The sequence below is a fragment of the Schistocerca gregaria genome, chromosome 11 (assembly GCF_023897955.1).
Source record: "Schistocerca gregaria isolate iqSchGreg1 chromosome 11, iqSchGreg1.2, whole genome shotgun sequence".
NCBI lineage: Eukaryota > Metazoa > Arthropoda > Insecta > Orthoptera > Acrididae > Schistocerca > Schistocerca gregaria.
The window spans coordinates 87739921-87812009 of NC_064930.1; the positions used below are offsets into that span (position 1 = coordinate 87739921).

Here is a 72089-nt window from a genome sequence, read left to right on the forward strand (position 1 = left end):
AAAAAGGAAAATGTATTTGTCGACCAAGAATAGCTCCAATGCTGATGATTTAGCTAAATACAAGGAATACTGTAAAGTATTAAAAAAAACAATTCAGACATCTAAACAAATGCACTACGAGAAGAAGATAGCAATGTCAGGGAACAAAATAAAAACAATATGGGATATAGTGAAAGAGGAGACTGCTGGAACCAGAAAGGAACAGGAGCAAATAGCATTAAGGGTAGATGACACACCGATGGGCATAGTGTGGCAAATATAATTAACAAGTACTTTATATCTGTTACTGATGTAATGGGATTGTCAGGATAAGTAAATAATGCCCTTGAATATCTGAAACTAGCCTTTACAAATAGCTTTAGGTACGTGAATATGTCACTCACTTCACCAAAAGAAATATCTTCCATAATAAAATCTTTAAGAACAAGGCATTCTAGTGGCTACAATGAAATATCAACAGAGTTAATTAAGGTATGTTCTTGTGAGTTTAGTACAATTCTACGTTACTTGTGTAACCAATCAATTATAACTGGGACATTTCCTGACTGGCTAAAATATGCAGATGTTAAGCCTCTATTCAAGAAATGGGATACAGAGATACCACCAAACTACATACCGATTTCACTTTTCACAGCATTCTCAAAAATTTTAAGGAAAAGTAATGTACAGACAGCTTCTCAACCATCTGACCACAAATAACATATTATCAAGAACACAACTGGGATTTCTGAAGGGTTCTGATATCGAGAACTCTGTTTACACCTACAGTGAAAATGTACTTAATTCATTAAATAACAAGTTACAAGCAGCAGTTATTTTCTGTGATTTGTCAAAGGCATTTGATTGTGTGAACCACAACATCCTTTTAAATAAATTAGAAATCAATGATGTCATGGGCAGTGCTGCAAAATGGTTCGAGTCATTCCTCGCTAAGAGCAAACAAAGGGTCTCAATGCAAGGGACTAGTGAATTAAGTCATCAGTAATGATGAGAATGGGAAGAAATTACATGTGGTGTCCCACGAGGATCCATTTTTGGGCCATTGCTTTTTGTTGTGTACATTAATGATCTGTCGTCAGTTACTCTGTCTGAAGCAGAGTTCATTTTGTTTGCAGATGACGTAAGTATTGCAATAAATAGTATGTCGAATGTAGTTCTAGAAAGATCTTCTAATGATGTTTTCATGGATATTAATAAATGGTTTAAAGCCAACTCACTGACATTAAACTTTGAAAAGTCTCACTATATGCAATTCAGAACCTGTAAAAGGTCTCCACCCAGCATATGCACAAAGTATGAAGAAGAGCAGCTAGAAGAGGTTGACAGTCTTAAATTCCTGAGATTACAACTTGATAATAATTTCATTTGGGAGGAGCACTCCATAGAACTTCAGAAACGCATTAACAAATCTGTATTTGCAATTCGAGTGTTAGCAGACATAGGCGACAAAAAAATGAAAAAGCTTGTATACTTTGTCTACTTTCATCTCGTAATATCATATGGTATAATATTTTGGGGCAACTCTTCAAGTCAAACAATAGTTTTCAGAGTCCAAAAGCGTGTAATACGTATTATTTGTGGGGTAAATTCACGAACTTCTTGTAGAAACTTCTTCAAAGAACTGGGTGTACTAACTACTGTCTCTCAGTATATTTACTTCTTAATGAAATTTGTCTTAAATGATATAGCTCTTTTTCCAACAAACAGCTCAGTTCATTCATACAATACCAGGAACAAATATTATCTGCACAAGGACTTAAAACCACTTACTTTAGTTCAGAAAGGGATCCACTACTCAGAAACACTAATCTTCAATAATTTGGCGTGTATTTCGATTTCAGTAAGGCATTCGGCACCGTCTCGCATTGCCGTTTAATGAAAAAAAACAAAAAAACTAGCTTACAGAGTATCGGAATACACCTGCGAGTGGACTCAAGACTTGCTTGTGGATAGAACTCAACACGTCGTTCTAATCGGAACTGAATGGACAAATGTAAAGGTAATATCCTGAGTACCACAGGGAAGTGTGATACGACCGTTTCTGATCACAATATATATAAATGATCTAGTAGAAAGCGTCGGATACTCTTTAAGGCTATTCGCAGATGATGCAGTTGTTTATACAAAAAGAAGCAACGCCAGAAGAGAGTAACAATTTGCAGAACGACCTGCACAGAATTTATGAGTGGTGCAGATTCTGGCATTTGACCCTGAAAGTAAATAAATTCAACGTATTGCGAATACATAGGAAAAGAAATCCACTACTATACAGCTAGACTACTGAGGACCAACAGCTGGAGACAGCGTCTGCCGTAAAATATCTATGCGTAACTATCCAGAGCGACCTTAAGAGGAATGAGCATATAAAACTGATATTGGGAAAAGCATACACCAGACTGAGATTCATCTTAATAATCTTAAGGAAATGTAACTCATCCACGAAAGAAGTGGCTTATAAGGCCCTTGTTCGCTTGATTCTTGAGAATTTTTCATCTACCTGGGACCCCTGTCAGGTAGGACTGAGAGAGGAGATATAGAAGAATCAACGAAGAATGGCGAGTTTCGTCACGGAACAGTTTAGCTGGCAGGCGTTACAAGAGAGACATCGTACATCGTGGAGAGAGTTACTATTGAAATTTCGGGACAGCACTTTTCAGGAGTCGGACAACATATTACTTCGCCCCATATACATCTCGCGTATTGACCACGAGGAGAAAATTTGAGAAGTTACAGCCAATACTGAGGCTTAACGACAAATATTATTCCCACACACTATTCGCGAGTGAAACAGGGTTTCAGTTTCAGGGATCAGATTGTGATATCGGAGGTACCCTCCAACACACACCATGGCATGGATTGCGGAGTATGATGTAGATGTAGATTCGTAGGTCATACCGATCACAGTGTGCTGGACACGCACCAATGTGATTCGTGATTGTACCAATAGCACCCCACACCAGAGGCCTCCATGTGTCGCTGTATGTCTTACGCGAATGCAGTCACTGAACTGTAACTCCCTCTGCCTGCGCTGTATAAAAATGGGGCATCATTTTCAAATAAAACAGAACTGGATTCGTCCGACAAAAGTGTCTGATGCATTTATGTCCACAGTGACATCGTTCTATATGTTAAGGTGGTCATGTCATTCAGATTTTTGTATGTTATCGCTGTACATGTCAGGAAGAGAGCAAGTTATGGCATTGTTAAACAGTCTTTGGTCTTGTTCTGGTACAGTCTTTGCCTCTGGCCAGTCAGACACATTCTTAGTAGAAATGTGGTAGATGATGAATGTATTCAGTTGTGCTGTGTTGACTTGTTATTGAATGTGGTAGATGAAGAAAGATTTATTGTAAAGCACAACAAGGATGAGTATGATCTATGTATTGGACGGCGAAAAGCGTATGAATTTTGAAGAAGATTATTATTTTTGAAGACAAGAAGTTTGAAGTAAGACTGAAGCACTTCGCAGCTAGCTTCTGGGAATAACTACTGTCAACCTTGCTCAGAGCTGAGAGAAAGACCGCCCCACTTCACCACTCTGACTCATGCATTGACAAATGAAGTGATTAAGCTGTTTGGTTTTTTACAGCAATTCTGCGTTAACATTGTACCCTTTTCAATTCATTACTCACATTGTTAAGCATAGTATTGTTCAGACCAATGTAATGTGAGATTACGTGAAATTTTACTCTGTATTTCTGAATATATACGTCTTGGAATACCATTTCATATGACTAGTTACTCTTCCCACCCTACTTCTTATCACATTTCACCGTTTGAATATAGTTCTGATATTTTATTTAGAAATAGAAATCTAGCTCAGCTGCCGTCTGCTTGCTGTTTGCTTTCGAGAAATGTGCAACTATGTTGTCAAGACGCGAGGTAAGTGGAAATTTTGATGAGGGCCAGATAATTGTTTTACTTCTGTTGCGCATTTAATATAAAGTTGTATTCAGATGAGTTACAGTTCAAATTATGTTCTGTTTAATCAAAGGTTAGCATATAAGTATAAGTTGGGTAACGGGTTGTGGGGACATAGTCTTGGTAATAGGTACACTTTTATACAGTGGGAGGTAAAGTTTGGCTAGTTATTATCCGAAATCTGAATTTGCGTAATGATATCTAAAAAAGGACGACTGATTGCTACACTCTGTAATTTACAAGTCACATAACAGTTGCTGAGTGCACATACTTTCCCAATGGAAGGTAACCTGCAGGAGGAAATTAATCGGGAAAATAAGCGTTATAGGAACATTATGAATGAAACATTCGAGCGTGCTGAAAGAAAGCTTAACAGCGAAGACGAATTTGACAGTTTACGCTCATATTCAGGAAACTTTGGCGACGGTAGAAATTTATGCCGTTTATGTGATTTTCTACGAGAGCAGTACAACACATCCAGATACGACAATGAATCGCCGACGTACTGGAAAAGAGAACAATCTGGTTTGCACGAAAATGGTATCTTCGTTTACAAGCACTTTTTGACAACAAGTAAATTCAAAGTTTTCAGGAATTAGAGCAACAAAATTCACTCCCAAGCTTGGATTTATCAGTTCCTATATATTTTTTTCCACCAAATGGGCCACTTGAGCACAATCTGGAATTTCTCTGTGGTTATTTGGGAAATGAAGCTGCACCAAGAATGCACTCACTAGTGAGACACTGCAAAAGCGCGATTGATTTCTACCGAGCAGTTTTGTTAGACTACTGGTCGCAAGCCCCACAAGATCGGTTAAAAAATACACATCAAAAAAAGGTTTGCATCACTTCAGTTCCGAGAGTTCCGGAACCTGTACGAAAAACTGGAACAGAGGTCAATATAGACATCATTTCAGCCCTTTTTGTTGCTCCTGAAAACCACACTTTACATAGTGTACCACCATACAGCGAGAACTTCTGAGGTGGTGGTCAAGGTTGCTGTACACAGCGGTACAATACCGAGAAGCAGGTCCTCTTGCATTGATGGATGCCTGTATTCGTCGTGGCATACTATCTACAAGTTCATCAAGGCACTTTTGGTCCAGGTTGCACCCACTCCTCAACGGCGATTCAGCCTAGATCCCTCAGAGTGGTTGGTGGGTGACGTCGTTCATAAACAGCCCTTTTCAATGTATCCCAGGAATGTTTGATAGGGTTCGTGTCTGGAGAACACGCTGGCCACTCTAGTCGAGCAATGTCGTTATCGTGAAGGAAGTCATTCACAAGGTGTGCACAATGAGGGCGCGAATTGTCGTCCATGGAGACGAATTCCTCGCCAATATGCTACCGATATGGTTACACTATTGGTCGGAGGATGGCCATCACATATCGTACAGCCGTTACGGAGCCATCCACAACCGCCAGCGGCGTACGTAGGCCCCACATAATGCCACCCCACCAATGCAGGGAACGTCCATATTGCTGCACTAGCTGGGCAGTGTGTCTAAGGCGTTCAGCGTGACTGGATTGCCTCCAAGCACGTCTCTGGCGATGGCATGATTGAAGGCACATGCGACACCCATGGATGAAGAGAACGTGATGCCAATTCTGAGAGGTCCATTCGGTATATTGTTGGGTCCATCTGTAATGCACTGCATGGTGTCGTGGTTCAAAGATAGACCTCGCCATGGATGTCAGGAGTGAAGGTGCGCATCATGCTGCCTATTGCCCACAGTTTGAGTCGTAATACGACGTCCTGTGGCTGAAAGAAAATCATTACGCAACGTGGGGGCTTTGCTGACAGGGTTCCCCTGAGCCATAATCCGTTGGTAGCGGTCATCCACTGTAGTAATAGCTCTTGAGCCGTCTGAGGGAGGCAAGTCATCGACAGTTCCTGTCTCTCTCTATAACCTACTTACTCGAACAGCATCGCTTTGGACACTTCCCTTGTTGAGAGCCCTTCCTGGCACAAACGGATGCGATCGAATAGCGGTATTGACCGTCCACGCACTGTTGAACTACAGAAAACACGAGCCGTGTACCTCCTTCCTTGTGGAATGACTGGAACTGATCGGATGTCGGACCCCCTTCCATCTAATAGGCGCGGCTCGCACATGGCTGTTTCCATCTTTTGGCGGTTTTAGTGCTGTGTCTGTGATACAATATCCACAGTCAACGTCGATCTTCAGTTCTGGGAACCAGGTGATACAAAGATATGTGTAACATTAAAACGTTAGGGAGCTTTGAACACTCTGACTTCTCTATTCCAGCAAAATGTTTTGAAGACATTAAGCGCAGAAATCACTACTTTTAAAACTCATACAGCCCGTGAGAAGTAATTAACATTTTTTTAAGAATGTAGCCTACACATTTGAGACACTTAATTTTGGCCTGTGCATGTAATTACGATTTAGAAGCACCGCAAACCTTACTGCCCAGACTGGGATTGGAGAGTGACAACGCTTTAGCGAAAAGACACAGTAATAATCACACCAGAAAGTATGAGGGGTAAGACGCGTTTGTACCACGTCGAAACAAAACCTTTGGGAACATAATTCAAAATAGTTTTTTTTTTAATATTAAATAGTATTCAAAAAGACAGAGTGAAATTTCGCGTGCTCTTAGCACATAATATTGATCTGAACAGTAGTATGCCTAACAAAGTGAATAATTATATGAAAAGGGTTCAGTATTAGTAGAGATTTTCGATAAAACCAAACAACGTAATCAGTTTATATGTTAATTCATGACTCAGAGAAGTGGTGGTGGTCTTTCTCTCAGCTCCGAGCTAGGTAACTAGCTACTCTTAAAAAATAATAACATCATTCAAAACTCATATTCTTTTAGCCTTTCAGTATGTATGTCATATTCATCCTTGCTGTGCTTTACAACAAATCTTTCTTCACGTAACTGATAAAATCACACGTCAACAAAGCACTACCGAGTACGTCCATCACACTTCCATTGAGAATGCATCAGACTGCTCTGAGGCAAAGACGGTACCAGAACAAGATCAAAGACTGATTAATAGTAATACAACTTGCTCTCTTCCGGACATCCACTGTGATAACATACAAAAATCAAAGCGACACCGTTATCTTACACGTACACAATTATCGCCGGCATGTTTCTGCACATTCGTCAATGGTAGGCGAAGAAATTGCCGACGCGCACGTAACCCGTGCCGTAATGAACGGCGATGGACTGTTACCCCTGATACTGTACGACGTGTTACCCACCTCTGTCCTGCAACGCCGTTCGGATGTCTGCCTCGATGTTGTAACCTGTATGTCTCCCAAGACCCGAAGATGGCTGCTTTAGTTTCACCGAAACCGGTAATCGTGGAACAAGAAGAATTGCTGCGATCGTGGCTACCAGTTTGTTGTGTTACAGCCCTTGGGATGAGGTGTCGGTCTTCTCGGGGCTGGTGTGGGTGGTGCGGCCGGACCCACCTCGTCGTGTTCGACGGCCCTCCGTGGAGCATTCCGCACACACACGCTCCACTGCCGAAACACCTCGTGCCACACGAGCGGCAATTTCCCGTGTGGGTGCATCACGTTCTCTCATGCCGACAATGTGCGCTCTTTGAAACTGACTGATCTGACGGTACTGCTCGCGCACACGTCTGCGACGCCTCCTGCACGTCTGCCCGAGTTACACTGAGCCACTGGCTCCGGTTTCTGGCGACAACCAGAGCCGCTGGCGTTTTGTACCGGCAGGTGGTGTTGCGCTGTTATTTCTATATCGACCTGGAACCCGGGGGCCGACATGGTGCAGATGCTAATCATTTCTGCAGCACATACTAATGTACAGGGTGTTTCAAAAATGACCGGTATATTTGAAACGGCAATACAAACTAAACGAGCAGCGATAGAAATACACCGTTTGTTGCAATATGCTTGGGACAACAGTACATTTTCAGACAGACAAACTTTCGAAATTACAGTAGTTATAATTGTCAACAACAGATGGCGCTGCGGTCTGGGAAACTCTATAGTACGATATTTTCCACATATCCACCATGCGTAGCAATAATATGGCATAGTCTCTGAATGAAATTACCCGAAACCTTTGACAACGTGTCTGGCGGAATGGCTCCACATGCAGATGAGATGTACTGCTTCAGCTGTTCAATTGTTTCTGGATTCTGGCGGTACACCTGGTCTTTCAAGTGTCCCCACAGAAAGAAGTCACAGGGGTTCATGTCTGGCGAATAGGGAGGCCAATCCACGCCGCCTCCTGTATGTTTCGGATAGCCCAAAGCAAACACACGATCATCGAAATATTCATTCAGGAAATTAAAGACGTCGGCCGTGCGATGTGGCCGGACACCATCTTGCATAAACAACGAGGTGTTCGCAGTGTCGTCTAAGGCAGTTTGTACCACCACAAATTGACGAAGAATGTCCAGATAGCGTTATGCAGTAATCGTTTCGGACCTGAAAAATGGGCCAATGATTCCTTTGGAAGAAATGGCGGCCCAGACCAGTACTTTTTGAGGATGCAGGGACGATGGGACTGCAACATGGGGCTTTTCAGTTCCCCATATGCGCCAGTTCTGTTTATTGACGAAGCCGTCCAGGTAAAAATGAGCTTCGTCAGTAAACCAAATTTTGCCCACATGCATATCGCCGTCATCAATCCTGTGCGCTATATCGTTAGCAATGGTAGCGGCGCTGAGGGGTTGCCGCGTTTGAGTTTTGTACAGATAGAGGTGTAAAGTCTGGCGCATGAGACGATACGTGGACGTTGGCGTCATTTGGACCGCAGATGCAACACGGCGAACGGAAACCCGAGGCCGCTGTTGGATCACCTGCTGCACTAGCTGCCCGTTGCCCTCTGTGGTTGCCGTACGCGGTCGCCCTACCTTTCCAGCACGTTCATCCGTCACGTTCCCAGTCCGTTGAAATTTTTCAAACAGATTCTTTATTGTATCGCTTTTCGGTCCTTTGGTTACATTAAACCTCCGTTGAAGACTTCGTCTTGTTGCAACAACACTGTGTTCTAGGCGGTGGAATTCCAACACCAGAAAAATCCTCTGTTCTAAGGAATAAACCAAGTTGTCCACAGCACAGTGGCACGTTGTGAACAGCACACGCTTACAGCAGAAAGACGACGTACAGAATGGCGCACCCACAGACTGCGTTGTCTTCTATATCTTTCACATCACTTGCAGCGCCATCTGTTGTTGAAAATTGTAACTACTGTAATTTCGAAAGTTTGTCCGCCTGAAAATGTACTGTTGTCCCAAGCATATTGATACAAACGGTGTATTTCTATCGCTGCTCGTTTAGTTTTTATTGCCGTTTCAAATATACCGGTCATTTTTGAAACACCCTGTAGATGTCATGTGAAAATGAGCGTCCTATCGGTGGTCGTTCATCTGTTTTTTTTTTTTTTCTTTTTCTTCTGAACATCATAGTATTAAATTACAGTTAGGAGTTTGTTCCTAAAGCGCACTCTGCTCGTAATGTTTATTAAGTATCTGCAGACATAAGTTTCCTGAACCATTTGATTCTGTGAGAAAATGTGTTTGCCGTAATTCAGTGGCGGATGCAGAGAAACCTCAAGGAGCGGGTGCTAAAGGTATTTTGACCTACTTTTACTTTTACTGTAATAGGAAATAATGAAGTCACGTGCAAAGCTTAAGAAACTTTTACTTAAACAGACTATACATATATACAAGACAATGCCAAATTGTGATATAAAAAAGTTAAAATTGTGGTTCTCTTCTGTAAACGATGAAATTCTTTCTGGCAAATTGGTTAATTACATCGTCAACACGACAATCAATGTGATGGTGAGAACTAACCAATTAGGTAAATGTTCCTTTATTGTCGACCTCAGCCATGATTTTGTACGCCACAATGTTGAAAAACCTCTTTCTACTGTAGCAATAGATTCAGGTAGACAAGCAAATATTTTGACGGCGTGTGCAATGTAGGATAGCCAAATCAGAGAACACTTACACAACACAATCCCGAGCATTAAGGGCGTTTACCCTCGTTTGTTTGTATATCTTTTTTTCTTTTTTAATCGATTAGCGTGTGGGCTGACTGGCGGGGACGGCGCGGCTGGCAATGCGAGGCTCCGGAAGTGTGGGTGGGGGGGTGGGGGTGGGGGGTGGGGGGGGGAAGCGGTGACCTCTAATTGCGTGTTCGCCACTGCCTTGATTCCAGTCTCTCTTGTCATATACAGTCTTTTAGTTCCCGTGAGTGAAGCTGCGAGATCCACTTATTTTTAGTTCTGCGAGACAGTATTCGTTGCTTGCATGAATCGCTTGCATGAATCATGTCCGCCGGCGGTGGCGGCCTAGCGGTTCTAGGCGCTTCAGTCCGGAACCGCGCGGCATCTACGGTCGCAGTTTCCAATCAAATGGCTCAAATGGCTCTCTCACTATGGGACTCAACATCTGTGGTCATCAGTCCCCTAGAACTTAGAACTACTTAAGCCTAACTAACCTACGGACATCACACACATGCATGCCCGAGGCAGGATTCGAACCGGCGATCGTAGCAGTCGCGCAGTTCCCCATTGAGTGCCTAGAACCGCTAGACCACCGCGGCCGGCAGTTTCGAATCCTGCCTGAGGCATGGATGTGTTTGATGCCCTTAGGTTAGTTAGGTTTAAGTAATTCTAAGTGGACTGATGACTTTAGGATGTTAACGCCCAATAGTGCTCACATTTGAACCATGTGATTCATGTCTGGACAGGTGGATCTTCGTTGTCGCAGAATGTTGTACATTTCATTCCGCAATCGACTGCAGGGTGGCCGAGTGGTTCTAGGCGCTACAGTCTAGAGCAGCGCCACCGCAGGTTCGAATCCCGCCTCGGGCATGGCTCTGTGTGATGTCCTTAGGTTGGTTAGGTTTAACTAGTTCTAAGCTCTAGGCGGCTGATGACCTCAGAAGTTAAGTCGCATAGTGCTCAGAGCCATTTGAACCATTTGAGCCATCCATTTAGCGCTTCATTGTTACTATTTTCATGAGATTTTTAAGTTTCCCAAAATATACCTTTATTTATTACGATACACTCAGGAACAGAAGGTTGAACCGTAGTCTGATATACTCAGTCTTGCAGTGTAATAATCTCATGCCACTTGTGGTGTTCACGAATAACATCAGAAAGTTTGAAGCTCTCTGTTTTCCTGCCCCGTGTTCCACCACTCCGTCAGCACAGACGTTCTTCTAACCGCTCACCTCCGAACTATGCGGTCTCCTAGCTCGTGCAAAGCGACCCTCACTATGCAGGGTTTGAAATTTCTCGACTGCTTTCATAAGAGCGGAACTCTCGTAAGGTGGACTCAGGAATTATCCTACCGATTATTTAAAGTTTTTACTGGTGCGCAACAGTTCAGTCCCACAAAACACTATCCACCTGAGAAAAGTTGAAATCGAATGAAATAGGCCATCTTTTTTCCTGTAAGTAATCTACAACATTTCCTTTTTGTTCGATACTACTGCACTTTACGCTATATGGAAGGTAGTTCGAAATGAATATCTAGCGATTACTAACAAATAAGTAATGCATAGTCACACATCGGGAAGAACTGCAGAGGACGTGGAATAAGCTGCATTTTTTACATACGTTGTGGGTATCATTTAATACCATACTTGAACAACTTCTAAGCCACGACCCATTTAATACCATAAACTGTGATGCATATATAGAGGCACAGACGCTGCAATGCCAGGAATTTTTATCGGCAAAGGAAACAGGTGCGCGAGCTCCTGCACATAACCGCATAAAAATAAGTCCATGGACGTCAGGTCCGGAGACGTCTGTGGCCGGGAGCAAAGTACAGCGTCGCCACGTCCTGTACGAGGGGTCCCGTGGTTTGGAAGACGCTGATTTAAAAATGCGGGGACCGCCATACCTGAATGTGGCTGTGGTTCGTCTCGCCGAAATATTTGACACGTGGAATCGGCATCGAGCCGTTCTTTCAACGTTTTGTGCTGACGCACGTGCATCGTCGGTATTATTCCACTGGCACAGACATTCTCTTTCTTGAAACTGCCTATGTCATCTTCGAACGTAGTTTTCTGTGCGGCTGCTCAACTGTATCGCTGACGAAATATCGTGTGCACTTTGACGACGGATAGACAACTATTAAATTGTCATATGCAGAACGTCACCAGTACAGCATCCGCCAACTTTCCTCTCACTCATGCGACGATGCATGTGCACCGGCTTCCCATTAAGTGAAATTCTGCACAAGTGGAAGTTTTAGAGTTTGTTTTGCATTCTTTGTAAATCTTACCGCTGCATCGTTACTGACTGAATAGTTATAACAATTTGTAATCGCCATGCTGGTTGTGGAGAGCTTTGTATTATCAGAGAGTTCTAAACAGTCATGGTGGTGTCTGTTTGTTCTATATCGTGTCTCCCTACCACTTTCGCGCAACGACGCTCTGAGCGTGTTTTTTAGGGAATTGACTAGTTTGGACCTGGGACCTGTTGCTGGTAAGGAGACGCCAGACCACACATGACATGTAGAATTCAGAAGAGTTCAGTGAGACTAGCGATGATATAACCAAATACTAAATGATCTCAGCGTCAGCTCCACAGCACTCCCTGTAAAAGAATCTTAATACTAACTAAATATAGAGGAAAGGGTTCAAGGCTTCCCTATTTTTAGTTAGCTGGTAAAATAACGTCGAAAAAGCAGTTAACTTCATCATTGGAAATTTAATTCTACTCACAAAACATCGTTAATAAATTGCACTATTGATAAAAGGAAATGTTTTAATACAGGATGGCAAAAACCAACTGCGTTCAACAAAAATTTGAACGAATATTCCCTGAATGGGTTTCCAAGTTCTACAATGGATCGAAGGATGACCTATGCCATATCACATTTATAATCTAGGTTTAAATTAAGTTTCACAAGAGAGAAAACTATCAAAATGGTCTACAGTGACCCTCAATTATCTTTAATTACTTATTTAACTTGTCGTAAATTACAGTGGCTGATGCGGCTTCTCAATAACTATATAACAGGAAAATCATCGCGTTTCAGATCTTTACTTCAAGTGGCAAATGTGAACACCATGAGTTTTAATTAACGATCGACACTAGTATTACGCAAGAAAGGGGTGTAACAGATGAGACTTCTGCAGTTCTGAGTGAAGCCTTATGCGTTCAAAACTGCGGCATCGCGTGCGTTCATTACCTTGTCGGTGTTTAGGCAGCGTCAGGCAGCGGCGGGCAGCACAGCTCCGCTCACCATGCCATCTCGGAAGCAACTCTTTTCTCCTAACTTCTCCTTACTAAAATTTATCGAAGTTGGTTTAGAAAAAACTATCTGGCTATGTTTTCATCATCTCAATGTTAACCTTAAGCTCCGCCTACAAAAATTCTGTCTATCCAATGAGAAACGTTATACTTTTCGTGGTGGGGCAATGTTTTTAAAGTTTGCAACGTAACAGAGACGCGAAAAACTCTCACGCTAAAACCTGCAGCTGATGTGGTCCTTTTATCGGAAGATCTATACTGTTCTTCTGGAGGGCTCTATCTTTTAACATGGGCTGGGGAGTGGTCCTAATGTAACAGACACGCGAAAAGGCTCACGCTAAAACTTGCGGGTGGTAGTGGCCCTTTTTGTGTTATCGTAAGATCTGTACTGTTTTTATGGAGGGCTCTAGCTTTCAACATGGGCTGGGGGGTAGTCCTTGACGTAACAGAGACGCGAAAAAGTCTCACATTAAAACGTGCGGGTGGTAGTCTTACAGGTAGGCTGGCGGCGTGGATGTCCAGTCCGTACCTTATCGTAGGGCCTTCTAGCTTAACACTGTTCTGCTCTCGGCTTCTGTTCTCGTTTCTCCCCTCGGAACTGCGTCTGTCTCACGGTGGGAAGGTACGACATGCATTTAGGCATTCTTGTGTTAGTCTGTGGTATTCCATTTGCTCACTCTCTCATTACTCGTATTACTTTGGTTAATTTAATGTCACAATTTATTCGGAGCTATATGACATACTACTGGATTTGCTTATCATGTCAGTGTTTTCATGGAAGGTGTTGGATTTGCCTGACACCTTACAGAGTTCTGCCGTAAAACTTTTAGGAAAAAGTTCTGGAAGTTGGTCCACAAAAAATTTTCTACTCTCGCCTTTCACTTATTGTGCACTGTCTGCTTCGGAATACTCTCCTCCACAACTGACACACTGCTCCAACCTGTCCGCAGCTCGTGGTCTAGTGGCTGGCGTTGCTGCCTCTCGATCACGAGGTCCCGTGTTCGATTCCCCGACCGGTTGGGGATTTACTCAGCCTGGGGACGCAGTGTTTGCGCTGTCCTCATCATTTCATCATCATCATCAGTGGTGACAGCGGCTAGATTGGACTGTGAAGAAACTGGACTGTGTAAAAATTGGGACTTTGTAGGGGCGCTGATGACTGTGCAGTTGAGCGCCCCATAAACCAGACATCATCATCACGCTCAGAACGCCGTTTTTTGGTACACCTCTCGCTGGATCGCGAGAAGCGCCGTCTGCGGGCTTTCTTTAATCTCGTCCATGGTTACAAATGTTCATTCTTTCAACGGCGTCTTTAACTTCGGGAATAAAAAAAGACCGCAGGGGGCCATGTCTGGAGAGCGAGTAGGATGAGGCAGCACAACGATTTCGCCTTCTCTGCAACAGTCACGCACAAGACAGGGATGGATGTACGGCTCCGTTACAGTTCACAGTCTGAGTAAGTCCGCCAGACCAGCGTTCTAGCAAATGAGGTTTACTCACATCGGTGTAAATAGGAGTGATGACTACTTGTGGTACCGGTTCTCTAACGCCGCGGGGGTGGCGTGCACGCTCGGCTTCAAACGCTCACGGAATCGTTGCTTTCTAGACTTCGCACATAATATTTAGGGGAATAATTATTCAATATAGCGGGTGATTATATAATTAACACGTTATGGCACAGAAGCTAATTGCCGTACGAGCACCAACCTTGGTGGCGTTAATGTCCAGAGTATGGGGTGCACGATTTCCACGCGTCACAGCGCCACCGTCCAGTTCCAATTACGACCACCAGGTGCCGTGATCAGTCATCGTGATTCATAGTCGCACACACCTAGACAGTTGCACTGCAGTAGTTGACGTGTCAACGTGAGCTTGGACTGAAGGAGCAGGGCGGGCGTTATTGGTGAAGCTCTGTTATCGAAACAACAGTGATACTGCAGCTGCACTTCGAGAATACCGCCGGCTGTGCCGACCGTGGTGAAGAAGTTCGAATCAACTGCAGAGCTGGGCGCCGGTCTTGGAAGAGGCCGACGTCCGGTTACATCACAGGTGCCTGATGATGGCGCTGTCGGCACGGCAGACAACGCTGCTCGCAATTCCCGATCGTAAGGCAGTGCGCGTTCTGAGTCACGCGAGTTGACCACCCCGGGATCTACATCTACATCTACATTTGTACTCCGCAAGCCACCCAACGGTGTGTGGCGGAGGGCACTTTATGTGCCACTGTCGTTGCCTTCCTGCCCTGTTCCAGTGGCGTATGGTTCGCGGGAAGAACGACTGCCGGAAAGCCTCCGTGCGCGCTCGAATCTCTCTACTTTTACATTCCTTTGTGTGTAAGGGGCTTCGAACCACTCTCAAACGGTATCTGTACAAGATCCACATAATACAGCAGCTTGGGCCACAGCACGCACAACGACATTTTGTCTTCACCTTCCACTTTCTCGCGAGGATTGAAGTTGACGATGACTGGCCCTGGATCATTCTGTGCACAGACCAAGTTCATTTTCCTCTAACGGGTGAGGTGAACACACAGAACTGCCGAGAATGGGGATCTTCATCTCCACTCGCCGTGTGCGCGGTTCCTCTGTATAGTGGACGTGTCACGGTATGGTGTGGCTCCACGGCCACGTTCCCACCTTCATCACTGGCTCATTCTTTTTTGAACTCAAGGATCTAAGACCTGCACTGTGGGTGGCCAGCGTTACTGCGATATGCTTCGCCTCCATGTCATACCCAACCTACAGGAGAGAGACGCATTGAGCTCAATAGTTTTCATGCAAGATGGCGCGCCACCGTACATCGCTCCTGAAGGTCACCTTCTTCTCCGAAACACATTTGGAAATGATCGAATTATCAGCCGACGCTTCCACACACCCGGCTAGCACGATCAGCTGTTCTCAGTCCCTGTGATTTCTGGTTGTGGGGCTACCTAGAGGACAGGGTTTACCAAGGGAGCGTCCACACATGTGCAGACCTGAAGCGCTCCGTATCAAGAGAGGTAGCCAGCATACCTCCCGACATGCTTCGTTCTGCTGTGCGGAATACAATCCTGCGCTTTCAGACTCTTCTGGGCACTGATGGGCGCTATATTGGCCTCCTTTTGTAGCAGTAATGGTACCGGTATGAAATGGTACGATGTACCGTAACAGTACATTAAAGGTGTTTCAATTGAAGTCATTCTGCACTATTTCTCTTCCCTCTGTCCTTGCCATTAATGCTGCAAAGTTTTGCGCTCGTATGGTAATGAGTTTATGTGTTGTAACGTGTTAAAAAGGGAAGGTTTAATTATAACATCCCGGTATATACATCCGAAATGTGTAATAAGAAAATTTCGAGTTTTTTCGACCATCACCCTGTCGTTTCCGCTTAAGGGGGGTAGGACGTCAAACGGACCGACTTGGACCAGGAGAGCCACCACAGGACATTTTAATTTGCACTGTCTATACTTTTACAAATAAATTCATAAAACTTTGTTAGCATGACCAGGAAGGATTCAGGATTCACACTCATAGCGGCGGAAGTTCGAAAACATAACGAAGTAATTTTTTTTTTACATGTGAAATTTCATTATTTTTTTCACTTACTAATGGCAGCATTTGTTGTTATAGGCGCACTTTTCCTCATAAGTAAGAGAGATTCTTCGATTAATTTTGCACAGCATACAAACCATACTTAAAGGTGTATGAAACTCTAGTATTTTCCAAATCTACTAAAACTGTGGTAAAAATGGAGATAATTAACTATAAAATTTGTGATTTTCCTACACATGAAGTTTAAAATATAACAGCTCGTTCGTTTTTTCATCAATTAAATAAATTCTAGGGTTTCATACACTTTTGAGTATGGTATGTATGCTGTGCAAAATTCATCGAAGAATCTCTCCAACTTATGCAGAAAAGTGTACCTATAACAACAAATGCTGCCATTAGTAAGTGAAAAATATGATAAAATTTCACATGTAAAAAAAAAAATTCTTCGTTATGTTTTCGAACTTCCACTGCAATGAGTGTGAATCCTGAATCCTTCCTGGTGATGCTGACAAAGTATTATGAACTTATTTGTAAAAGTATATAGACTGGGACTTAAACTGTCCTCTCCTTTCTTTTCGAAGTCGGCCCATTTGACGTCCAACCCCCCCCCCCCCCCCTTCCCAAGCCCGTTTTTATTTCATCACTCCTCTCTAGCTCTTCCTATTCCTTATTGTATATACTGAATATCATCCGTCTTGTCCTATAGATAGTAATTGCTTTGCTGAACAATTCAGCAACCTCGCTATGGCCTAGAGCAACGTTGGAGCTGCCTCTCTGCTACGTTGAGCATTCCTAAGAGCTACTCCGCCTTACTTCTGTCCCGTCAGTGTTTCACCAAGTTACTTCGACACCTACTTTGAGGTCTAGTCGACGTGGGCCCACTCGCTCCAGCAATCTCCCGAGTACGCGAGTAAAAGTACAAACATCGATTTTTACAATTTTTTCTTAAAAATTATCTGCAGTTCTCTAAATAATAAAAATTTTTGTGTCTGAACACATGACGACGCCCCAGTGTTATGCAGACAGCTCTGTTCAAAAGAGACTTTCATTCTCACTAGTTTGTATTTTATGACTTTCTAGTCTGTAATGTCTTAGTGACACAAGGTTATTTGGGAGGTAATAATATGATAGGATTCAAAGCCCCAATTAGACTTGTAGCAATTGCTGATGGGAGCATAAGCAAAAAACTGTTCTGATGGGACTAAATACTTAGAAAATAGGTGTGCAGGATGCTCTGCTATGTTTCAATGTCAGTCGACTGTCACGGGTTAAGGTTATGGTACTGTTGTGAGTGCCTGGTGGACTAAGTATGCAGAGAACTTTAATTACCACTGATGTCAGGAGACTCTTCGAAGCAAGGAAATCATTGTTGAAATGTACCAAAGAAACAAGAATAAAATGAAGTCTCAAACAGAAAAGGGAGGGAGAACATAACCAGGAACAAGATAAATGTGGACGAGGGATGCGTTAGGGTTATGCATCGTAGTCAGAGAAACAAAATCTGCCTTGAATTTCCCGCACGTTCACTTTTCTGATGTCCTGGCACACATTGGTTAAGAACTATTAAAGATAGAGGAATGAAATATTGTATATTGTCTTATAAGAATTTATCTGAAAGGTAGATTATTCTTATGACTTAAATTTGAAAATTAAACACCTTTCTAAAGTTACATTACGACTTGATTACTGAAATTTTTTATTATCATTACTAAAGAATTTTTAACCACATTTTATGAACGATACATCTTTTCAAAAGTATGCTGAAAACATAAATTTTAGATAAAAAGTCAAGTTTCCACTTTGCTTTTATTTCGAGATACATGTACCTATCCTGCATACAAATAGTTAACATGCTTTATTTCATTTGGATTACGAAAGAAAAATTCCAAAAGAAGTGTGAGACCAAAAACTGTGGTTCATACATCAGATGGTTCCTAAAGGATCTGTTAAAGGATGGTAAGCGTTACATGGGCTCACCATGAAATCCTAGTTTTCTTACCTTCTGCCTGACTGTCATAGTACTTGCAGTGGATCCTGATGCACTTTTAAATTCCTGGGTGATGGTCTTGATAGATGTCTGCCTATTACACATTACGACCCCCTTCAACTGTTGGCAGTCTCTGTCAGTGAACAGACGAGATCGGCCTGGACGCTTTTGTGCGCTTGTGTTCCTTCACATTTCCGCTTCAGTATCACATCGGAAACACTGGACCAAGGGATATTTAGGAGTGCGGAAATCTCGCGTACAAGCGTATGACACAAATGACACGCAAACTCCTGACGACTTTCGAAGTCCGTGAGTTTCGTGGAGCACTCCATTCTGCTGTCTCATGATGTAGAATGACTACTTGCGTCGCTGATATGGAGTACCTGGCAGAAAGTGACAGCACAATACGCCTAATATGAAAAATGTATGCTTTGTGGGTGTCCAGATGCTTTTGATCAAATAGTGTCATTGTTGCTGTGGAACATAGTCAAATGATTTTTGGAAGTCAGGTAATAATGCATTTATATGACTGCCTTAGTCATTTACTTTGACGCTGCGATGTGAGAAAATGTCAATAGAAAACAGCATGACTAATGTCTTTGAAATCGATGCAGGTTAACTTGGCGGTGGTTATTCTTTTGGAGATACTTTCAATCAGTGTTATTTATATTTGCTATATACCAGATGTACGTTGCACATTAGTGATGTGAGTAATCTGCCCCAAAAATAACTCTGAAGAATCTTTTAAATGAATCTTTTAAATGAAAGCATATCATGAACATATGAATGTGAGACAGTTTATTGCCTATCTGATGTGTGTAAGTAGTATGGTTGTATCAAGATACTGATGTATGGAAGGCTCACTGCCTAAAGCTGTTGTTGCCTGTTCCATTACAAGATAGATAGACTTTTAGTAAATTCACGAGAATTATTCAACTGCAACATTAAACGAGACTAAGGCAAGCTCTATGATTTCTATCAACATGCATACCAAAAAATTTAAGTATTTGACGAAACATAGACTTAATGAGAATCATTTAGTTGATTTCTTAGAATCCCATCATTTCACTGAAGCCTCGCAGTGGTTTCCTCTATGAGTACATTTCAGATAGCTTCTTACTGGTACATCTGATTCTATGATGCAAGAACCCCCAAGTTTGCGTCATTGAAGTAATAACTTAGTCTATAAAAGTATTATTCTTAACCTTTTCTTCACTTTTTTCTATCAGTCTTTTGACTGGTCTGAAGCGGTCTGTCACGATTTTCTCTCCATCTCAGAGCAGCACTTGCAAGCTACGTCCTAGCTTATTTCATAATCTCTGTCTTCCTCTACAATTTTCACCCTCTTCAGCTCACTCTACTATCCTGTAAGTTATTCCATGATGTCTTAAAAGATGTCAGTTCAGAGTAAACAAGTGAAAGTAGCAACAAAGCCATTCTGCAGTTCCCTTTAAGTTTTCGACATCGACCCTATCCTATTTATAATGACCTCTTCTAGCATTGTAGTTGGTGATGATGTTGACGCAGTCTTAGATCACCTATTGTATGTTAACATCATTAGAGACCAGTTAAACATCCTGCGACACACACATGAATTGACTTTGGTTTCTATTGAGGTTTCGCTTTCTATTATAGCGTACTGAGTACTGCCACTCAGTCACTTTTTCAAATATTGTCTAAGGCCCAAAGAGACTCCATATGATCGTGTGTTATATGTAAGTTAACTGAGTGCCATACTTTCGAGTGTCTCCAATCTGCGAATACAGCAATTTTCATTTCATCAATGTCCACAACTTCCTTCATAAATCTACGGGAAAAAATTACTATGTTTTACATGAGTGCCATTAAATCAAATGTGGATTTGTAGTGGTGAGACAATAGACCCCGTGGATCAAATTCCCATAAGGGCTACCCCAAATTTGGTTTCCCTTGGATTCCCAAATCAGTTGTGGCTGATGCACTTCTGTTTGGCTGTGATGGATTATGGCATCTGCACTAGGAAGTCATCAGTTAACACGAATGTAACTGAGCCAAATGTTTTTTATTCCAGTCTTTGATCACAATATCCATTCCTTTGACGATTACCATCTTCTGATCTACAATATAAAAATATATGGACTGTCTTTAAGCACAATACAGCATTACATATCGCAATATACTATTATATAACCAGGGAAATGTACATATAAAATACGGTAAAGTGTATCTCTTCTACACCATGTCCTAATGTGAAAAGGCCGTAATGGCATCTTAAAAATACATGAAACTCAGCACAGAATCGTCACATAGATCTAAAACATGGTGTAACATAGGCCACATCGTCTACACAGTCATTTTTCAACTGGCTACTAAAGTACAGTAGCTACCGGTAATCTGTTTGCCTACATCTTTCAAAGATGTCGCTAATGTGGGCATAGATGTAGTCATCATGTACGTAAGAAACATAATCTGAGAAAAACACGTAAGGTAAAATGCATTTAGCAGACTTTTAAATATTGATAACTGTTATAGAAACCATATGTGCACAGTAAAAGACGAATACAGTTACCCACATGAAAGTATTAAAAGGAAATATACAAAGATAATAGGTCTGACACTTTTATGGTGAATTTACAGTCAAAAATAAATATACGTAATACATTGCTTGTAGCAACCTATAAATTAGCTATGAAGAATAAAAATGTCTATATGACAAAATAACTGGAAAAAAAAAGATCAGTGATCAGCACCCTCTGTTGGGTCGACCGCCAGGATGTTGCATAGGCGCGCAGCGATCGTAAGAACTTAACCACTAGAGGGATTTTCATACATCGTGATATGTCTCCCACAGAAAACGTTTATACAGCACATTAACAGACAATAACCTAGAGATGAAGAGGTTGGCACAGGAGAAGAATTCGTGGCGGGTGGCATCAAACCAGTAGAAGAATGATGACTCAAAAAGGAAAGAAATGTTTGTTTTAACTATATCATTTACTAGATATGAGCGGTTAAACACTAAGTGCATACTCTTTCTCGACTTTCTCCTAATGATGCGCTTGCTGGCCAATCCCGAGGGTTATCTTCTACCACAGTTCAGAAAAGCTATCTGGCTGTCAGGAGCTGGAGGAAGCGAAGTTTTCTGTTGCCTGCGTAACGTACACTACAAACTTACATTACATGGAGCTCAGTTAGTGTCTGTCCCACCGCCATACCCGACCACCTCTACCTGCAGCGGCAGACACTTACCGCTCTGCCCGCTTCCGCAAAACCTTGCTCGCCAGATACCGAGATCCAATTGCAAGTACTACCATGTAGTAGTTCCACTTAAAAGTCGGTTTTCAAAATTTATTTCAAGTAACTAGACCACCGCTGAAGACATACAGATAACTTTCCTAATACTGCCTACACGGAACACAGCTACTGTTTTGAAATTTTCGTCTCAAATGGAATCGCTGGATGTACATTATGACGGCAGTGTTTGATTTTTAGTCTGTCATTTTTCTAGTGATTTTTGTTTGCCTACTTTTTTGCCCTTCACGGTCCTGTTAAGCGAGTTCAATAAGTAGGCTTGTATTATAACCACAATTTGTGTTTAACCAGAGTTGGTAATTTGTCATTTACATTTCTACCCACGGTCTCTGCGTTTTATCAGTCATCACCGTAACTCAACTTTACAAGATACTTACTTTGAATGGGGAGCCACATCGTAATCTTCCTGTAGGGACTGTCGGACGCCTTGGGAATAACGTCACTATCCACTAGAATACAAGTATCAGCTTCAGCAGAAGACTGCTTTTCGCCGGTATTAATTTGGCGGGTGGCTGCCATAGTGACCAACAGAAGTCCGTATGTTTCCCATACGGCGCTGTAATTTTTTTTTTTTTTTTTTTTGTCTACGGTAGAGACACCAACAATTGCTCACCTAGGCGGCAGGATACTTCATCTGGCCACTCACAGTTCACGTACGGAATCAGCGTCACCTAGCGTTTGCATGTCAAAAAGGGGCAGTGGCGTATTTAAGGGGGGATCCGGGGTTGATGTACAGTACCGAAATATGAAACTATAGACGTCTTGTATTGTAATACTATGGGCAGAAAACGAGAGCTAAAATCATGTGAAGAAGCGGGTATGTATTGTGCATTATAACCGGGGACCTAGAAACGGCGGAGAGTCTCACAACCCCACACCAGGCCACAGCAGTCCAACCATTCCACATCCGCCACGCACTGAACCAGGTAAAGTCTCATGCCAGACGAGTGTAACCCCAATGTTTGTGTGGTAATGATGGTGTACATACAGATGGACAGTGTTTGATCAGCAATCTTCGACAGTGTAACTGAGACGGAATAAGGGGAACCAGCTGCATTCAACGTGGTACATGGAAAACCGCCTTAGCAATCATCCACAGGCTGGCCGGCACACCGGACCTCGACACTAATCCGCCGGGCGATTCGTGCCGGGGACCGGCACGCCTTTCCCCTCGGGAAGCAGCGCGTTAGACAGCGCGGCTAGCCGGGTGGGCTTAGAAGGGGGTTGTATGCTGCTACAAGAAGTCAACGACCGACTGTTTGTAAACGAATCTCAGCCCAAAAGAGGATCGCCGGTCATCGGCGTGATTCTACTTACTTTTTTCCTTTTTTTTTTACTCATTTTCAGAGCATGTGTTCAGCAGGAAATGTTCTGATTTGATTCATACACGATTCCCTGTCTTAGCAGTAGTTAAACTCACCATATGACAGTGTTATGAAAATTAGTGTTATTGAGACCAGCATAGTTAAATTTTGGTTTTGAGACCGAAGATACAATGCATCGCAAAAACAAAGGAATGCTGTAAACATTCTGAACCGATTCTTCAGAACATCATGACTAGAGAAACTCTGTGCTCTCAGGCGATGAGAATGGTTGAATCACCACATTTGCCGCAGCTCCTGTTTTCAAACAACAGAAGCATTATTACTAACTCAGAATCACCTTTGTAGTGTCCTGTAGCAAATATCAACATCTTTCACTAGCACATCAAGATCCGACAAGGCTCCACCAAGTATGACATAAGTGATTGGGTGCTATCAGATAACGAAAACGTTGACGGCCACATGGAGGTACAGATTTTCAAGATATTTTTCTGCCCATTGGAAATGGCAAAATTCCCCTCACTTTGCAAAGTGGCCAATATCGTTAATATACTCTCCCAAAGAGGACGGTGCCGTTTGTAAGTACTGTGCGTTTTCCCTAAGACAAGTTTGGATAAAGGTAGTCAACAAAATTTTGGAGCCCTGCTAACCTACAAGTTTTCGAAGTGGAAGCATGCTCTTCAATATTTCAGAAACCATACGAGAAAGGCTTACCACAAGACTAGTTTAATCTATGGTGACAATTTTGTTCACATGATGATGATCAAGACCAAAGATATAAAAAGTTGCCTGGAGCAGTTGCCTGAAAACACAATGAAAGTTTTGTCAGTCTACGATCGTAAGACCCATGCTAGTGTGTTTCCGTTTCTACTGTTGTTGCCATCTCTGCCAGTGACAACGGCCACTGATGAGCCCTGTTGCTCAAGTTAGACCTAAAGAATACAACTAGCGAGTCCCGTCTGAATGGGCTCCCCATGATAATTCATCGAGAACAAAGGACTGATGTCCAAACTGTGATAAATGGTCTGATGAAACAAAGAGACGCCATCTTTTTTTGTACTTTTGTACTTTAAGTATTTAGTAAATGGTTTAGCCATTTGATCTATTCAAATGTTTAATCCTGCTTTGACGTCAAATACACTATATGATCAAAAGAATCCAGATAAAAATGACTTACAAGTTTGTCGCGCCCTCCATCGATAATGCTGGAATTCTACATCGCGTTGGCCCAACCTTAGCCTTGATGACAGCTTCCACTCTAGCAGGCACACGTTTAATGTGCTGGAATGTTTCCTGGGGAATGGCAGCCCATTCTTCACGGAATGCTGCACTGAGGACAGGTATCGATGTCGGTCTGTGAGGCCTGCCAGGAAGTCGACGTTCCAAAACATGCTCAAGGTGTTCTATAAGACTCAGGACAGGACTCTGTGCAGGCCACTTCATTACAGGGATGTTATTGTCGTGTAACCACTCCACAACAAGCTGTGCATTATGAAAAACTGCTCGATCGTGTTGAAAGATGCAATCCTCGAATTGCTCTTCGACAGTGGGAAGCAAGAAGATGCATAAAACATCAATGTAGGCCTGTGTTGTGATAGTGCCACGCAGAACAAAAATACGACCTCACCATAACACCACCACGTCCGAATTTTACTGTTGACAGACGATGTTCACCGGGCATTCGCCTTACCCACACCCTCCCATCGGATCGCCACATTGTATTCTGTGATTCGACACTCCACACAAAATTTTCCCTCTGTTCAATCGTATAATGCTTACTCTACATAAACCGAGCAATGCGTCGTTTGGCATTTACAGCCGTGATGTGTGGCTTATGAGCAGCCGCTCGTCCATGAAATCCTAGTTTTCTTACCTCCTGCCTGTCATAGTACTTGCAGTGGATCCTGATGCACTTTTAAATTCCTGGGTGATGGTCTTGATAGATGTCTGCCTATTACACATTACGACCCCCTTCAACTGTTCGCAGTCTCTGTCAGTGAACAGACGAGATCGGCCTGGACGCTTTTGTGCGCTTGTGTTCCTTCACATTTCCGCTTCAGTATCACATCGGAAACACTGGACCAAGGGATATTTAGGAGTGCGGAAATCTCGCGTACAAGTGTATGACCACAAATGACACGCAAACTCCTGACGACTTTCGAAGTCCGTGAGTTTCGTGGAGCACTCCATTCTGCTTTCTCATGATGTAGAATGACTACTTGCGTCGCTGATATGGAGTACCTGGCAGAAAGTGACAGCACAATACGCCTAATATGAAAAATGTATGCTTTGTGGGTGTCCAGAAGCTTTTGATCAAATAGTGTCATTGTTGCAGTGGAACATAGTGAAATGATTTTTGGAAGTCAGGTAATAATGCATTTATATGACTGCCTTAGTCATTTACTTTGACGCTGCGATGTGAGAAAATGTCAATAGAAAACAGCATGACTGATGTCTTTGAAATCCATGCAGGTTAACTTGGCGGTGGTTATTCTTTTGGAGATACACTATCAATCAGTGTTATTTATATTTGCTATATACCAGATGTACGTTGCACATTAGTGATGTGAGTAATCTGCCCCAAAAATAACTCTGAAGAATCTTTTAAATGAATCTTTTAAATGAAAGCATATCATGAACATATGAATGTGAGACAGTTTATTGCCTATCTGATGTGTGTAAGTAGTATGGTTGTATCAAGATACTGATGTATGGAAGGCTCACTGCCTAAAGCTGTTGTTGCCTGTTCCATTACAAGATAGATAGACTTTTAGTAAATTCACGAGAATTATTCAACTGCAACATTAAACGAGACTAAGGCAAGCTCTATGATTTCTATCAACATGCATACCAAAAAATTTAAGTATTTGACGAAACATAGACTTAATGAGAATCATTTAGTTGATTTCTTAGAATCCCATCATTTCACTGAAGCCTCGCAGTGGTTTCCTCTATGAGTACATTTCAGATAGCTTCTTACTGGTACATCTGATTCTATGATGCAAGAACACCCAAGTTTGCGTCATTGAAGTAATAACTTAGTCTATAAAAGTATTATTCTTAACCTTTTCTTCACTTTTTTCTATCAATCTTTTGACTGGTCTGAAGCGGTCTGTCACGATTTTCTCTCCATCTCAGAGCAGCACTTGCAAGCTACGTCCTAGCTTATTTCATAATCTCTGTCTTCCTCTACAATTTTCACCCTCTTCAGCTCACTCTACTATCCTGTAAGTTATTCCATGATGTCTTAAAAGATGTCAATTCAGAGTAAACAAGTGAAAGTAGCAACAAAGCCATTCTGCAGTTCCCTTTAAGTTTTCGACATCGACCCTATCCTATTGATAATGACCTCTTCTAGCATTGTAGTTGGTGATGATGTTGACGCAGTCTTAGATCACCTATTGTATGTTAACATCATTAGAGACCAGTTAAACATCCTGCGACACACACATGAATTGACTTTGGTTTCTATTGAGGTTTCGCTTTCTATTATAGCGTACTGAGTACTGCCACTCAGTCACTTTTTCAAATATTGTCTAAGGCCCAAAGAGACTCCATATGATCGTGTGTTATATGTAAGTTAACTGAGTGCCATACTTTCGAGTGTCTCCAATCTGCGAATACAGCAATTTTCATTTCATCAATGTCCACAACTTCCTTCATAAATCTACGGGAAAAAATTACTATGTTTTACATGAGTGCCATTAAATCAAATGTGGATTTGTAGTGGTGAGACAATAGACCCCGTGGATCAAATTCCCATAAGGGCTACCCCAAATTTGGTTTCCCTTGGATTCCCAAATCAGTTGTGGCTGATGCACTTCTGTTTGGCTGTGATGGATTATGGCATCTGCACTAGGAAGTCATCAGTTAACACGAATGTAACTGAGCCAAATGTTTTTTATTCCAGTCTTTGATCACAATATCCATTCCTTTGACGATTACCATCTTCTGATCTACAATATAAAAATATATGGACTGTCTTTAAGCACAATACAGCATTACATATCGCAATATACTATTATATAACCAGGGAAATGTACATATAAAATACGGTAAAGTGTATCTCTTCTACACCATGTCCTAATTTGAAAAGGCCGTAATGGCATCTTAAAAATACATGAAACTCAGCACAGAATCGTCACATAGATCTAAAACATGGTGTAACATAGGCCACATCGTCTACACAGTCATTTTTCAACTGGCTACTAAAGTACAGTAGCTACCGGTAATCTGTTTGCCTACATCTTTCAAAGATGTCGCTAATGTGGGCATAGATGTAGTCATCATGTACGTAAGAAACATAATCTGAGAAAAACACGTAAGGTAAAATGCATTTAGCAGACTTTTAAATATTGATAACTGTTATAGAAACCATATGTGCACAGTAAAAGACGAATACAGTTACCCACATGAAAGTATTAAAAGGAAATATACAAAGATAATAGGTCTGACACTTTTATGGTGAATTTACAGTCAAAAATAAATATACGTAATACATTGCTTGTAGCAACCTATAAATTAGCTATGAAGAATAAAAATGTCTATATGACAAAATAACTGGAAAAAAAAAGATCAGTGATCAGCACCCTCTGTTGGGTCGACCGCCAGGATGTTGCATAGGCGCGCAGCGATCGTAAGAACTTAACCACTAGAGGGATTTTCATACATCGTGATATGTCTCCCACAGAAAACGTTTATACAGCACATTAACAGACAATAACCTAGAGATGAAGAGGTTGGCACAGGAGAAGAATTCGTGGCGGGTGGCATCAAACCAGTAGAAGAATGATGACTCAAAAAGGAAAGAAATGTTTGTTTTAACTATATCATTTACTAGATATGAGCGGTTAAACACTAAGTGCATACTCTTTCTCGACTTTCTCCTAATGATGCGCTTGCTGGCCAATCCCGAGGGTTATCTTCTACCACAGTTCAGAAAAGCTATCTGGCTGTCAGGAGCTGGAGGAAGCGAAGTTTTCTGTTGCCTGCGTAACGTACACTACAAACTTACATTACATGGAGCTCAGTTAGTGTCTGTCCCACCGCCATACCCGACCACCTCTACCTGCAGCGGCAGACACTTACCGCTCTGCCCGCTTCCGCAAAACCTTGCTCGCCAGATACCGAGATCCAATTGCAAGTACTACCATGTAGTAGTTCCACTTAAAAGTCGGTTTTCAAAATTTATTTCAAGTAACTAGACCACCGCTGAAGACATACAGATAACTTTCCTAATACTGCCTACACGGAACACAGCTACTGTTTTGAAATTTTCGTCTCAAATGGAATCGCTGGATGTACATTATGACGGCAGTGTTTGATTTTTAGTCTGTCATTTTTCTAGTGATTTTTGTTTGCCTACTTTTTTGCCCTTCACGGTCCTGTTAAGCGAGTTCAATAAGTAGGCTTGTATTATAACCACAATTTGTGTTTAACCAGAGTTGGTAATTTGTCATTTACATTTCTACCCACGGTCTCTGCGTTTTATCAGTCATCACCGTAACTCAACTTTACAAGATACTTACTTTGAATGGGGAGCCACATCGTAATCTTCCTGTAGGGACTGTCGGACGCCTTGGGAATAACGTCACTATCCACTAGAATACAAGTATCAGCTTCAGCAGAAGACTGCTTTTCGCCGGTATTAATTTGGCGGGTGGCTGCCATAGTGACCAACAGAAGTCCGTATGTTTCCCATACGGCGCTGTAATTTTTTTTTTTTTTTTTTGTCTACGGTAGAGACACCAACAATTGCTCACCTAGGCGGCAGGATACTTCATCTGGCCACTCACAGTTCACGTACGGAATCAGCGTCACCTAGCGTTTGCATGTCAAAAAGGGGCAGTGGCGTATTTAAGGGGGGATCCGGGGTTGATGTACAGTACCGAAATATGAAACTATAGACGTCTTGTATTGTAATACTATGGGCAGAAAACGAGAGCTAAAATCATGTGAAGAAGCGGGTATGTATTGTGCATTATAACCGGGGACCTAGAAACGGCGGAGAGTCTCACAACCCCACACCAGGCCACAGCAGTCCAACCATTCCACATCCGCCACGCACTGAACCAGGTAAAGTCTCATGCCAGACGAGTGTAACCCCAATGTTTGTGTGGTAATGATGGTGTACATACAGATGGACAGTGTTTGATCAGCAATCTTCGACAGTGTAACTGAGACGGAATAAGGGGAACCAGCTGCATTCAACGTGGTACATGGAAAACCGCCTTAGCAATCATCCACAGGCTGGCCGGCACACCGGACCTCGACACTAAACCCCCGGGCGATTCGTGCCGGGGACCGGCACGCCTTTCCCCTCGGGAAGCAGCGCGTTAGACAGCGCGGCTAGCCGGGTGGGCTTAGAAGGGGGTTGTATGCTGCTACAAGAAGTCAACGACCGACTGTTTGTAAACGAATCTCAGCCCAAAAGGGGATCGCCGGTCATCGGCGTGATTCTACTTACTTTTTTCCTTTTTTTTTTTACTCATTTTCAGAGCATGTGTTCAGCAGGAAATGTTCTGATTTGATTCATACACGATTCCCTGTCTTAGCAGTAGTTAAACTCACCATATGACAGTGTTATGAAAATTAGTGTTATTGAGACCAGCATAGTTAAATTTTGGTTTTGAGACCGAAGATACAATGCATCGCAAAAACAAAGGAATGCTGTAAACATTCTGAACCGATTCTTCAGAACATCATGACTAGAGAAACTCTGTGCTCTCAGGCGATGAGAATGGTTGAATCACCACATTTGCCGCAGCTCCTGTTTTCAAACAACAGAAGCATTATTACTAACTCAGAATCACCTTTGTAGTGTCCTGTAGCAAATATCAACATCTTTCACTAGCACATCAAGATCCGACAAGGCTCCACCAAGTATGACATAAGTGATTGGGTGCTATCAGATAACGAAAACGTTGACGGCCACATGGAGGTACAGATTTTCAAGATATTTTTCTGCCCATTGGAAATGGTAAAATTCCCCTCACTTTGCAAAGTGGCCAATATCGTTAATATACTCTCCCAAAGAGGACGGTGCCGTTTGTAAGTACTGTGCGTTTTCCCTAAGACAAGTTTGGATAAAGGTAGTCAACAAAATTTTGGAGCCCTGCTAACCTACAAGTTTTCGAAGTGGAAGCATGCTCTTCAATATTTCAGAAACCATACGAGAAAGGCTTACCACAAGACTAGTTTAATCTATGGTGACAATTTTGTTCACATGATGATGATCAAGACCAAAGATATAAAAAGTTGCCTGGAGCAGTTGCCTGAAAACACAATGAAAGTTTTGTCAGTCTACGATCGTAAGACCCATGCTAGTGTGTTTCCGTTTCTATTGTTGTTGCCATCTCTGCCAGTGACAACGGCCACTGATGAGCCCTGTTGCTCAAGTTAGACCTAAAGAATACAACTAGCGAGTCCCGTCTGAATGGGCTCCCCATGATAATTCATCGAGAACAAAGGACTGATGTCCAAACTGTGATAAATGGTCTGATGAAACAAAGAGACGCCATCTTTTTTTGTACTTTTGTACTTTAAGTATTTAGTAAATGGTTTAGCCATTTGATCTATTCAAATGTTTAATCCTGCTTTGACGTCAAATACACTATATGATCAAAAGAATCCAGATAAAAATGACTTACAAGTTTGTCGCGCCCTCCATCGATAATGCTGGAATTCTACATCGCGTTGGCCCAACCTTAGCCTTGATGACAGCTTCCACTCTAGCAGGCACACGTTTAATGTGCTGGAATGTTTCCTGGGGAATGGCAGCCCATTCTTCACGGAATGCTGCACTGAGGACAGGTATCGATGTCGGTCTGTGAGGCCTGCCAGGAAGTCGACGTTCCAAAACATGCTCAAGGTGTTCTATAAGACTCAGGACAGGACTCTGTGCAGGCCACTTCATTACAGGGATGTTATTGTCGTGTAACCACTCCACAACAAGCTGTGCATTATGAAAAACTGCTCGATCGTGTTGAAAGATGCAATCCTCGAATTGCTCTTCGACAGTGGGAAGCAAGAAGATGCATAAAACATCAATGTAGGCCTGTGTTGTGATAGTGCCACGCAGAACAAAAATACGACCTCACCATAACACCACCACGTCCGAATTTTACTGTTGACAGACGATGTTCACCGGGCATTCGCCTTACCCACACCCTCCCATCGGATCGCCACATTGTATTCTGTGATTCGACACTCCACACAAAATTTTCCCTCTGTTCAATCGTATAATGCTTACTCTACATAAACCGAGCAATGCGTCGTTTGGCATTTACAGCCGTGATGTGTGGCTTATGAGCAGCCGCTCGTCCATGAAATCCTAGTTTTCTTACCTCCTGCCTGTCATAGTACTTGCAGTGGATCCTGATGCACTTTTAAATTCCTGGGTGATGGTCTTGATAGATGTCTGCCTATTACACATTACGACCCCCTTCAACTGTTCGCAGTCTCTGTCAGTGAACAGACGAGATCGGCCTGGACGCTTTTGTGCGCTTGTGTTCCTTCACATTTCCGCTTCAGTATCACATCGGAAACACTGGACCAAGGGATATTTAGGAGTGCGGAAATCTCGCGTACAAGTGTATGACCACAAATGACACGCAAACTCCTGACGACTTTCGAAGTCCGTGAGTTTCGTGGAGCACTCCATTCTGCTTTCTCATGATGTAGAATGACTACTTGCGTCGCTGATATGGAGTACCTGGCAGAAAGTGACAGCACAATACGCCTAATATGAAAAATGTATGCTTTGTGGGTGTCCAGAAGCTTTTGATCAAATAGTGTCATTGTTGCAGTGGAACATAGTCAAATGATTTTTGGAAGTCAGGTAATAATGCATTTATATGACTGCCTTAGTCATTTACTTTGACGCTGCGATGTGAGAAAATGTCAATAGAAAACAGCATGACTGATGTCTTTGAAATCCATGCAGGTTAACTTGGCGGTGGTTATTCTTTTGGAGATACACTATCAATCAGTGTTATTTATATTTGCTATATACCAGATGTACGTTGCACATTAGTGATGTGAGTAATCTGCCCCAAAAATAACTCTGAAGAATCTTTTAAATGAATCTTTTAAATGAAAGCATATCATGAACATATGAATGTGAGACAGTTTATTGCCTATCTGATGTGTGTAAGTAGTATGGTTGTATCAAGATACTGATGTATGGAAGGCTCACTGCCTAAAGCTGTTGTTGCCTGTTCCATTACAAGATAGATAGACTTTTAGTAAATTCACGAGAATTATTCAATTGCAACATTAAACGAGACTAAGGCAAGCTCTATGATTTCTATCAACATGCATACCAAAAAATTAAAGTATTTGACGAAACATAGACTTAATTAGATTCATTTAGTTGATTTATACGCCAAAGTAAAAAATTGTACTCCCTTCTTCTATTATTTTGATTATCACCTCAATACCATCATTCTACGTGATGTGTGTAACATTTCATTTGTAAATACACTTAGCTGTATTGTGTTCATAGTTGACAATCAGTCTCCTGTGTCATGTGCGATATTTCCAAGAACTTTAGTTTTATAATGTAAAGTAGACACAGCATTATAAAAAAGACGCTGGAAATCATTTCCTTTCTTGAATATACTACCTATCATTTCTAACTGTATTATTGCGTCAGGACACATTTCAGCATTTCCTACTGTAAACAAAATGGATCTTTGGTACAAACTTAGATTAAGAACACTTTACTTTTAACAGTCAGTTCCCAAAAGTATTGTATGATGTTGCCAGCACAATACAACTTGCAAGGCAGGCAAAAGCTACCATCTGGTAGTCAGTGGCAGTACTCCATTTAACGATTGAGATTGCTGATCACATTTTTCGTTATCTATTTTTGCAAAGTGCAATGTTGTTTCTATCTCCATGGCCATTTTTAATATATTATTAGCAGAATAGGGTTCCATTCCTGTAGAGTACTTAAGTGTGAAATGATTTGTTCAATAATTGACTGGACTGCCTACACAGTTTCCTAATTAAGTTTTAGAGTTTCTGCGAGTCGTAATTGGGCAGACTGCCAGTTGCTCAGTGAGGACACTGTTGGCAGTGGTACCTATCTGACCAGAATTGTCGCATGGCATGTTGGCTGACGATATACCGATTTGACGCCAGGCTGAGCGAAATGAACTGAAGATGGAAAGAAGGTAAATACAGAGAAAGGAATAATTGGCTCTTGTACCCTATACTATGACAGGGATTTCCAATTTACCTGATACAGCAGCATCATATCCATTCAGGAAATCTGTGATAAGAATCTGTTCTACAGTTGTTTTTAATTAATACTTATATTATGATTTCAGATGGTAGGCACAAACAAGAGTGTGAATACTGATGCAAACGTCACTTTGTAACGAAACCATCTCTCCTGCATACATGTGAGTAAATTCAGCTTCCCCAGTGAGAACTAATGGGGTGTCCTTAACGCTACTAATATAACACTGTAACTATATACACAAAATATTGCACCATCTGTATGTCTGACGTGGAAGAAAACTCATAGTTTCATCTGAAGCAAATAGGCATTCCTAACTGTAAGGCTTATATATTAGAAATCCACGCATAGTTAATTTTAGAGTAGTTTAGTAAGTAGCACCCACGCACCTACAAAATACTTTTTTTTAGCAATCAGATGTTCTAGGAAATTAGTGTGTATAAGTAACGAAAATTTTTCTATTTTCGTTGAACTATCACTATAGGCAACTAACCTGTGTATTAGTTTATAGAAATCTCCTTTGTGTCGCTATTGTACTGATCTTGGTATAGCAGTTATATATACAACATGAAGGTAGATACAAACAATGCTGGCAAGCTTAATTTTTTGTGTCTATTTACTAAACAAGCAAACACTCATTCAGCTTAAGTTTCTGTCTTTATACTGCAGAGAGGTTTTCTAAACTAGTAGATGGCAGAGAGGTTTTCTAAACTAGTAGATGGGCTTAGTATTTGGATCAGCTCTGGGAAGTTGTGTAGCCTGGCGATGTCCAGCGGTGTACGTCCGTCATTGTTTGTTGCCCACCGGTCAGCCCCAGCCTCCAGTAGCACCTTCGCCACCTCTGGGTATCCCCGCCACGCCGCACAGTGCAGTGGCGTCAGGCCGCCCTCATTTGCGGCCCTCAGGTCGGCGTGGGCCGCCACCAGCAGCCGCACCACATCTGCGTGGCCATTCCACACAGCCCAGATCATAGGCGTGTCCTGATTCTGGGTGGATCTGGCGTCCACCTCTGCCCCAGCGGCCAGCAGCCTCTTCACCACCTCGACGTCTCCTCTCTCTGCTGCCCAGTGGAGGGCAGTGGTCTGCCTGTACTCAGACCTCGCCGTCACGTTTGCTCCGGCCGCCAGTAACGCCTGCAGCTCCTCCACGGCCCCCTGCTTAGCAGCCTCGATCAGTCTCCTGTCCTTCTCCTCTTGAGAAAGAGCCCTGCTCACAACAAAGAAATTCCGAAAATATTCTCTCAGCGCACACTTCCGATTGAGAATATCATCATTGAATCTGAACTGTGACCAGCTCTAAAAATAATAATCTCCATTAACAGAAAAAATCTACAATTATCTCCCTCTGTGATGCAGAACAGTGTGGAAGTCTGTGTACGTTAAGGTACAGTGCTTCTACAGTAGCAGCTTCTCAGAGCCTTCATCCAGACTTCAATAAAAATTACTACGTTCCACCTCTCCAGAAATTCAGTCATCATATTACGTCTCTTAGATAACTGATGGTGATTTCCTTTGAACTCTTGATGCCACTATCAAGCAGTCGTTGTCCTCCACTGAAAAAGAGGCTTCACAAAGCCAACAGTAGCCCTGTCTGTGCAGAAATCGGTTCTGACACTTCCAAATATGGCACAGAATATTAATTACGTCTCCAAATGATTAAAGAAAATATCCTGTCATGGTAGTAAAAGTTCAGCCCATATATTTGCAAATTTCTACACAACCCAGTCAAGCAGAAAGAGCTATTGCTTTCCTCGACACCATGAAGTCCAAATGTTAGAGACGTTGCAGAGATAAAACTCCAGTTTCCAGCCCCTACACAGAAGTTTCACAGGTAAATGTGGTTGCACAGTGACAAGTGTACAGACATGCAACTGCTCTCTCTCTCTCTCTCTCTCTCTCTTTCTCTCTCTCTCTCTCTCTCTCTCTCTCTCTCTCTCACACACACACACACACACACACACACAGACATAGACACAGACACATGTGTACACACTCTAATCTACACTCCTGGAAATGGAAAAAAGAACACATTGACACCGGTGTGTCAGACCCACCATACTTGCTCCGGACACTGCGAGAGGGCTGTACAAGCAATGATCACACGCACGGCACAACAGACACACCAGGAACCACGGTGTTGGCCGTCGAATGGCGCTAGCTGCGCAGCATTTGTGCACCGCCGCCGTCAGTGTCAGCCAGTTTGCCGTGGCATACGGAGCTCCATCGCAGTTTTCAACACTGGTAGCATGCCGCGACAGCGTGGACATGAACCGTATGTGCAGTTGACGGACTTTGAGCGAGGGCGTATAGTGGGCATGCGGGAGGCCGGGTGGACGTACCGCCGAATTGCTCAACACGTGGGGCGTGAGGTCTCCACAGTACATCGATGTTGTCGCCAGTGGTCGGCAGAAGGTGCACGTGCCCGTCGACCTAGGACCGGACCGCAGCGACGCACGGATGCACGCCAAGACCGTAGAATCCTACGCAGTGCCGTGGGGGACCGCACCGCCACTTCCCAGTGGGACACTGTTGCTCCTGGGGTATCGGCGAGGACCATTCGCAACCGTGTCCATGAAGCTGGGCTACGGTCCCGCACACCGTTAGGCCGTCTTCCGCTCACGCCCCAACATCGTGCAGCCCGTCTTCAGTGGTGTCGCGACAGGCGTGAAAGGAGGGACGAATGGAGACGAGTCGTCTTCAGCGATGAGTCGCTTCTGCCTTGGTGCAAATGATGGTCGTATGCGTGTTTGGCACCGTACAGGTGAGCGCCACAATCAGGACTGCATACGACCGAGGCACACAGGGCCCTCACCCGCCATCATGGTGTGGGGAGCGATCTCCTACACTGGCCGTACACCTGTGGTGATCGTCGAGGGGACACTGAATAGTGCACAGTACATCCAAACCGTCATAGAACCCATCGTTCTACCATTCCTAGACCGGCAAGGGAACTTGCTGTTCCAATAGGACAATGTACGTCCGCATGTATCCCGTGCCACCCAACGTGCTCTAGAAGGTGTGAGTCAACTACCCTGGCCAGCAAGATCTCCGGATCTGTCCCCCATGGAGCATGTTTGGGACTGGATGAAGCGTCATCTCACGCGGTCTGCACGTCCAGCACGAACGCTGGTCCAACTGAGGCGCCAGGTGGAAATGGCATGGCAAGCCGTTCCACAGGACTACATCCAGCAACTCTACGATCGTCTCCATGGGAGAATAGCAGCCTGCATTGCTGCGAAAGGTGGATATACACTGTACTAGTGCCGACATCGTGCATGCTCTGTTGCCTGTGTCTATGTGCCTGTGGTTCTGTCAGTGTGATCATGTGATGTATATGACCCCAGGAATGTGTCAATAAAGTTTCCCCTTCCTGGGACAATGAATTCACAGTGTTCTTATTTCAATTTCCAGTAGTGTACAATTATGTTGCTATGATGTGCCTGGAGGCAACGACAAACCCTAAAGGTTACAAAAGTAAATTATAGTTTCAATGGCTTGTATGGACCACCATTCGAAGTACATATCGGTTTCCTGAACAGATTGTAGAGCTCAACCCATCAACGTTTGTAGTGAGAAAAATGCCATGTCATTCGCAAGTGGAGGCCTCACTTCTAATGAGCAAATCAACCGCTAAGTCGAACTGTGGATGTGGAGAATGTACACACGAAGTGATGGAACTCACCACATGCAGGAGGCGCCGGTGTCACCAGGTGCGGGAGCGGGGCGGACAGACGTGGGCGGCTCAGCCGCGGCAGGAGTCCCGCTGCGGTCGCTCTGATCGCCGTGTGGCTGAGTGGCTGGCACACTGCACAGACAGACGCTGCTCCGTAAGTGTGTCCACGTGGGCGCCAGAGGGCAGCTCACTGCCGACAGTTCTGCGGAGGGACTTTCCACACCAGTAACAGTACACATGTGGCGAACGACAATTGTGGGTCCACTAAGAAGAATGACCCCATACCTGCAGCTCACGTTACCAAACAACAGTTTGTACAAAATACAGCACATACGAAAGGCACAGACAGTGGATCGGATACAGGCCGGAGTGACGGATTTAAATGTACTTAATGTCCTACTATGATCATCGAATGGTGTTTGCAGCTCATGTGTTCGGCATCTGGGCTGTATGAGGCAGAAATAGTAACCTGGGGGACGGTAGGTTCTCAAATCAGCTGGGACACAAATTAAGAGAACGAAGGGGCGCGGAATTTGTGATATTATAAAGCTGTTCTATTCAAACATTTATCTGCCTCTAGAAATATTACTACAGAAATTGAAATAATGCTCAGTACATAGGTTTCATTCATACTGACCAACGAGCAGTCTCACTGAACAGGCAAATGTAAAACATCATGTGACTGAAGAGTTGTATGAGTGTGCGAGTAAAACCAGTAAAGTAATGACAGACATTGAATTTATACATTTCTGAATGACAGCGTATCAGAGGTATTCATTTCACTAAAACTAAAAAAAATATTGTATTTCATTATTGTATTCAGTGTGATCATATATATGAGACTGCGATTAGAAGATTTCATTGGGAATGAAGGATTCAATATAACAAAATTAATGACAAAGAGGATAGAGAATGCTACAGACAATTTATATTTCTGCAAAGACGAAGTGGTGATTATACGTAGAAAGTGGTCTGTGATTACTGCCAGCGAGCAGTAGGAACAAGCTACATTCTGGAAACTGAAAGATATATATATATATATATATATATATATATATATATATATATATATATATATATATATATATAAGAGAGAGAGAGAGAGAGAGAGAGAGAGAGAGAGAGAGAGAGAGAGAGAGAGAGAGAGAGAGAGAGGGAGGGAGAGAGAGAGAGAGAGAGAAATGTATGAATAATTAGTTCAGCATTTAATTATTTAAAGCTCTTGTTTGAAGCAAGAAAATATGAAATATAGGACTTCCGCATTTTATCATTGCAAGATGAAGATGTAGTATAAATGGTTTGACAAAGGAACTATTCCAAGTGAGCCACTTGACGTAAGTTTGAATGTAATGAGTTGATATGTGTTAACAACTGTAAGAGGACTTCGTGCACTAGTGCAGTTAGACCAGATATTTCCATTTGCCACTGATTATGAAGGAAATGTAGTAAGGGAAAATGAAAGCAAACGTTGCAGACGTCACATATAAAATGAAGACTATATTATTGAAGTTGTGGCATGTATAGTTCTCTCTCTCTGTCTTTCTCTCTTTGTCTCTCTCTCTCTCTCTTTCTGTGTGTGTGTGTGTGTGTGTGTGTGTGTGTGTGTGTGTGTGCATTTTAATGTATGAAACATTTGCAGTGAAGAAACCCGTAATTAGGTACTATGACACAGATCCTTCTTAAGTTATCAAGAGCATTTCTATGTCATACACCTGAATAATGCAAACAGAATTATATTTGAGCATAACATGTTAGTAATGGGATGTCTTGAAAAGACAGAAATGGTGATATGTATTCCATTCAAACATTAACTTTCACATGTAGTTATGCAAATAGAGTACAGCCTTGATAGCCGGCAGGAGTGGCCGAGCAGTCCTACGCGCTACAATTTGGAACTGAGTGACTGCTACGGTCACGGGTTCGAATCCTGCCTCGGGCATGGATGTGTGTGACGTCCTTAGGTTAGTTAGGTTTAAGTAGTTCTAAGTTCTAGGGGACTGATGACCTCAGACGTTAAGTCCCATAGTGCTCAGAGCCATTTGAAGCATTTGAACCGTGATACATCTAAAGGAGACATAGCTCAGGCAGTATACTGCCTCAATGACAAGAATTCCAGTTTGTCAAGCGGCTCATTATATACTGCATTAACATTTTGATACATCTCAAAAAGAAAGGAATTTTTTGAGTATTACTAGGAACTAGACTCGAAGGTAATATTTGCGCTGTACTGTAATATACAACAGAGGTTATTTCCATCTAAAGGTTTCACCAATACCGAGAATATTATAGACGCATCAGTAATTGCAAGAAATGTGAATATGAAGTCCTAAAAGAAGGAAAATCTGCAAGATTCACTGTTTACACCTCCCTTTAGCAAGAAGTTCCTCAAGATCTTGTAAGCTGTACATACAAAGGTAAATCCTATACTGGAGTCGCATTTCATTTAGTCTCCTGTCATAAATAATGGGCAGATAACAGACTTTTACCGTTTTATTGGGATTCTTTCTCTCCATCAAATTAAACGGATTAGGTGATACACTGTCTCTTGTAGGATCTCTCTTCCATCTCGTAGCATCTCTGCAGGTAAGCTATCTATTCCTGGTGCCTTCCCTCTCTTCAACATTCTTATGACGTCTCCTCCATGCGCAGTAGTTCATTCTCCTCTGTTGGTACTGTCACTTCATTTTCTCTGTGCAATTCTTCTTCCTCCTCTTCCTTTTCTTCCTCTTCATCTACTGTCGCAACGCTGTTGATGGTTTGGTCCACATTCATCAGATTTTTGAAATAGTTCTTTCATTCTACCATAGGTTTCGTTTAAGTGTTATTATTTGTCCTACTTGACTTTTCATCATGTCAATCCTTTCATTATATTATTTTTTGAAGAACCTGTGTGCCCTGTAAAAGTTTCTTGTATTGCCTAGTGTTGTAAGCCTTGCTACCTGTGTTATATTGCTCTTTAGATGTTCTCACTTTTCTATTTGAAAGAGTTGGTTCTCTAGTCGTTTCATTGCATCCCAATGATGATCTTTCATCCTGGTCGACATTTCAATTTTGCTGCCATTCTCTTGTCGTCTCTATCTCTACACCCACCATTAAAGCAAGGTGGGCTTCTCCTTTTTCTCTCTATCGATTTAAGCACCTAATCTTGTTTTGTCTGGTTCCAAACTTGAGCTTAGACTGTGGCATGTCTACATGATGTCTGTCCGCATCCAGGGCAGCGTAACTGTTTCGAATTTCTATTGGATGTCTGTCCTTAATGTGAGCCTCTTTCAGTAGATCAGCATTTATTTTTGGGTCTGCTTCACTTCTCCCACGTGTACTTCAGTCCATTCATTAATGAATAGTGGTCAACAAAAGATACTGGTCTGATCCTATTTATGCACCTCTTTCAGATACTACGTTCTCAGCAGCTCTTCCATGTGTAGCATCCACTAGTACATGGTCTGTTTAGGTCTGCGTGTTTTGTGTGAGCAGCTTCCAAGTTGTCTTATAAATGTTTTTGTGAGGAAAGTAAATATTCTTGATCCTTAGGGTATCTGAAGTTGCCTGAATGACTCGTCTTATTTGTTGTTGGTGGAGGGAGTGTGTAGAATATGTGGGGCAGTGTAGGCTGTCAGAAGGACCTCTCTACCTACTTTGACATTGGCATCACCATCGAACACTTCTACATTGTACGACAGTGCAGCTTCAAATACTGGTTCCAGGTCTCTGTAGAAAATGTATTTTCCACTGTCGTGTATAGCTTATGAATGTGCATCATATGAGTCTATTTTTTGGTTATAGTAGTTTCCTTCCGTTTATAACCAGCATATTCTTCATTGACAGCCTTGAAATTCATGATATTTTCTCTTATCTTGTTGGCTAGTACAAAAACAACGCTTAGTTGATGTTTATTTGCTTTATTTACACTACGTAAGTAGCTGCAGAACTCACCTTGATGCATCTGTTCTGTGGGAAATTTCACCTCTTGCAATGTCAGTATACACTTCTTCATTTGGTGCCTTCACAGTTGCAGATGTGTAGACTGATCTTGCGTTCCAAGAGCAGCACTTCAGTGAACGATTTTTCTGTGATCTTCTAGCGTTAACCTTTTACTTTCTCGCATCGTTTCCATTCTTGTACTACACCGAATCTGAGGCTATGTATTGGCGTTTCTTAAAAATTGTCTGTTTCATTGTGTGGGTGAGTTTCCCCACGTCCAACCGCCATCCTTTAGGATCAGGGGTTCCCACTTAGTCTGCATGACCACCCTTGCTCTGCCCAGCTTGGGAGACACTACAAGTAGTAAAGCTACCACCAGCGTAGCTCTGTGGATCATTTTACCACGGAAGCCCCACTCACAAGACAAGGTAATGATATTTTTAAAAATACTACCTGATGCCTCTATACTGCTCGATGAGAGAAAATGAACTTTATTATGGAAATTGTGGATGCATTGCACACATATGCCTGGAAAATTAAAGAGGAATGTGGAACACATCAAACTGTAGCACTGATGTGTGAGTAGCGATTACTCTGAGCATTTGTCTCACTGTAGCTCAGATTTCTATGAGTGATGATTTACATCATGGTAATGTAAGGAATGTGGAATTTTGTCTATGATGCTGCCTCCCCTTGAACTGTGCTGCAACATACTACAGAGTTCCTGGAGCTGGTACTGTGCATCAGACTTGCAGCTCTTTGTCATCTTTTCTATAACACAGCATAACAACATTTGTAGGTACCTCAGAAGCAGAGACAGAAATCAGCAATAAAGGATACTTTCCATAAACCGGTTTATAGTGACCAGACTTACAAACGACAATTGACCATATACACCCAATTGTTGTAGCTGCAAACTGTGCACGTCACTGTGTCTGTCTCTGTGCTGAGCAACATATCTTTGTGACCATTGCTAGAATGGCTCCTGCGGTCTTTACAGTCAATGGACATTTTGTTCAGATTATTGATGCCAGATACTGAAAAACTACTTCTAGCATATCCAGAATTGAACTGAACCACCTACTGCAAAAAAGGTTGTAACAAATTATGAAGCAACGAAATTCTTGGCTCTCAAAAAATTGTTTTAGCTAACTTACTGCTAATAAACACAGTTCAATGTAGAGGTTCAATGGAGTTTTTGTGAGAAAACAATGGACAGATGAGCTACCAGAAAATAGCCATCAATGGTCGTGTGTTATAAATCTGAAATAAATCGACAGAAAATAAGTGGCAACCACTGAGATGCAGAAGTTTATACACACACACACACACACACACACACACACACACACAACTTGTATGTGTCTCCTGTATGCACACACAGTATATGGCACTGGTGCGGACTGCATAGTTCTCGTAGCCATTATTCTTTTCACTTGAGAAACAAGGAAGCCACTTGCAAGTTGAAAATAGTATGGCCTGGGGTCGAACTGGAACACTACAAGACTCCAAAATACCTAGGAGTGACACTTAACAGATCTCTCACTTTCAAATGCACTGCATGAAATGCGAGTAGAAAGTTTCCACCAGGAACAATCTCCTGCAGAAACTGGCAGGATCACAGAGGGGTTGTCAACCATCTGCGATGTCACTATCCTATTCTGTGGCAGAGTATGCCTGTCCTGTTTGGTGTAATTCAACTCGTGCCTAACAGGTGTGTGTAGCTCTCAACGAAACCCGCAGAAGTATAACAGGTTGCCTGAAATCCATTCCAGTCGAATTGCTTTAAAACCTATCAGGAATAAAACCACCACCTGTTCAAAGAGAGATAGCTGTGAACACGTGAAGGAATGCAGTGGAGCTGGAAGTTACCCATCCTCTGGTATGGGTATGAACTGCATCGTCAACAACTGAAGTCAAGGAAGAGTTTCCTTAGGACATCAAAGGAAGTTAGAACCACTGCTGAAAAAGCTAGGTTATAACTATGAAAAATAGTTGTCGAAGCTTTACTTCTAGTCCATGATGGGGAAAGGACAACTTGGAAGTCCCTGAACAGACTGAGATCAGGAGTTGAACTTGGGAAGATTAGGATATAATGATACAAATGATATTTGGTGTTACTGTGGAGAAGAACAGACAGTTCGGCATGTGCTTCGGTGCCGATTGTGCCCAGTCTCCTGTACAGAAGATGATCTTTAACAAGCAACAGAAAATGAACTGGAAATGACCAAGTTCTGATCGAAAGTATTTTAATCATAACTGTATAAAATGTATGTTCATGTATGTTTCTGACAAGATGATAATAATAATAATAATAATAATAATAATAATAATAATAATAATAATAATAAAACACCCACACACACAGAAGTGGGCAATATGTTTGTGTGGGTTGTCTTGTACCTACCTGGTTTCTGCTTGAGGACCAGACAGCAACCTGATCACTTCGCCCAAATCTTCAGGCTGAGTATGCATCGCGTCTGTCCAGCCCTTCGTGCCCAGCACCTCGAAAATGTGAGTCCTTATAAAGGCGATGGCAGCCTGCCTGAGGCAGGTAAGGGAGTGCCTCACTGCGAGCATTGCTGTGGCAACCACATTCTCCACAGACAGCTGCGCGACCAGCTGCTGCTCGCAGGCTGTCTTCAGGGACATCACATTGTATCTGTCAGCGGCGATCAGCAGTTGGACAGCCATGCCAGGTAGCTGGGGGGCGCGGAGGGTGTACATGTATGTCAGGAGCTGGCGCAGCACTGGGCCCTCCATGTCTGGGACAACGACTGGAGTATTTCCGGTTTTCAGTGTTCCATGGCGCAACATGGTGGCGAATACAGGACTCCTGGCTGCCAGGACGGCCCTGTGGGCCACCAGACGTGTGTCGCCCGCCACCAGAGTCACCACGGCGCCTTCTCCAGCGTCCAGCAAGGTGCTCAGGTCCACAGCTTCAGTCTGCTCAACCTCCTCATCTGATACCAGTCTGGACGATTCTGAAACACAGTGTCACTGGGCAGCCCATTCTCTTACCCAGTATGTACTACACTCGTATGAGCTGCAGCCAGATCTGCACCAGGCAGCGGCTGCCAGAAATTTTTTAAACTTAGGTAAGTTACCACAATATGATCACGTTGGTGTGTCAGATTGGTCCTGGAAGTTATAACGAGTGACCCCTCTTTTTATAGAGTTACTGATACCATGTATAGTATCGCTTCTTGCATAGGTAAAAATTATCTCAGTGGTTTCACTGAAAGAATTCATATGATTTTGTATATGATTTGTTATATTTCAGTCTGAAATTATAAAAAAGAATTTAATGTGTTAAAATCGATATGTACTAAATATTAAAATTACTGTTCTTTTAAGAATAAATGAAATCACAAAATTTCTGGCATATTTAAAATTCATATTATTAATTTCACAATTAAAGGTCAAATATTAAATTTGTTTTTGGAATTATTGATAAAATAATGATATAATTAGGTGAAGATTCTTCTCCTCTTGAGAAAGTTTGTAAACTCTTTCCATTTATAAACTCATTGGAAATTGTGATGACCACAAATGTAGGTAGTAATGGACATGCCTCTGATGATAGCAGACGTTTTCCTAAACTTCTCAACAACAGTGTAACTATTGGTTTTTTGAATATGGAAAATGTAGAAACATTGTTTTGTTGAAAGAAGTGACAAAGAATAAAATTCAAGAATAATACACACAAATGTTCATCAGTTATTTAATATCAGGATCTTAAGAAATCAAAATTTTCAGCTGCAAAAATGTACTCTTAGACAAGACTTTGAGACATCAACAACAACAATGACATAATGAAGATAAGTAAAAACTTCTTCTTTTATAATCTTACTCCTCTCGAACTTTTCAAAATTTGTGCAAAGAATGAGGACTTTGATGGTGATGTGTGGGAGTGTAATATTACAAGGTGAACAGCTGCAATTCCTTAACATTATCACTTTAATAATTTTGTAATTACTTAATGTCTGTATGGAGATACATTGACAGCTGTTCGTACCTAAATTCAAATAAGTCTGCTGAATGCATGTTAGGGGTAGTTGCACTACCTATTGTTGACATATAATTTGTGGTGTGCTGGATCTCTAAACCAGATTTCCCCCTCACGTGAAAGTGATCGGCCCCCCATCAGGCTGTCTGTGTATGCTTCACAACCTGACCTAAACTTCAATATGTCGTACTGTCTACATCCATATGTAATAGTATCCTACATTCACCACTCAATGCTTGCAGTGTAACTCTGAATTCCCACATTAGTGGGAATGAGACTGTGCAGATTTGAACTTATCACCTATTGCCTGATATTTGCTTTATGTCTTGATAAAGAGACAGTGATGACTGAAAGCAATTCGAAATTAGATCGAAATAAAATCGCTAATAAGTTTAAGCATGCAAATCTGAGTTCGAATCACAGTCCAGCACCGATTTTTTTATGTCACCAGTGGTTAGTACGTCTGTACCTATAAAGCTGACGCCTGTTTACATTCATGCATCGAATTTATTTGGATCTAATTTCGAACAGCTGTAAATCGTAATCAGTATCTCTTCATCCAGACATTAAGCAAACATTACTTGCTGAGACGGGCACTAGATCCTGAATTTATAGGTCTCGATTCCCCATAGTCTTGTTCTCACTAGTGTGGGAACAGAGATAAGCTGCGAGCATTAAGTGATGAATGTAGGAGACTGTGGCATAGGGATGTAGACAGTGAGACATGTGGAAGTTTGGGTTGGTCCATGAAGTGTGCACAGATGGCCTAATGGTAAGGCGGTCATTCGCGATAAACAAGAAGTCTGGGTTCGAGTCCTGATATGGCACTAATTTCCATATATCGCCAGAACGTAGTACATCTGTACCTAATATAGCTGGTGCGAATTTATTCGCATACAGATAATTTATTTAGATTTAATTTTCAAATCGAAGACAGCTGACAGGTATATTTATTTATTTATTTATTTAACCTGGCAAGACCTTCTTAAAGGAAATCTGTCTCACAAAGGCACCACCTGCAAAGAAGGCGAGGTATCCAAATACTGAATCATACTTAATTAAAATGTAAGAGATAATAGAGATGAAGTTAGTGAACTCTTCTAGTGTCGATTCTGACATTATTTAAGTGATGTTCTGATAGATCAATAATGTGACAGTCCAGACACTTCCTTCAGTTGGATACAGATTAGCTGGCTGTTTCTCAATGAGTTATTTGCAGAGTGGGGCAGTGGATATGCATTTAAAAAACCATACTCCATTTGAATCCCTAAATGTGTCAAAGCACTGCACTATACAGGTATTTCAATGCTGTGCAAGGACAGTTGGATTTAGTGAAACTACACTTCTAATTATAGTTACTTTCAGGTCTTCTATCTCTGCCTTCAGAGCATTTCTGCTCAAGCTAGAAACTGTTCTCGGATCAGTTTATAGCAAGTACCAAATATGAGTTGCGTGTATTTTTCCAGCCATAGTGCAGGGTAACAGTTTCACAAAAGCAGACTTTATTTTTATTCATTCTTCATTACTAGATTGTCATACTGTTAGAAAAAGGGTGAAAGCCCTTTCACATTATGATGCACACGTTTTAACACTAAAACTTTTTTGTGCTTAAACTACTGTTATATATAATTAAAAACTATGTAGAAAATCTAATCCAACAGTTTTTTTAAACCTCGTTGGAGAACAAGAGTGGCAGTATGTTTGTAATGCTGATAGCAGAGATGACAAATATAGTGCTTTCCTTAACACATTTCTTATATCATTTGAAAGCTGCTTTCCATTAGAACGTTCAAAACAGGGTACTTGCTGCAAAAATCAACCACAGTGGCTGACTAATGCGTTAAGGATATCCTGTAGACCAAAGTGGGAATCACGTCAAAATGTAAGAAGTAGTCACAGCCGAACTACATTAATCCATTACAAACACTACTGTAAGGTAGTTAAAAACGTTGTTAGGAAGACAAAGACTAAATGGTATGCAAATAGAATATCTAATTCACAGGATAAAATCAAAACCATACAGTCAGTTGTGAAGGAAGTGTCTGGTCAGCAGCAGAAGGTGGAGGATAGAAAGTCAGTACATATTAAAAATGCTACACTTACTGATAAGTGATTCTGAACATAACTGGTTTAATTTCTACAGGGAATCATATAATTCGCTGGGAAATTGGCTTTCTGAAACTGATATCTAATATATTACTTTGTGATACTGACTTGGGGGAGATTGAGTCAATAATTAAATCACTGAAAACTAAGGACTCTCATGGATATGATAGAGTGCCTAGCAGAATGTTAAGTTACAATGCTGCACATGCTACCCCTGAACTTATGCGTATTTGTAATTTTTCCTTTAGAAATGGTTTCCTGAACGATGAAAGTACTCTGTAGTTAAGTCACTTTATAAAGAGGGAGAGAGGGATCATTCAGACAATTAAGATCTATTTTTATGCACTCATAGTTTACTTGAATCTTATTGAAATGGCTGTGTTTGTAAGGATGATTGATCATTTCATCTCACATAATTTACTGACAAATATGCAGTTTGGTTCTAGAAGTGGTTTAACAGAAAATTCTATGTTCTGTTTGCTCTGTAATATACTGGAAGGATTAAACAAAAGCATATTTTCTTATGTAACTAAGGTGTTTGTGAACAACTCCCCATCTGTCATAATGGTCCAACGTTTGGAGCATTGTCTTATGATCAATGCAATTAGTTATTTGTCCTGTTACCTTAAGAACAGATAGCAAAAGCTCATTCAGCACTGTGTTGACAAAGGTATGATGTAGCGTCGAAGTGGGTCATGGTTAAATGGAGTGAGCTCCAGGGATCAGTGTTGGGGTCACTCCTATTCTTCATTTAAAGAAATGACATGCCTTCTATTATTACAGGTGATCAAAATATTTCCGTTTCCTGATGACGCTAGCTTGGGCGTAATGGATGTTGTGTGTAACACTTGTACTGTTTCAGATAGGGTAGCTCAAGACGTACGTTTTTGGTTTGTAGAAAATAAACTAAAGCTAATTGAAAGTAAGTCTTAGCTTTTACAGATTCTAACGCAAAATTCCACAAAACCTGGCGCTCTAATTACACAGAAAGTGCATATGATTAATAAGTCTCAACAGTTCAAATTACTAGCGGTTCAGATAGATAGTAAACTGTCGTGGAAAGCCATCTTCAGGATCTTGTCCAAAGACTTAATGCTGCCATGTTTCCTATTAGAATAGTATCTGAAGTAAGTGATAATTCCCCTTCGCTTATCTTCATACGCTTATGACATATGTTATTATATCCTGGGTTAACTGTTTAAATTTTCAAATCGTAGTTTTGGTTCAGGCAATAAGTGTTATCACTTCACGAGCTTCTTGTCGATCCCTGTTCATTAGTGGATATTCTGATGTAAGGTTCTCAATAGGTATATCCATGGCTGTTGTGTCTTGTTAACAGTATCAACTTATTCCGAAGAATTTGCAGCTTTCACTCACATAAGACTAGGCAGACTGCATTTGGATCGCACCACCTCGTTGACTGTTGTGCTGAAAGGTGAGCAGTAATTTGCTGACTCGATTTTTCAGTAAGCAAGAATCCAGAAATGTTAATAGTAAACCACAAGCTTTCAAATGCAAATTGAAGTGTTTCCTCACGTGTCACTCCTCCTATTCTGTCAAGCAATTCCCTGCCACATTAAGCTAATTCATGTGTAAATATAAACTTATAGCTTGTCGTCTTTTTAGGATTCATAGCCGGCAGATGTGGCCGAGCGGTTCTAGGCGCTAGTCTGGAACCACGCGACCACTACGGTCGCAGCTTCGAATCCTGACTCGGACATGGATGTTTGTGATATCCTTAGATTAGTTAGGTTTAAGTAGCTCTAGGGGACTCAGCAGTTAAGTCCCATAGTGCTCAGAGCCATTTGAATCATTAATTAACATCAACAATTTATACACATAAAAATTTTTTAATACAAAAGTCATAAAAATTATTTAACGTAGTAAACAACTTACATAGTATTTTACATACATTACTTATGTAGAATGTAAAGAACTTCAGAGTCCTAACGGCCCGCTTTGATTTACATCTACAGAAGATATAGTACCAATATTCGAAAATTTTAAAGAAAAAATTTATAAAAATCTAAATGGACCATAAACAAATATTGTTATAAAGTGACACATGTTTCTCGGGATCATCTGCGTATCCCGTTTGCTTCTGTTCTCGCCTGGAGAAAACTGAGAGCTGCTGTCAAAGGAAACATCCTGGAATTCTGTCTAGAAAATTTATCTTCATCTATTACAATGCTCGCCCTAATGCAGCTCGGAAGATTCAGTTCAGTATGTGTTCCCGTATCTTCTCGTAACTTAGGACCAAACTTAGTACAACAATTATTTTGGAAACCTTGCGTCCAAAAATGCTAGGAAAAACACACTGACATAACAGAAGCATTCTAAAAAGGCAACAAAACTACTCCATTGTGATTAGTTTCGTGTAATGTTGTCTATAAGTCCCATAGTGCTCAGAGCCATTTCAACCATTTTAGGATTCATAATCGTTTTACTTTCTCGATTATTACTTTTCTGTAGTTAATTCATGTACTGACACCTTCGATGAGCATGGAGATTTGCTTCTCAATTTGGACCTACGGAACTAGAAGTGCAACATGAAAGAAATTAAAAGTGTCCTGATCACTGCTTTCGACTGTCGTTAGGAAACCATTAGTTGAGCCCAAAATCTCCAGTTTCGTTCCTCAGTGTGTTCATAAAAGAAATAAGTCAACTCTACCTGATTTCTCCTGCCTACCTGCACACTGGATTCCAGTGTGGTACTGCTGAGCGATTATCGCTGCAGTGCCACTGCGTGTCTACGTCCTCAAACGATTTCTGATGCTGTGATCTCACAGTAGGCACGAGCAGCTGTTACTCACTCGTGTGCACTGGGCCTAAGGGAACCGTGGGTGAGCTACAGGGCATCACACTAGATAGGCCGCCACGTATTGACCTGGGGGTGAGGGGAGGGGGGTGTGGCGGGAGGTGCAGTCTGCCAGCAATCAGCAACAGGTGGTGGGGCTGTGAGTCCCAGATGGCTGCACTAGTAAAAATGGTATGTCTCACATGGAACGAAAAAGAAAGCAAGGAAGATTGGGTTGAACGTCCCATCGACATCGGGGTCATTACATGGAGCACAACTTCGGATTGTGTCAAGGATGGGGAAAGAGATCTGACTTGGCCTTTCAAAGGAATCGTTCTGGCAATTGCCTGGATGACAAAATGCTGGGATTGAACCACACATGGAACGATGTTATCATTAATTCAAGGATTTCACAACTACCTTTTCGTGTAATGACCAAATGAGCCTGAAAATTACTTTATGCAAAATAAATCATTGGTATTATCACTTTCATATTTTTCACATGATCAAATAAGTATGTATGCGAGAGATATATAAACTGCATTCCAACTAGCATGGTCTCTAATCCCAAAAACCATGATTATGGAAACAAAGATATATGGAAGCTCAGTGATGTGACAGAGTTCGTTCATAATAATCACATGACTACACTGTTCAAATGGCTCTGAGCATTATGGGACTAACTTCTGAGGTCATCAGTCCTGAGAGGGCGTTCTGTTCTGTGCAATGCTATATATTTAAAGAGCACGAGGCACTCCAGTTATTATCAATTTTGTTTCAGTTTCTCTTCATATTGTCAATCTTCCCCTTCCTTCAGCCAGAAAAAAGTGGCTCAAATGGCTCTGAGCACTATGGGACGTAACATTTGAGGTCATCAGTCCCCTAGAACTTAGAATTACTTAAATCTAACTAACCTAAGGACATCACACACATATATGCCCGATTCAGGATTCGAACCTGGGACTGTAGCGGTCGCGTGGTTCCAGACTGTAGCACCTAGAACCGCTTGGCCACTCTGGCCGGCGACTACACTGAGATCAAAAAAATTAACATTAAATAAGATTACCAAAATTATTAGGTAAGCACCAATTGAGTTTCCTTGAACCATGTCTCTACGAATAAAGGAAAAAATGCTTACCTAATGTGTCAGTTCTTGAATGAGTGGCTTTGACTTCAGGGTCCCATACTGAAAAGGATAGTCAGACAAATTTCGATGAAAAAACTGTACATGCGTTTCATTACTTACTATAAAACTGTTAATTCTTTTTTATGCAGACTCATACCAACTGAAAATATTCAAGCTTTTACCTGTAACGAAATCTGTGTCGCTGTAGTCAGTAGCTATGACTGCTGTCACAAAAATGCAGACAAACCAACACATACTTCTGGAGGACATGATGGAAGAACAGGTGAGTCTTGAGAAGTAATGGACGTTTCTTCCAAAATGTGTTCAACACTTCTGCACACTGTTGAACAGCCTGTAATTTTATGAATAAATTTAGCAACAAAACTGATTTAACAAAGTATACGTCAAATTAACTAGTGTAAATTGCTGTTTGAACTTAACGCAGATAACTTAATTTACATGATGTACATCTCTTCAATCTTTGGAGTATACTGGCTGACTAACCCAAGCTTAAGACAGCCTCAGGTGCTTGCGAAACCGTTTAAGACAACGCAATTCAGGTTACCATTTAATAAATTGTGAGAAAATACTTTCTAAATGACCTGTATTCTTTTGTCGTTCCTATATTAATTGCAGAGATACCGATATCAAATTAACTTTTTTCAAATGGTACTGTAGTACATGAGTTTCCAGGCTGATGTGTCGCTGAAAGAAGAGAGGGTGGGGGTGTGTCCTTCCTACAGCAGCGGCCTTAGACGAGTAAAAGCTGCTTAGGCAGATAGGGAGTGTTCAGTGAGTAGTTGCAGGAGTGGTTGTGAGGAAAACTACGTCCCAGGAGTGTAATGGTAGTTACTGAGCACTGACTCCGATATGTCTGTTGGGGTCTCCTAAGCATGCTAAAGAGAAATCGAAGATACTGTAGATGTTGTGGCGATGAAATGAGCTCAGTACAACACAGATCATAATTTTCCGATGACGAATAGAAATACAACTCCAATCGTTTAACAGTGGAAAGACGTCAGGACCAGATGAGATACCTGTAAGATTCTACAAAGATTATGCGAAGGAGCTTGCTCCCCTTATAGTAGTAATTTATCGCAGATCGTTTGAGCAACGAAGCATACCTAGCGACTGGAAGAGAGCGCAGGTCATTCCCGTTTTTAAGAAGGGGTGTAGGATAGTTCCACGCAATTATAGACCTACATCGTTAAAGTCGATCTGTTGAAGAATTGTGCAACATGTTCAGTGTTCAAGAATCGTGACGGTTTTGGAGAATGAAACTCCCCCCCCATAAAAGTCAACATGGATTCCGCAAACAGAGATATTGCGAAAAACAGCTTGCTCTGTTCCTCCATCAGGTGCACACCGTTGCGTACAACGGAGCTCAAGTTGATGCCGTGTTCCTTGACTTCAGGAAGGCATTTTACCGCGCCCCTCACTGCCGCTTACTGAAAAACTGCGGGCTTATCAAGTGTGGGAGCAGATTTGCGATTGGATTCTATACTTACGTGCAGATAGAACTCAATACGTCGCTCTTAACGGAACTAAATCGGCAGATGTAAAGGTAATTTCCGGAGTACCACAGGGAAGTGTGAGAGGAATGTTACTCTTTACAATATATATATATATATATATATATATATATATATATATATATATATAAGGCTGTTCGCAGATGACGCAGTTGTCTATGGCAAAGTAGCAACGCCACAAGATAGTAACTATTTGCAGAATGCCCTCGTGTTAGGTCGGGCTTTTCGCTCTGAACGTAAATAACTGTAACATATTGTGCATACATATGCAAAGAAATCCACTACTGTGTAGGTACAGTTTTGATGACAAACCGCTGGAAACAGTATCTGCCGTAAGATATCTAGGAGTAACTATCTGGAGCGACCTCAAAACAGACCACATAAAACAGACAGTGGGAAAAGCAGATGCCAGAGTCACGTTCATCGGAAGAATCTTAAAGAAGTGTAACTAATCCACGAAGAAAGTGGCTGATACGGCACCGTTCATTTATCTGGGATCCCTACCATGCAGGACTGGTAACAGAGATAGAGAAATTCCAACGAAGAGCGGCGTGGTTCTTCAGAGGATCTTCAATTCGACGTGAGATGCTCAACAGCCTCCACTGACAGACGTTACAAGAGAGGCGGTGCACATCACGGAAAGATTTTCTATAGAAATTTCCGGAGAGCACTTCCCAGGGAGAGTCTTAGCACTGGCCAAAAGGGCATTTCTTTGCAAACAGCAAGTCTGCTAGTGTCTAACATAAGCCTTAATTGGAGACATCAATTTCTGAGAATGTATGTTTGGAGCACAGTATGCTATGGTACTGAAACATGCTCTGTGGGAGAAGCGGAACAGAAGAGACTGGAAGCTTCACAGATGTGGTGCTACGGAAGAATGAAGAAAATCAGGTGTAGGTTATAAGATAGGGAATAGGAAGTTCTCCGCAGAATCTGCGAGGAAAGGAGTATATGGAAAACACTAAGAAGAAGAAGGTATGGAATAATACGACATCTGCTAAGACACAAGGGAGTAACTACCATGGCACTAGAAGGAGCTGTGGAGAGTAAAAACTGTATTGCAAGATGGAGATTTAAACACGTCCAGGAAATAACTGACGACGTGGCTTGCAAGTGCTGCTCTGAGACGGAGAGGTTGGCGCTGGAGAGGAATCCGTGGGGGGCGCACCAAACCAGTCTGAAGATTCAAGACTGGAAAAGAAAACAGCCGACATTAATAGGTGTGCGATAAGCACCTGACTACCATGGGGTGCGGATCTGTTACCGTGTCGTCTCCTGCCCTGTGGCGGAACCGATTACTTCCTTACAGTGGCAACAAACTCAGTGGAGATGTATTAAATTTGTTCCTGGAGATACTGCATGCACCAACAGTAGACATTATTTTCAAGGCAACGGCCAGCGAAGAAATTGTAAAATTCATCACATCACCGAAAACAGTGTTTATGTAGGATATGATAGAGTTTGTCGAGCGGTTCTAGGCGCTACAGTCTGGAACCACGCGACCGCCATGGTTGCAGGTTCGAATCCTGCCTCGGGCATGGATGTGTGTGATGTCCTTAGCTTAGTTAGATTTAAGTACTTCTAAGTTCTAGGGGACTGATGGCCTCAGATGTTACGTCTCATAGTGCTCAGAGCCATATGAACCATTTTTTTCTGACTGAAGGAAGGGGAAGATTGACAATATGAAGAGAAACTGAAATAAAATTGTCAATAACTGGAGTGCCTCGTGCTCTTTAAATATATAACATTGCACAGAATACAACGCCCTCTCAGGACTGATGACCTCAGAAGTTAAGTCCTATAGTGCTCAGAGCCATTTGAGGCAATTTGGTAGAGTTTTTAGTAAACTGTTTAAATCTTCTGCTGATTTTAAACGAATATCCTTAAGCTATATAAGTAATCAAACAATAACATGGGGATCGTTTGCTGACATACTTGAATGGGCTTAATAATAGCGATCTGTGAAAATAGTGGTAAGCACACCTTTATTTGTCCATATATTTCACTCCTTCCATTCTTTTCAAAAGTCTGTGAGAAAGTGGCTAAGATAGAACAGTGACTCATTTAGCTGAGCAGGTTTTAACTTCATCACAGAGAGAGCACTATAGGTGCTCGCAATTTGTTTGCGGATCTATGCAAGAAAAATGATCCAGTTGGTATGTCCTGTGATCTTACAAAAGTCTTTGATTGTATCGCTTACAAAATTCTAATTGAAGAACTAGTGAACTGTGGGATTAATGGCATTCTTCTCCCGCAGACGGAGTCTAGCTACGGTAAAAGAAATCACAGGGAATCGGATGCCTGAAACTATACTCAAAATGGGTAAGATAGCAGTGTGGGATGCCACAAAGACAGGCAGTGGGAACAGTCGTGTTGTTAACCTACATTAATGATCTCATAGTGACTTTAAACATCTTTTAAAATCGCACGAGGCAGAAGCACACTAATGAAGGACATAAAATCGGGCATGGAAGACCAGCTCTGGTGATATTTTAAAAGGACGACAAGTGTTTCACAGCTGACAGCAAAATCTTAATATCACAATGATTCATAGTATGGGATTCCAAACCATAAAGAACTGTTGCCAAAGGAAGTTGGCATTAATGACCATCAACTAAATGAAATACAGTGTATTATTTCCCATCGGGTCGGAACGGAGAACAATTTAATACCGACGGCACATACACCAATACATCTCCCTGGAGATCATCTCTCACTGTACTGTCGTACAGGCAAGGGGGGCTTGACTTATTTGCCATAATCACACTCGCTTATGGAATTATCTACCTGAAGTAAATAAAGTGTTCCTACAGTGGAAGGGAGCTGTAAGAATATTGATCAGAGAGCTAATCTTGCAGACCTCTTTTTTTTAACGGCTTTGGAATTTAACAACGACTTCCTAACGCATTTGCACCTTAATGGTTTCTTTTACTGATAGTAAACATATGTTGCAGATGATATGTGATCTGTACAGTCACAATAGAAGATCGTAGTGTTCATCTGGAGCTGGCCTCCATATCCAGGATTCTGAATGGAGTTACGTGTTCAGGTGAGAAGATATTCGACATGCGCCCATCTAACAAGAAGCAGAAAACTGGGAATGGCTAACAGTTCGAAAGGAAGTTAAAAGCACAAATCATTAACCACTTTCCTTTACATGATTTTGGAAGATTATATTCCAGAACTATGTTGTTTAAGCTACACGAGTAGGAGCAGTGTTCTGTATAAAGCTGCAAGACAAGTAGTCATGCGCTGTATACAAGACTGTACATACAGTTACTTGCAAACATTTTCTTAAAATATTATGATGAAGTAAAAAGTGAGCTACCAATAGCAGATAAGCAACGGCTGGCTAGGGTAACTCAGTAGGCAGCAACACTGTTCAAAGTAGCAGCCTTTTTTCTGATTTACTCCATTAGATCTAGATGGCATAAGAGCGAGCGCCGTAGGCATTATGTTGCTAGTACAGTATACACATTACAGTTCATTGGCTTACCTGCCTTTTTTAATGTATACCTTGACTCGTCCCACGCCCTTGAAGATTCTCCTTCCTGATGAAAGCTATTGAACGCGACAGAGTAAAAGCGTACAACAGATCTGACAGTCATTAGAGTTGGCTGTAAGCGTGCGAGAGGTCTAGAGGTACAGGAAGAAGGATCGGTTGGTACTTACCGGCAAGAGCGTTCTTGACTGGAAGAGCTCAACACGTATTATGTTTATGTGAGACCTGTGACTTTATTTTATACGAGGAATACTTTCTGTACTGTCATATTTAGTAGTCTTCACCTTGAATGAAAACGTGACGAAAACCATCGCGAATGGAAGGCACAACGATACAGCGAGCCTCTACGATGCAGAAGCTCGAAATCTAACCCAGACTTTAATGCGCTTGTAATAGTGTCCACAATGAAACCTTGTGTCGAAACCCGGCAAAAAATCCAGAGAGATTCTGGTCGTATGTAAAGTATTCTAGCGGTAAGACAGAATCAATGCCTTGTCTGCGCGATAGAAATGGAGATACTACCTCTGACAGCGCTGCCAGAGCTGAGTTTATAAACACAGCTTTCCGAAACTCCTTCACCGAAGAGGACGAAGTAAATATTCCAGAATTCGAATCGAGAACACCTGCCAACGGGAGTAATTTAGAAGTAGACATCCTCGGAATAGTGAAGCAAGTTAAAACACATAATAAAGGCAAATCTTCCGGTCCAGACTATATACCAATTACTTTCCTTTCAGAGTATGCTGATGCAATGGCGCCATACTCGACAATCGTATACAACCGTTCTATCGACGAAAGATGCGTATCCAAAGACTGGAAAGTTGCAAAGGCCACACCAATATTCAATAAATGGAGTAGGAGTAATTCACTAAATTTCAGGCCCATATTATTAACGTCGATATGATTGCGAAACACAACTAGCTCTATACTCACACGAAGTGCTGAGTGCTATTGACAAGAGATTTCAAATTTATGCATTTCCAGAAGGCTTTTGACACTGTACCACGTAAGCGGATTTCTGCGTGCTTATGGTATATCATCACAGTTATGTGAGTGGATTCGTGATTACTAGCCACAGACGTCACAGTTCGTAGTAACTGACGGAAAGTCGAGTAACACAGAAGTGAATCCTGGGGTTCCCCAAGGTAGTGTTACAGGCCCTCTCTTGTTCCTCATCGATGTAAACGATTTCAGATACAATCTCAGCATCCGTCTTGTGTTGTTTGCAGATGGTGCTGTCGTTTATCGTCTAGAGAAGTCATCAGATGTTGAAAAGAAATTGCAAAACGATTTACAAAAGATGCCTGTATGATGCAAATATTTGGCAATTGACCCTAAATCATGAAAACTATGAAGTCATCCACATGAGTGCCACAAGCAATTTGTTAGATCAGTCAAATCTAAAGGTCGTAAATTCAAATAAATACTTACGAATTAGAATTATGGACAACTTAAATTGGAAATAACATACAGAGAGGCTGCCTACACTACGCTTGTCCCTCTTCGTTTGCGCGGTATGGGATCCTTACCGACAGGATTGACGAAGAACAAGGCCGAAGAACGGCAGCGTGTTTTGTATTACGGCGAGACAGAGGAGAGAGTGTCACTGACATGATACGGGATTTGGAGTGGACATTTTTTAAAACAAAAGGCGGTTTTCTGTGCTGCGGAATGTTGTCACGAAATTTCAGTCACGAAATTCCTCCTCCGAACGCAATAATATTTTATTGGCGCCGACCTACATAGGAAGAAACGATCATCATAAAAAAAAGGGAAACCACAGCTAGCACGGAAAGATACAGGTGTTCGTCGTATCCACGCGCTTATTGGGATTAAAATATTATCGAATTATTTTGAATATAATTCAATAAGCCGGTCCCGGGTACTTAAATGTGATTTGCAGGATATCCATGTAAATGTCGATGTTCAGTTGCAGGAAATATATAAGCAAGTAATTTCGAAATTTCACGAGTGATGAGTTTTGGTAGCAATTGCTATTAGTGACAATTCACTATGTGATGGTTTTGTGTGTGTGTGTGTGTTTGTGTGTTTATGTGTGTGTGTGTGTGTGTGCGTGTGTGTGTGTGTGTGTGTGTGTGTGTGTGTGTGTGTGTGTCATGGAAGCGAGAGGAGATGGTTTGCGAACATCATTACGGTACACAGGGTGGTTCAAGAGGTTGAAAACAAATTGAGGCAAGTGATAGAGGAATCGATATACAGCGCCTCTGCGATAGAAACTTATGATTTTGGAAATAATCGTGACCCAGAGAAAGCTTTGGAATGTCATAAACAACAACGACCATCAGTACAGGCACTCCTTAAATTCGGAAAAGACAGTAAACTGTGTGCTAAACAGCGTTGTTGTACAGAAGGTGTGCCAAATGGTGACCAACATAGTCCGTACGGGCGCACGTTCTTCGCAGAAAACTCAGTCGCATACTATCAAGTACACCAGACATCGCACGAACCTAATCGGTTTCGACAAGTTTACACCGAAAGTAACATTCATTGAAGAACACGTTTGAGGAACACGCAACACGTAACAGTAACAAATGGTGCCAGTAGCGGCATTAATTAAGTTACGCACTGAGACAAGCAGTCTGCTAAAGCGCATAGGATGACGGGAACCGGCACGGGAATGGATCAGAAGATCTGTTGCCCTACATGTCGTAGAAAATAGTTAACGAAAAAAAAAGATACTTTGTCGTTTGTGCACTTTCATTGATTTTTGCAGCAAACTGAGAACAGCTGACTGTTTAGTTAAGAGAAGTTATACGCACAGCATGCCGCACGCCGGTGGGAGAAGTACGTCGAGACTTACGAAACTCTGCCCGTCCGCTGCTCGCCGACGCAGGCTGTCCAGTGTGGCGTCGCGGTGCCGGCCTCCCGCTCTTATACCGACCACAGCTGGGCTGGGCTACCGCCCCCCACCACCCACTACGTCCGCAGTCTCCCCTCTGGTCCAGATACTCCACCCGCTCCACCCTTCCCCCTCCCTCGACCGTCGGCGATAAGATTTGCACACGTCTGACGTCCGAAGAATTCCTGCGCAGCGGTCCACACCAGAGACCACCCCGAGGGCACTTGATAATTACGGCGTTCAACGACTTTGAAGCTAAAATCGCGCCTTCCAGTCTGTGCAATGAACAACTTTTCGTCTTACGTCGAATCTAACAGCAGGTCAAACGCTCATAGGGCTGCCATACCTAGCTGGGAGCGGGTAGGGACGCTCTGCGCTGTAGAAATGAAGTCGATTTAGACGTCAATGCTGCCGCTTGTTTGTACACTGAAGAGCCAAAGAAACTGGTACACCTGTCCAATAACGTGTAGAGCCCCCACGAGCACGCAGAAATGCCGCAACACAGCGTGGCATGGAGTCGACTAATGTCTGAAGAAGTTCAAATGGTTCAAATGGCTCTAAGCACTATGGGACTCAACATCTGAGGTCATCAGTACCCTAGACTTTGAACTACTTAAACCTAACTAACCTAAGGACATCACACACATCCATGCCCGAGGCATGATTCGAACCTGCGATCGTAGCAGTCTCGCGGTTCCGGACTGAAGCGCCTAGAACCGCTCGGCCACCGCGGCCGTCCGTCGGAAGTAGTGCTGGAGGGAACTGACACCATGAGTCGTGCAAGGCTGTCCACAAATCTGTAAGAGTAGGAGAGGGTGGAGATCAAAGCACCCCAGATATGCTCAATAATGTTCTTTCTGGGGAGTTAGGTGGCCATCAGAAGTGTTTAAACTCAGAACAGTGCTCCTGGAGCCACTCTGCAGCCATTTTCGATGTGTGGGGTGTCGCACTGTCCTACTGGAATTGGCCAAGTCCGTCTGAATCCACAATAGACATGAATCGACGTAGGTAATCAGACAGGATGTTTACATACGTTTCACCTGTCACAGTTGTGTCTAGACGTATCCAGGGTCCCATATCACACAGAGCCTCCACGAGCTCGAACTACCCTGCTGACACTCAGGGTCCATGGCCTCATGAGCTCGTCTCCATACCCGTACACGTCCATCCACTCGGTACAATTTTAAACGAGGCTCGTCCGACCAGACAACATGTTTCCCGTCATCAACAGTAAAATGTCGGTGTTGACGGGCCCAGGCAAGGCACAGAGCTCTGTGTAGTCCACTCATCAGAGGTACACAAGTGGGCCTTCGGCCCCGAAAGCCTACGTCGGTCATGTTTCGCTGAATGGTTTGCACGCTGACACCTATCCAATAGCCCAGCACTGAAATCCGCAGCAACTCGCTCAGGCGTTTGCACTTCTGTAAAGTTACACAGTTCTCTTCAGCCGTAGTTGGTCCCGTTCTTGCAGGATATTTTTTCGACCGCAGCGATGTCGCAGATGTGATGTTTTACTGGATTCCCGATATTGATGGTAAATTCGTGAAATGGTAGTACGGGAAAATCCAACTTCTTCATTACTCGGGAATGCTGTGTTCCATCGCTCGTGCGCCGTCTGTAACACCACGTTCCTATTCACTTAGTTCTTGATAAGCTGCCATTTTAGCAGCAGTAGCCGATCTAACAGTTGCGCCAGGCACTTGTCTTATATCGGCGTTGCCGACCGCAGCGGCGTATTATGCCTCTTTGCATATCTCTGTATTTGCATACGCAGGCCTGTACCAGTTTCTTTGGGGCTTCAGTGTATGATACTTCGTAGAAATGTGATGCCTCACATCGACCTTACCTCCGTGAGTTACTGAAACAGCTGCAAATCTGACACAACGCTTCCTGACCCATGTGTCTGTGCTTGACAAAAGACCACTTTGTTGTATAATGATCCGAAGAGAAACACCTTCTCTTTCCGTGCTATGGCAGTTGGTCAGCTGTGATAAGATAAATCTATTGTCGTTACAGTCATCTTCAGCCCGAAGACTGGTTTGATGCAGCTCTCCATTCTACTCTACCCTGTGGAAGCTATCTGCGAGTAACTACTGCAGCCTAAATCCTTCTGAATCTGCATATCTGCGTACTGCACTCATTTCTCGGTCTCCCTCCACGATTTTGACCGCCCCACGCTTTTCTCCACTACTAAATTATTGGTCTCCTGGCGTCTTAGGGCGTGTCCTATCAACTGATACCTTCTTCTAGTCAGAGAGTTCCACAAACTTCTGTTCTCCTCCATTGCGTTCAGTATTTCCCCATTAATTACGTGATTTACCTGTCTAATATTCAGCCATGTTCCGTAGCACGATATTTCTAAAACTTTTGTTGTCTTCTCCTCTAAACTGTTTATCATCAGATTTCTGTATTCATACATGGCTACACTCTATACAAATACTTTCACGAAAGACTTCCTGGCGCTTATATCTGTACTTGATGTAAAATTGCTCTTCCTCAGAAAAACTTTTGTTGCATTGCCAGACTATATTTTATATCCTCTCTACTTTGGTCGTCATCAGTTATTTTGGTCCCTGAATAGCAAAACTCATCTACTATTTTCCGTGTCTCATTTTGCTTTGTCTCATTTTATATAATCCTTTCAAGACACTGTCCATTCCGTTCAACTGATCTTAAGTCATATTAACAGAATCTTCCGTGGGTTCTTGGTAGAACAACATTATAATAAATAACAAAAGCATTTATTGTGATCTTAAGTCCTTTGCTGGCCCTGACAAAATTAGAATGTCATCGACAAACCTCAAAGTTTTTATTTCTTCATGCTGCGCTTTAAATGCTACTACAAATTTTTCTTTTGTTTTCTTTACCGCTTGCTCAATGTACAGATTGAATATCATCGGGTATAGGCTACAACCCTACGTCACTCCCTTCTCAGCCGCTGCTTCGCTTTCATTTACTCGTTCCTTACAAAAAATCTTTCCATACCGTTGATTACCTTCTACCACGAATTTGTTTGTAACAGAACCCTTCGAGTCATTTCCTTCCTTTGTCTTAATTAGAAAATATACACGATATGTTCCCATGGCTCTGTTGTTAACATACACTTTTATCTTTTCACTGTGTTCTTCTTCTTCGTCTTTCAAATAACCCATTTGGAGGGTACGATGAATCAACTTTGGGTAATCTTCATTGTATTAGATTTCCTCAGTTTCCAAAATTCCTTCATCCTTCTAGAGTATTGTTCCCTTTCTTCTTAAGTCCACTTTCGTCTAGTTATTTTCTTTCTCTCCTGAAATTCTGCCTTTTGAACTGCCTTTCTGTAATGTGTTCTGTTTTCTATTGTGTCTATTGTAACTCCAGCATTTTCAATGTCCTTTTCCGTCTCTATGAACCATGCTGGCTTGAATTTGTAGCTATTGAGTAATGTGAATATCCGCTTGGTTAGTCTGATGTTATCCATTCTGAATATATGTCCAAAAAACTGTAGTCTCCTCTTCCTCATTACATCAGTTAGTTTCTCCGTTTTCAGATATAGCTCTCTGTTTGGTCTTAACCTGTATTCAGCATTATCATTTCTTTTAGCTCCCAGTATTTTCCTTAAAATTCTTCTTTCGACCTTCTCTAGTTTCTCAAGATCTCCATTTCTTGTTAGTTTAAGTGTTTCTGCCGCATAGAGAGCTTCAGGTCTGGCCACTGTTTGGTAGTGTCTTAATTTCGTGTTCCAGGACAAGGATTTTTTATTATAAACGTTTTTGATCATATGAAACACTCTTTCCATTTTGTGCACTCTAGTTTCTATAGCTATCTTTTGTTTTGCATTGTGTGTAATCCACTCTCCTAGGTATTTAAAGGAATCTGTTTTGTGTATTGTGTTGTTGTCAACTGCAATATTTTGAGGAACGTCACAAATGTTTGTCATAAACTTTGTTTTTTCATAGGATATTTGTAGTCCTACTTTGGCTGCTTGTTTTTGTAGTTTTCTTATTTGTTCTTGGGCATTGTCTAGTGAATCTGTAATTAATGCCATGTCATCTGCGAAGGCTAAACAGTCGACAGTGATCTTGTTTGGATTTATCCCTAGTTGAATCCCTTTAGTATTGATGGCCTTCCTCCATTCTCGAACTACCCTCTCCAAGACACAATTGAAAAGCAGAGGTGACAGACCATCTCCCTGTCGAACACCTGACTTTATTTCAAACGATTTTGAGAGCTCTCCCCGAAATTTTACTTTCGATTTTGTATTTGTCAAAGTACCTTTAATTATTGAAGTTGTTTTAGCATCGAGTCCCAATTCTTTTAAGATATCAAGCAGTGTATTTCTGTCAATTGAATCATAGGCTTTTTTAAAATCCACAAAAGTAATTACATATTTTAAGTTCCTGATTTTCCTCATTTCTATTATGTTCTTTAAATTTAGTATTTGTTCTGCGTATGACTTTCCCTTCCTAAATCCTGCCTGATACTCTCCTAGCTGTTAGTCAAGTATCTCTTCTGCTCTTTCTAAAAGCGCCTTAGACAAGATCTTATAGGTCACTGGTAAGAGGGAGATTCCCCTACAATTGCTAGGATCTGTTTTCTTCCCTTTTTTATGTAGTGGATGTACTAATGCAGATGTCCAGTCTAGTGGTAATCTGTGTGTTGTACAGATTTCTTTTAGTATTTCTGATAGACACTGTATCACGTTGTCACTAGAGTACTTCCATACCTCAGCAACTATATTATCCTCTCCAGGGGCTTTAATATTTTTAAGCTCTTTTATGATTTCTTTTATTTCTTCTGTGGTCGGCGGCTTGGAGTCTGGTGGTGTTGGGTTTACAATATTTAAATTAAATTTTTCTTTCGGTGAATAACAGTTATGTAGTTCTTCAAAACATTCAGCAAGTTTTCTACAGTTCTCTATGCTATTGTATGCAGTTTTCTGCGATTTTGGGTCCGTGAAAAATAGACTAGGAGGAGAGTATTTCTTTATGTTACTTTTGAAAGTTTTGTAAAAGTCCCTAGCATTGTTCTGTTCGATATTGGAGTCTATTGATGCTAGTTGGTCTTTTATGTATTGACTGTGTTCTTTATACATTATTTCTACCCCACTACAAGTGTTTAAGAGCAACTTTGAAAATGTCTCCAAATTAGTTTGCGTTCGTGTATAACTTTCATTTTTGCTAGGGCAAAGCAGCATTAACTCTACAGCATAGTGAAGATCGTTTCGTTATATTCCTGTGAGATATAATCCTTTAAGATGTTACTTGCTTGTCCGTTTTTCCATTGACGTGAATGCTTGCCCCGCGGCAGCAGGGAACATTTCTCCCTGACTGAGTGCTCTTTCTGAATTTCTAATTGTCCAGACGAAATGCAGTTCGAACTGTGGTGCTGACTTGTTCGTAAGCTAACACAGTTAGAATCAGTTTCTTCTCTCTCAAGGCCAGTCAGTACAGGTCTTGTGCCGGCCGCTGCGACCGAGAGGTTGTAGGCGCTTCAGTCCGGAACCGCGCGACTGCATGCACCAACAGTAGACATTAGCTTCAAGGCAACGGCCAGCGAAGAAATTGTAAAATTCATCACATCACCGAAAACAGTGTTTATGTAGGATATGATAGAGTTTGCCGAGCGGTTCTAGACGCCAGAGGCTGGAATCACGCGACCACTACGGTCGCAGGTTCGAATGCTGCCTCGGGCGTGGATGTGTGAGATGTCCTTAGGTTAGTTAGGTTTAAGTAGTTCTAAGTTCTAGGGGACTGATGACCTCAGATGTTAAGTCCCATAGCGCTGAGAGCCATTTGAATCATTTGAACAGGTTTTGTTGAAACCAAATCTAGTGCTTCCGTAAAATGTACGAAAGCCAGAAAAAAGTGTTTGTCCGCAGTCATTGCCTCGCTCCACAGCAACGTGCACAGCTGGGAAGTGCTCCACTGAGTGTATCCACTTTATTAGTCAGCTTGTTCCCTGGCACAGTCCAGTGCTTTCCGTTTTTCACCCCATGATCATAATTTATGTTTGCAGCTTATATATCATGCAAAGAAACCTCATAAATGAATAATTTCTTGTGTATTGACTGTCTTTTTTTCTTGTAAAGTACTTCAATCATGTGTTTGTCGCAGTATGTAAGAAATTCTCTACACCACAGACATTCTGCACTTTATCCACTCCAAGTAGCGTGACTTCCACAATGTGATTATAATCATCACAAGACTTTTGTGATTGCATTCACTCAAATTTGTTCATATTCCCGTTAACGTTTCCGCTATATTCTGGCCTTTTAACAACTTTCTTGTTACATTACAGAATCTTTCATTTACCTTATTTGAACGTGATACGTATTCTACTCCGTTCTAAAGTAAGTTTATTAAATAACTCAGTATTTCATCTGTCTTAGCATCATCCTTATTTTACAAAATATTTGATCTCCTGATGCTTATATACGTTTCACCATGACATTCCAATCACGCTGAACTTGAAGTTTATTTTAATCTGTTGTAACAGCTAAGCCATATTTGCCAATATTTGTGATACTTTAGGTTTTTTTTGTAATTTTGTAGCAAGAGTTGAAAATGTACTAACATGAATAGCTAAACTTTCCAAGACCTGTTTTCGTTTTCAGCTCAAATATCTATATTAACTATAATATAAACGATTTGAGTCAAGGAAATTGAACTTTCGGATATGAATGAACTTAATAGAACTACACCTGTGAAATACAATTACGTGAATTTGTACTGGCGTAATAAATATATGATAAAAAGTGTACTTGTATCCCTCTCTTACCATTTTTCGTTCCTCTTGCGCATCCCCTTTCCGAGAAAAACGGCAAAGGAATCATTTAGCTGCCATTTCGGATATTTTTATACATTCATTGGCTGCCTTCAGTGGAGAGACATTATCTATCAGGGAAAAGTTAAGAGGTGGTCTTCGGGTCATGTGTAGATGGCACTGTGCCGCTGGCGATAGGGCGGAATCACTTTCAGCAGAGCCGTCTGCTTGGAAACACAACGTAATGAGAAGTAAACGAGTGTTGATATTCTCAGTGCTTTTATAATTAAAATTGGAATTGCAGAATGCAGAAGAACAGCTTAAAAGTCCGAACACCAAGAACACATGTAGGGCACCATCCACAAACCCACTCATTGATGAGCCCTTTCAAAAATTAAAAGGGATCGTCTATTGCATAACAATGTCCTTTTTTCATTTTCATTCAATCGTTACTTAATAATCCGCTTGAAAATGTCCAAGACCAATGGTTGTTTAAATTTAGCTAGGTCTCATATTAGAAAATTCGTGTCGTCCTGCCATTTCTTCAGTTCTCATCTGCAAAAATGAGATTATGGTATGACATAATTGTCCAGGAGGACACGTCCGGGGCTGTTCGGCCGCCTGATGCAAGTCTTTGTATCTGATGCCATTTGGGCAGCTTTAGCGTCTTTGTGTTGAAGATGAGACGGAATGATTAGAGAAAGAAAAACACGAGGTCCGCAAACGAACAAAACAAATCTGATCGGGAAACGAACCTGGGATACCAAGATTTAGAGCCACAGATGTTAATAACATAACCAATAATATAGGCTACAACCACAGCACACATCTTCCACTGAAAATATTTCGCGATGCAGGGATGTTGTATTTATCTAGGATATTGCATTGCCTATACTGTTCGTAGTTTTCTTATCCATTCTTAGACCTCATCCTTTATTACCCCTATTTCATTTTGCTTAGGTAACCCATTACATTAAGACAGACATATCGGAAGCAGGTTTTAAATTGTAAGAAAGTCCCAGAGCATATGTGGCCTCTGGCCACTATTTATTAGTTATGAACAGTAGATTAAAACTGAAGAAACTGCAAAAAGGTAGGAATGTAAGGAGATCGGACCTGGATAAACTGAAAGAAGCAGAGCTTGTAGAGAGTTTCTGAGAGAGCGTTAGAGAACAATTGACAAGAACAGTGGATCGAAATACTGTAGAACAAGAATGGATAGCGTCGAGAGATGAAGTAGTGAATGCAGCACAGGATCAAGTAGATAAAAAGACGAGGGCTAGTGGAAATTCTTGAGTAACAGAAGATATATTGAATTTAATTGATGAAAGGGGAGGACATAAAAGTTCTGTAAACGAAGCAGGTGAAAACGAATACAAACGTCTCAGAAATGAGATCAACAGTACAAAAAGGCTAAGCAGGGATGGCTAGAGGACAAATGCAAGGATGTAGAGGCATAATATATCACTAGGGGTAAGACACATACTGCCTACAGGAAAATTAAAGGGACCTTTGGAGAAAAGAGAACCACCTGTATGGATATCAAGAGCTCAGAAGGAAAACTCGTCCTAAGCAAAAAAGGGAAAGGAGAAAAGTGGAAGGTGTATGAAGAGGCTCAATGCACTGACGTTTTACTTGAGCGCAACATTATGGAAATGGAAGAGGACGCAGACGAAGATGAGAAGTGAGATATGGTACTGCATGAAGAATCTGAAGTCCTGAAAGACTTACGTCCAAACACGGCCCCGGGAATATACAATATTCCGATAGGGCTACTGGTAGTCTTGAGAGAACTGGTCATGCCCAAACTCCTCCATTTGGTGATCAAGATAAGCGAGACGCGTGAAATACCACCAGACGTCAAGAGGAATATAATAATTGCAATGCAAAAGTAGGCACTTGCTGACAAGTGTGAAAATTATCGAACTGTGAGCTCAATAAATGACGGTTGCAAAATATTAACACGAATTCTCTAGAGACGAATGGAAAATAAAACTGGTAGAAGCCGACCTTGGGAAAGATCAATTTAGATTCCTCACTAATGTTGAAACACATGAGGTAATCCTGAACCTACGACTTATCTTAGAAGATAGAGGAAAGGGAAAGGTACTTTTCTGGCATTTGCAGACTTAGAGAAAGCTTTTGACAATGTTGACTGGAATACTCTCTTTCAAATTCTGAAGGTTGCAGAAGTAAAATACGTGGAGCGAAAGACTATTTACAATTTATGCAGCAACCAGATAGCAGTTACAAGAGTCGAGGGACATGAAAGGGAAGCAGCGGTTGAGAAGGGAGTGAGACAGGGTTGAAGCCTCTCCCCGATGGTATTCGATCTGTATATTGAACAAGCAGTAAAGGAAACAAAAGAAAAATGTCGAGTAGGAATTAAACTCATAGAGGATGGAATAAAAATATTAAGGTTAGCCGATGACATTGTAATTCAGTCAGAGACAGCAAAGGACTGGCAAGAGCAGTTGGATGGAATGGACAGTGTCCTGAAAGGAGGATATAAGATGAACATCAACAAAAGCAAAACGACGATAATGGAGTGAAGACCAGTTAAATCAGGCCATGCTGAGGGAATTATATTAGGAAATGAGACACTTAAAGTAGATGAATTTTGCTATTTGGGGATCAAAATAAACGAAAGTCGAAGTAGAGGGGATATAAATGTGGACTGGCTATATCTGGGAAGATGTTCCTGAAGAAGAGAAATTTGTTAACATCGAGCACTGATTTAAACATCAGAAAGTATTTTCTGAAACTATTTGTATGGAGTGTAACCATGTATGGAGTTGCAATATGGGCAACAAATAGTGTAGACAAGAAGAGAATAGAAGGTTTCCAAATGTGGTGCTACAGAAGAATGCTGAAGATTAGATGGGTAGATCATGTGACTAATGTGACGCTGTGCTATTCCTCTAACAAGTCATCGCCCGATGAACTAGTTTGGTTCTGCTCAGGTTGATACTAGGATTTACATGTATCTTCCATATGGAAGATTCTCAGAATTAAGAGAGGAAATAAAACTTCTGATTCCTCTGACATACAAATGATTGAAATTTTAAACATAAAGGATCTAACTGCAGACAACGATGTCATGTGGTGAACTAGTGAATGACTTCTTGAATGCATTGCAGATTTACTAGACGAAAGAGAGGGAAATTACGAGAACGTTGTCCAAGTGTATACTCTCTTTTTCCTTTTGAAGAAGTTCACACATGTTCACCATATCGCGTGTGTTGCTTGCCAGGACAAAAGCATTCATAAAGAAAAGAAGTCTCATGTTTCAAACAAAACTCAACAGTTCTAGTTTCATGTAAAGAGAAATACATATTCAGAGACAACACAGAAAACAGAAGGGACAATATGACTGACTTGAGTTTTCTTCTCATACACTTGTTTCAAATCAAATCACTTTTAGTAGGATCTGGTGATTTGTACGTATTAATAAGTAAGGATTATGGTTAGATGTTTATGGTGTCACACTATTTCTCATGTACAAGACAGATTTTTCCTTTCTGTGAGCGGCGTCCAAAGACCTGTCTTGCAACTGTGATATCCTCATGTTCTGTGATTATGAGGACAGATTATTCTCTGATTTGCCGTAGCAGCTGTACAAAGAAATAACAGTAGGCATTGATATGTGAGGAATTTTTCTTTTGGAAATACATAATTTTTGTGATATGCCAACCCCTAAAAATCTTTGTCATTGCTGTGGAATGGTATGTTGGACTCTCTCACTTGTGAAGTGTAAGTAGAATTAATATGTTCTTTGGAAACTATTTGTAATGTAGAGCTGGGCTATTAGTTGCCGAATATTTTCCTCTTCCTTTGTCTCCGTCTTTCAGAATGCAATGGTTGTTAATTTTCGATCCAGTTTAATGAGAGTTGGTAAAATAAGGAGCGTGGCTGCAACTGAGACAATTGCAAACATCTGCGCAGCAGGAGGCGGAAAGTGGCACAGCTGTCCATAGATAAGCGCTGAAGAAGCACTCATTAAAATTATACACAACAGATAAGAATTTAGACTTAAAAGATGAAATTGGCAGAATTTCCAGACTCATGCATGCAAATTTCTTTGTCGTTCTCGTTTACTTCATATAACAGCCATTACTCGCGGTAGAGTTACAAGTGGCAACAATGCGCGATGCTAACAGCAACAATCACAGTGACAAAGCTCTGTCGGCTGCGAGAGACGGAAAATCAACAGAAAAATAAATTCGAGTTATCTATGTTGAATATTGTCCACTTCTGTTCCAGACAAAAATACACTCCTGGAAATGGAAAAAAGAACACATTGACATCGGTGTGTCAGACCCACCATACTTGCTCCGGACACTGCGAGAGGGCTGTACAAGCAATGATCACACGCACGGCACAGCGGACACACCAGGAACCACGGTGTTGGCCGTCGAATGGCGCTAGCTGCGCAGCATTTGTGCACCGCCGCCGTCAGTGTCAGCCAGTTTGCCGTGGCATACGGAGCTCCATCGCAGTCTTTAATACTGGTAGCATGCCGCGACAGCGTGGACGTGAACCGTATGTGCAGTTGACGGACTTTGAGCGAGGGCGTATAGTGGGCATGCGGGAGGCCGGGTGGACGTACCGCCCAATTGCTCAACACGTGGGGCGTGAGACCTCCACAGTACATCGATGTTGTCGCCAGTGGTCGGCGGAAGGTGCACGTGCCCGTCGACCTGGGACCGGACCGCAGCGACGCACGCATGCACGCCAAGACCGTAGGATCCTACGCAGTGCCGTAGGGGACCACACCGCCACTTCCCAGCAAATTAGGGACACTGCTGCTCCTGGGGTATCGGCGAGGACCATTCGCAACCGTCTCCATGAAGCTGGGCTACGGTCCCGCACACCGTTAGGCCGTCTTCCGCTCACGCCCCAACATCGTGCAGCCCGCCTCCAGTGGTGTCGCGACAGGCGTGAATGGAGGGACGAATGGAGACATGTCGTCTTCAGCGATGAGAGTCGCTTCTGCCTTGGTGCCAATGATGGTCGTTTGCGTGTTTGGCGCCGTGCAGGTGAGCGCCACAATCAGGACTGCATACGACCGAGGCACACAGGGCCAACACCCGGCATCATGGTGTGGGGAGCGATCTCCTACACTGGCCGTACACCTCTGGTGATCGTCGAGGGGACACTGAATAGTGCACGGTACATCCAAACCGTCATCGAACCCATCGTTCTACCATTCCTAGACCGGCAAGGGAACTTGCTGTTCCAACAGGACAATGCACGTCCGCATGTATCCCGTGCCACCCAACGTGCTCTAGAAAGTGTAAGTCAACTACCCTGGCCAGCAAGATCTCCGGATCTGTCCCCGATTGAGCATGTTTGGGACTGGATGAAGCGTCGTCTCACGCGGTCTGCACGTCCAGCACGAACGCTGCTCCAACTGAGGCGCCAGGTGGAAATGGTATGGCAAGCCATTCCACAGGACTACATCTAGCACCTCTACGATCGTCTCCATGGGAGAATAGCAGCCTGCATTGCTGCGAAATGTGGATATACACTGTACTAGTGCCGACATTGTGCATGCTCTGTTGCCTGTGTGTATGTGCCTGTGGTTCTGTCAGTGTGATCATGTGATGTATCTGACCCCAGGAATGTGTCAATAAAGTTTCCCCTTCCTGGGACAATGAATTCACGGTGTTCTTATTTCAATTTCCAGGAGTGTATTTACAGTGCTTTTATCAACGCAGAACCGGGGAATACATACATTTCTATATCATAATAATGCCTTACGTTTTCTGTTATCAGAGAGGCCACAAAGATCAGATTTAGCGACGGTAATTTCAATCGAGACAGCGGCGTTTCTCCAGACCAATTCGTCGAATCATTAATGTCCCTACGTGGGGCAAAATATTTTAATATATTGTCGAACTGCTACTAATGTTTTAACTCGGTAAGAACACGGACGGCGTCTGACGCAAGAATGCCGTCGCCAGCAACTCTGTTTCCAGTTGTAACAGAATTTTCGGCCCATAGCAGGTTTGGCGGTAGTTTATTATAAACGACGTGCCGTTTTAATGGTCCGTTTATATGATACTGACGAACTACAGGGCGGCGAATTGAAAAGAAATGCGATTACGAAGATGAGGTGAAGGCTTTTCTTATAGTTACATCGGGAGAGAGTACCACTTCTTATCGTGTTTTCTGATGATTAGGAGAGATATCAGTATGCTCTTTCAGTCTATCCCTGTAAGCGATGAAAAAAAAAAAGAAAACAGAAAATTTACCCAGAGTTGATCAACTCGCTTCATCGCCTCGT

General features: G+C 42.0%; 1 protein-coding gene across 2 annotated transcripts; it reads right to left on the reverse strand.

Annotated features, from left to right (window-relative positions):
• Positions 1-34124: 34124 nt before the first annotated feature.
• LOC126295087 (CARD- and ANK-domain containing inflammasome adapter protein-like) lies at positions 34125-59148 on the reverse strand. Of its 2 annotated transcripts, none has more exons than XM_049987348.1 (6): positions 59018-59148; positions 51345-51514; positions 51175-51222; positions 43532-44108; positions 37213-37335; positions 34125-34737 (listed from the first exon to the last, which is right to left on the reverse strand). In XM_049987348.1, the coding sequence occupies exons 2-6, from the start codon at positions 51430-51432 to the stop codon at positions 34215-34217; spliced, it is 1359 nt and encodes a 452-aa protein (XP_049843305.1). In that variant the 5' UTR covers positions 51433-51514; positions 59018-59148; the 3' UTR covers positions 34125-34214. The 2 variants fall into 2 exon arrangements, with proteins under 2 accessions (XP_049843305.1, XP_049843304.1); XM_049987347.1 differs by having other exon boundaries at positions 58977-59057.
• Positions 59149-72089: the final 12941 nt, after the last annotated feature.

Coding starts and splice junctions, on each gene's coding strand:
- LOC126295087 (XM_049987348.1), bottom strand. CDS start 51,432: ATGTCCTCCAGAAGTATGTGTTGGTTTGTCTGCATTTTTGTGACAGCA. Junction 51,223..51,344: donor CGACACAGATTTCGTTACAG/GTAAAAGCTTGA, acceptor TATCCTTTTCAG/TATGGGACCCTGAAGTCAAA. Junction 44,109..51,174: donor TTCAAGAACTGACACATTAG/GTAAGCATTTTT, acceptor ACTGTGTTTCAG/AATCGTCCAGACTGGTATCA.